The 64,520-nt window shown below is 40.1% G+C and overlaps 3 protein-coding genes and 2 long non-coding RNA genes across 6 annotated transcripts in view; all 5 read left to right on the top strand.

The window, feature by feature from the left end:
- The first annotated feature begins 3,915 nt into the window (after positions 1-3,915).
- Positions 3,916-5,262, top strand: LOC120296171 (MDIS1-interacting receptor like kinase 1-like). The gene has a single exon (XM_039317850.1). It carries the CDS (start codon positions 3,916-3,918, stop codon positions 5,260-5,262), a length of 1,347 nt encoding a protein of 448 aa, XP_039173784.1.
- Positions 5,263-14,889: 9,627 nt separating this feature from the next.
- On the top strand, positions 14,890-16,476 carry LOC104455637. The gene is made up of 2 exons (XR_005553232.1): positions 14,890-15,217; positions 15,511-16,476. It is a non-coding gene; the product is annotated as an uncharacterized LOC104455637 (long non-coding RNA).
- A 13,823-nt stretch (positions 16,477-30,299) lies between these two features.
- LOC120296170 (receptor-like protein 15) lies at positions 30,300-33,172 on the top strand. The gene is made up of 2 exons (XM_039317849.1): positions 30,300-30,618; positions 32,172-33,172. Exons 1-2 carry the CDS (start codon positions 30,300-30,302, stop codon positions 33,170-33,172), a joined length of 1,320 nt encoding a protein of 439 aa, XP_039173783.1.
- A 15,577-nt stretch (positions 33,173-48,749) lies between these two features.
- The window catches only part of LOC104453674 (protein PLANT CADMIUM RESISTANCE 2), a 76,992-nt gene continuing 61,221 nt past the window's right edge, over positions 48,750-64,520 (top strand). The window contains exons 1-2 of one of the 2 annotated variants that reach the window (XR_005553229.1): positions 48,750-49,164; positions 53,834-53,905. Coding sequence is in view for 1 of the 2 variants with exons in the window: in XM_018877519.2 (XP_018733064.2) it covers positions 49,239-49,368 (130 nt within the window). In the remaining variant the exon portion in view is untranslated. The other variant, XM_018877519.2, reaches the window with a different exon arrangement.
- LOC120296311 lies at positions 54,038-54,715 on the top strand. Its single transcript, XR_005553234.1, has 2 exons — positions 54,038-54,165; positions 54,403-54,715. It is a non-coding gene; the product is annotated as an uncharacterized LOC120296311 (long non-coding RNA).

The following is a 64,520-nucleotide window of genomic DNA, read 5'->3' as shown; positions in this document are numbered from 1 at the left end:
AAACTACCAAATGGTCATAACAAGAAAGAGGGGTCATAAAGCATCTGTAGACTCTTCAAATGGTTGCTACACTAAGGATGAAAACATGTCAATAGGTTCTCATCAAAATGAAACTTTAAAGGCTCCACATTGACTACAACAGCTTTCAGCCAAAGTTTTCCAATGTTTACTTTATCTCTCTAATCGTTCTGCTATTTTCTTTTTCACAACGTTTCTTGTTTGCTTCTGAAAGATTTTTGTGAGACCTTACGCCAATTATTTAAAAGTTTAAGTCATTAGATGAAAATATAATTTAATATAAAAATATTATAACACTTCTCCTCACGATAAGTCTAATCATTTTTGCTAATACTAAGCGTGAACATATTTGATTGGGGAGGCAAATGGGGTTTGATAAAATTTGAATTCAAGACCTCTAACTTTGGATCCCTACTGGTGTGCGAAAGCATGCGGAGCAATAGCGCGAGGGTCCTCTTGCTGTCTTATCAATCAAAGCTTTTGATTTCCAACTTGTAAGTCCTCTGAATTTTCCTCGCAATCCATTTGGTTTAGAGGTGGATTAACACTTGATAGAATAGTTATGCCCATGTACACGTCTACTGGATGACATCGATGGGGAAAAGTCGAACAGTTAAAAAGACTCAAGACTCCAATTGCAATTGCCTAGTGTCGCGGGGTTATAAGAATTTAGTGATCGAATTATCTTACACCACTTTGGTAATATGTCGAGTTTATGGATCCAGAAATGAAAAAGGTGTTATCTATGGCTCTGTAGGTTGATATCCTGTCAATCTCACTGGTTGCTTGTCATTTTGGGGCCCTTAATCACATTTGGGCGAATTGCGGAGATTGCTGATCAGAGATCGGTTTGCAAGTAGAATCAATCGCGTTCGCATAAATTGAAGAAGGATCGACATAATTAGACTTGCTTACTCGGGTCGGTTTTTGTTGCGGCATGCCCTGCGCACGGATCTATTTACACGGTGATCGCCTTGTTGACCGGGGGCGCCTGCTGCTACTCCTACTTCTACCTCACCAAGATAAGATAGCAATACCAGCTGCAAGAGGATCCTCGCGCTAATTGCTTAGTCCATTTCTGCAGCGCATGTGCTTTAACCCAGGAGTACGCGAGCTTGAAACGCGTGGATTCGACATGTCCATTGACACGTCATTATCAATCAAAGCTTTTGACCATTGACTCTAATACTCCTAGGCCCCTGTCAATTCCTTTGAGTCTCGGTCTTGTGACCGTACTCATCAGACGGAGTGTTTCATGCGTTAGTTGGGCCCCTAATCCGTGTAGACCAAGGATGAACACTCATCGTTTACGGCATGGACTATCAGGGTATCTAATTCCGTTCGCTCCCCATGCTTTCACACACCAATGTCGGTAGGGACCTAGAGAGCTGTCTTCGCTTTTGGCCTTTCTTCGTAGATCTCTGGATTTCACCCCTACACATGAATTCCACTCTCCTCTTTCTCACTCAAGTGAATTGGTTTCGAGAGCATTCCAGCATTGTTTGACAACTTTCACTTTCAACCCGATCCGATACCCTAGAGAAGATTGCACTTAGGCAACGTTATGCTTTTGGCTGCACTCTGGTGATTAGTTGGTCCTGGCTCGGAAGGCATCTCCGGAACATGGCGGTCTTTCATCGCATTTGTAAATATGGACTTTGTAAATATGGACTTTGACTCGATCAAAGGAAAAAAAAAAGAGGAAGTTGACTGAGTCAACGAAAACAAGGAATAGTGGACACCTTCAGCTTTTAAAGACGGGCCGACACTCACACGAACGGAAATAAAAGGACAGGGGAAAAGGGAAAGAAGAAGAAAAGAAAGAAAGAGAGAGGGTTTTGTGCGTTGATGCCACATACCCTTAGCCAAGCTGATTCGACTTCATATGTAAGTGCCTACGCCATTCGTTTGTCTAATCTAGTAGTTTTTAGAATTATGGCTCAAAGTTAAAGTTTAGTGAAAATTGAGCTGCAAAGTTCGATTCTTGAGTTGTGGTGCTATCAATTCTATCTATGAATTTGTAAACTCACATCTTAAAAGCAATGAAGATTTGATATATTTTGAATTATTAATAAATATGTTTGTTGCATAAAATTCGAATGACAGCCGTGTCATTCCCTTTTTCTATTAGGATTCAGGGTATGATAGCATTGATCGACAGTGATGGCCAAATCAAATAAGTAGGAAATGAGTAATGTCCTGTTCTTGATGAAATTCAATCAAGACCTTCCCAACAACCATGTCACCATAAAACGGGAGGAAGTACACTGCATTTCCTACTCCCATATTATCGAAAGCAATGGCATCAGCCCCTGCCTTTGCACCCCTCATATTGTGGACTCTTATCGTGTTTCAATCATTTGAGTTTGGCCATTCCGAAGTTTTCACCAATGTGAGCTGCTTTGGTACAGAGAGAGAAGCTCTCTTGAAATTCAAGCAAGGTCTCATCGACCATTCTAAATGCTTGTCATCGTGGACTAGCAAGAATTGTTGTGAGTGGAAAGGAGTCGAATGCAGCGAAAAAACTGGTCATGTTTTCAAACTCGACCTTCGTAATCCATGCTTTGAGATCTCCCCCGACGGATATATCTCATGTCTAGATAAGAGCAGCTTGGCAGGTAAAATCCATGCATCTTTGGCTGAAGTGAAGGATTTGAAGTATCTAGACCTCAGCCTCAACAAATTTTCCAAGCAAAAAATCCCCCAATTCTTTGGTACTCTCCAGAGACTAGAGTATCTTAATCTATCATCCGCAGGTTTTGACGGAAACATACCTCATCACCTCGGTAACCTGTCCAACTTGCAATATCTAGATCTTGCTAGTACTTTTGGCGAGGGTTATTTAACAAGTGATAACCTCCAATGGGTGTCGAAATTATCTTCCTTGAAATACTTTCACCTCTCTAGCATTGACCTTGGGAATGCCACAAATTGGTTGAGTTCCATTAATATGCTTTCTTCACTGCAATCTTTGCAGTTGAAATATTGTTCTCTCAAAAAACTTCCTCACTCTCTAACCGTCAACTTCACTTCCTTAAGATTCCTGGATCTATCAGGCAATTCCATAAATTCTACTATGCCTCCCTGGTTCTACAACTTTAGCAAGCTCGAGCATGTCGATTTGCAAGAAAATCATTTGAAAGGCACATTTCCCAGGACACTCTTTGATAATAATCAACAACTTTCCTTTCTTGATGTGTCTCGTAATTTGCTAGGCGGTCAAATTCTGAAAAACTTCAGCAGTCTCTACAAGTTGCGTGTATTAAGGTTGGCCTATAATAACTTTGATGGAGATGTTGGGAGCATCATCCATGGTCCTTTGAGTCGGCAAAGTGACTTGAGGATTTGTGATTTCAGTGGCAATAATTTCAGTGGCCATATACCAAACCAATTTGGGAGTTTCAGGGATCTCGAGTACCTAAGTCTGTCACAAAACTCGATTTGGGGACCTATTCCAGTAACTCTAGGGGAGCTATCATCTCTAAGAGAGTTGGATCTCAGCCACAACAAATTGAGTGGAAACATCCCGGAAAGTATTGGACGACTATCTAGACTAGAGAGTTTTTCCGTATCAAATAATTCATTGGACGGAGTTGTTGGTGAATTGCACTTTGCAAATCTCACGAGCCTGACTGCTTTGGGCATTTCGTCTAATGAACTTGTTTTAAGTTTTGATCCCGCCTGGGTTCCTCCATTCCAACTTCAGGATATTGACATGTCAGATTTGATGTGGGACCGAAATTTCCATTGTGGCTTCGAACACAGAGGAATATTTCAGAATTGTTCATGTTCAATGCAAGCATCTCAGATGAAGTTCCCAATTGGCTTTCCGACATTTTACTTAACGTTGTATGGCTTGATCTCCATAACAATAAGCTCAAAGGCCCCATTTCCAGAATGGACTTCAACAAGATGCCACTGTTAAAAGTGCTTGGTCTTGCTGGTAACAATCTCAGCGGCAGCATACCGAATTCTCTATGGGCTTTGGAGAACCTATATTCCCTTGATCTGGCAAGGAACCAACTATCCGGGACACTACCCTCTCTAAGCCCCACTTCCAGAATGGACGGAAACAAGATGCCACCGTTAATACGTCTTTATCTTTGGGGTAACAATCTCAGCGGCAGCATACCAAATTCACTATGTGCGATGGAGAACCTCACTCATCTTGATCTGTCAAAGAACCAACTATCCGGGAGACTACCCTCATGTCTGAAAAAGTTGAAAGCATTGGAAATGATTTTGCTGGGTGACAACAGGTTAAGAGGTCAGATTACGAACTCTTTCTGCCATTTTAAGCAATTAGCAGTTCTGAACCTGCATAAAAATGGCTTCGACAAAGTGCTTCCCCAGTGTTTGTCAAACCTAACTGAACTTGTGTTGCTTGATCTAAGTGACAATGACTTCATTGGTGGAATTCCTCCATTTGGACGACGTTTTCATTCATTAGCCATCATCGATCTTGAGAACAATTGTCTCACCGGAGGCATTCCCACGCAACTCTGCCAACTTGATTCTCTTCGGTTTTTAAGCCTAGCACGGAACAATATTTCCGGAAGCATTCCGCTGTGTTTCAATGGATTGTTATCTATGGTTGAAAACAGAGTTCCGACAGACTCCCTTTGGTCATATCCGACAATCATTTACGTCATGGTTCATGCAAAGAGAACTACCCGACTATACGACAAGACACTCCATTTCTTCCATTCCATTGACTTATCTGCAAACAATTTAAATGGTGAAATACCAAACGAATTGACTAGGCTCGTCCAACTTCAGAATTTGAACCTCTCTCAAAACAATTTGAGTGGGGAAATCCCTACAAACATTGGCAACCTCAAAAAGTTAGAATCCCTTGACCTATCCAACAACAAGATTTCGGGCAAAATCCCCCCTAGCATATCCAGCGTGGATTCTCTGAGTTGTCTCAATCTCTCATTCAATAATTTATCAGGCCTTATTCCTTTAAGCAGTCATCTGCGTACCGTGGATGATGAATCTGTGTATCGTGGTAATGACGGACTTTGTGGAGCTCCTCTTTCAAAAGTTTGCCGTGGAGATGAGCAACATCCTAATATTGATGGACAAGATGGTGATTTTCAAAACAGAGGTGAACCCAATGAAGGCAATCTGGACATCCTATGCGGGCCTGGGACGGGGATTCGCAATTGGATTCTTGGGATTTTGTGGTGCATTGCATTTCAAGCAGACTTGGAGGATATCTTACTTTCAAGCAATAGATAGGATCATTGAAAAGCTGATGATATTAGGGATGATTACCACACTTTGGTTTAAAAGAGCTTTTCAGGTATTTTCTTACGAGACCTACTTAGGAATCTCCCTCCCTCCCCCTCTCTCTCTTTCTCTACTTAGTAAGCACACTAACACATGCTCACAGTTATTCAATACATGATATTATGCCAACCTTTGTGTGAAATCTAAGCAGCTTCTTTGATCTTCTCGTCGTTGACAGGTAAAAATATGATTATATGACATGTTGTAGGAAAGGTGATTACCAAATATGGGCCTCAAGCACGACCCCAAGCATTAAACAGTGTTTGTGAGAGTTGAAGAAACTTATCAAGTTTGATAGACAGGCGTACATCTATTTCATAAACTAAGAAGTTCTTCTCTTCGTGATCAGAAACATTGTATCAGTAGCGTATGTACGTGATGAGCTCTTTGTATTACATAAAAGCCAGCAAAATCCTCAAACGTGAAAACAAAGCCATTTGCTAAACCCTTCTGCAGTGCTACAACTATTATAGATATGATGTTCGAATTCTAAGGCTATCAGCTCCTTGTCAAAAAGTTCTCGCAATATGATCCTAATCGTATAACATGAAAACATGGCATCTCTCTTAGGTGCATGGTCCAAAGTCAACACCAACAGTTTGAAAAAACTCCATCAATAAAGATCTGATGCATAACGAAGACCCGTTGCCAATTCACGCATCAGCTGGTGCTAATTCAAGTGGGCAAAAAAGATTGCTGAAAACCGGACAATATAATGCAATGTGATGCTTCCCTCGCTTCCCCGCCTTTGCATCAATCTCATCCCTAGTTGACTTGGTCGAATTCTAGCCTTTGACTAACATACGAGCTTTTTGCTAAACAGGGTATAACGATAATGAATCCGGTCAAAATGCATACTCCAATGATAAAATTTAACAGTAATGTGAACTCTCTCTTTTGGCCATGCTTTAAATGGGAACTAAGATAACCTAAGTTCTGGGTGGCTGGTCAAGGATGCCTACCAAGCTGATTGAGTTATCATTAGATTGATTTTTTTTATTGTTGCTGTTGTTGTTTGCGGGGAAATAACACCAATGATTTATGAACATTGGTCCAATATGCAATATGGTCCATAAACTTTAGCCCAATGTGCAATGCAGTTCCTAAACTTTTTTATATGTGTTCAATGTTGTCACTGATTTTAAATTAATGGAAGGACAATATTGAATATTTAGACTCTAATGCACATGTAGTAAAAGTTCAGGAATAACATTAGAAATTGGCTTAAAGTTCGGGACTACAATGAACAAATTAAAAATTCAAGAGATTAAACTGCACATTGAGTCAAAGTTCAATGACCATTTGTATCATTATTCTTTGTTTACATGTGAATAGGAAATAAAACCAATGTCCATTTTCCTTGAGTTGACCATTTCCATCGTTGGCATCGAATATATTCTTTAACTCCATACACGAACTCCCACTTTTAGTTGGTTGAATAATATAGATATAGCATGGCATGAATTAATTATAAGCTTGGTTTCGGCAATCCATACCAGATTTGTGCACATTGCTTTCATCATCTTATCACCCTTCACATGGGAGAAGCCGGCTACCATATCGAAAAGATATTATATGGATCATACTCCATCGGCTTTCACTTTTAAAGTAAATGGTAACGTGCTCGATCTATCAGCATAAGTTTTGTTGTTTGCCCTTCTCGAAGAAGGAAATGGTGTACATTTTAGGAAATCACGTACATGAATTACGACACCAAGCTATAGATTGATGTTGATGTTGCGATCGGAACAATTTGGCGTCGCTTCCTCGATCAGATGCTCGATGAAGAGAAAGGAGGAGAACATATTAGGACGTGACCAGGGTCAGAAGCAAGAGGGCATTTACCCTGTATAAGCTATCTCAATTCTCCTCATGAACACCAGGCTATATGCAAGTTCTCTTTTCTTTTTCCTGTGAATAAAGCGGTTTTATAAAATTTCACTCAATCGCCTCATAATAAGTCAATGCGCAAAAGCTCATCCAACATGAGCGAAGAATCTAGTCAATATACGAAGGGATATCCACATTGAAAAAATAAAAATATGCCTATATGTTCTTCTATGAAATGGACATTTACCTAAGTAAGTAAAAACAATCCCACCTAATACCTCATTAATCTTATCAACAAGGTAAGTCGCGAGTCAGAACTCCATGGATAGCTCAACTTGACAATATTTGCACTTGCCGATGTGATGAAAATGGGGAAAAAATTACAAACTTATTGTACTTATGCCAATTCAATCTTAAACATTTTAGTTTTGACCCGTTGAATTTTGAATCTTTTGATAATTTGCCAATGAAGTCTATATAACTACCTTGCCAAAAATTGTTAACGTAAACGTTTGAGCTCCTATATGATACCATCAGCACAAACGTGGATAATTTTGTAATTTTTAATTTATTTTAAATGAGACTGGCCAAGGGTCATTGGCCACTAGGCGAGAGCCGTGACGCCCTCGCTAGGATCAAGCATCTTCAACAATCCCAACCCATTCTCACACAGACTAAAAGACAACCCCATACCTCTCTTAAAAAAAAAAAAAAAAGACAACCCCATACAATCTATGGCCGTCCACACTATCCAACAAATCCAATCTAGGCCGGTCAGAAAAATTAATCAGTTATCCCTTCACCTAGGGCCGAGATCTCTAACCCATCTCTTCCATGGAGTTCTCCCTACATTCACCTCGGAATCCCAAAAGGAACGTAACAAAAGCTGCTGAGCCCTGTGCTGTCTTGATAACAACATTGCACCTAATTATAGGTGACAAACCCCTTTCGAAACTACGTTTGGTGTTCTAGAAACAAACGAGGTCGCGATCCATGTGAAAGTGACAGTCGTACCACGAGAGCTAAGTCGGGTCCAACTCTAGAACCCACCTTCTGTCCAAAAAATCACGATAGAAAAAATGAAACTACATTCGAAACTGCCTGACTTGGTCTCAATTTACTAATGGGAGAATGGTAATAATTCGAACAATATCGAATCAACGCAGCAGAATAAAATAATCTCCCCTCTTGTGTAAACCTAATAGGAATCGATATAATAGAGTAAAATAAATACCAAACATGCGAACACAAGATGATTTTTTTACGTGAAAAACCTCCTCGATGTGAGAAGATAAAAAACCACGGGACCGGAGTCTACCTGAAAATCTTCACTATCAATAAAATTGTTTTTCTCTAGCAAATACTAGAGGTACATAGCAGCAAACACTCAAGAACATAATTCATGGCAATACACATGAACTTCACAAGATCAAGGATAAATGGGCCAAAACGTAGGTTTTGATCAATCCACGAAAACCAGATGTATGGAGCTTCAAACGAAAATCAAACCGTTCAGATTCCGATTAAATTGCGCCATGAACATGCTGACAAAATTTCAGCTCAATCGAACCACAAATCAACCTCCGACGCCAGCTTGATGTAAATCAGATATTGTCCCAAACCCCAAATTTTCTACTTTCTCTTTTTCTCTTGTTACTATTTCCTTTTCCGCTGCTACCTCTTTATATAGATAGTGATAAACCATATTTCCTTATATAACTTATTATATGGGCTCAAGCCCTTTTTGGGCTTGTAACTCATTGGGCTTCCTCCACATGGGAGTGAACCTGCCTAACAAATCTCCCACTCACGATAATGTAGAGGATTCACCATCCACAAGTATCAAACGGCAATGTTCAAGTTTCTCTGGTAGAGTCTTCAGTCATCATATCGGAGCCATTATGATCCATATAAAAATTTCTCAAGTTCCAACAACTTTTCATCTAGAACATCCCTTATCCAATGATATCTAACATCAATATTTTTCGATCTAGAATGAAAAGATGAATTCTTACCAAGATGAATTGCGTTTTGATTATCACAAAATAGCACATACCTCTTTTGCTTGAACCCAAGTTCTTCTAAGAACTTATTCATCCATAGCATCTCTTTACTAGCTTCAGTCGCTACAATAAATTTAGCTTCGGTTGTAGAAAATGCAACACACTTATGCAATCTTGACTTTCATGACACAGCTCCACCCGCAAAAGAAATCAAATAACCAGAAGTAGATTTACAAGTATCAATATCTCCTGCTAAGTTGGAATCTGTGTATCCAACTAACTCAAGTTTCCCGGTCCCGAAATTGAGTTTCAAAATTTGAAGTTCCCCGAAGATACCTCATAATCCACTTCATTGCATTCCAATGCTCTCTACCTGGATTTGACAAATAGCGACTAACAACGCCAACTGCGTGTGCCAAGTTTGGGCATGTACATACCATCGCATACATTAAGCTTCTTACAGCTGAAGCATATGGAATACTTTCCATATCTTTCTTCTCTTTATCGATCGTAGGACTTGCATCATATTTTAACTTAAAGTGGGCAGGAAGAGGAGTACTAACCACTTTAGCCTTGTCCATGTAAAATTTCTGAAGGATCTTCTCGATATATTTTCTCTTTTGCGACAAAAATAACTTCTTAGCATCTCTCGTCTCGGGTAATTCTAATGCCAAGAATCTGCTTTGCCGAGCCCAAGTCTATCATGGCAAAGACTTGCTCAATGTTTATTCAATAACTCAATTCTTGAAGCATTCACTCACAACAATCGCATATCATTAACATAAAGCAAGAGAATAATAAAGTCATCATCAGAAAATTTTTGGACAAACACATGTTTATCCGAGGAAGTCTTCTTATAGCCCTGTTCTGTCATAACTAACGCAAATTTTTTATACCACTGTCTCGGTGCTTGTTTTAGGCCATAGAGACTTTTCTTTAATTTGCACATATGATCATCTTTCCCTTTCACTTTGAAACCCTCAGGTTATTCCATGTATATCTCTTCCTCCAAGTCACCATGTAGGAAGGCTGTTTTAACATCCATTTGCTCAATTTCCAAATCTAGGCTAGCTGCCAAGCCTAGTACCACACGGATAGAAGACATTTTCACTACCTGAGAAATATATCATCAAAATCACCCTTTCTGACCGAATCCCTTAACAACCAATCTAGCTTTTGAACCGTGGGTTGTAAAGTATGTTCATCTTGCTTCAACCTATATACCCACTTGTTCTTCAAAACTCTTTTACCTTTTAGGTAACTTCACCAATTCAAAGTATGATTATCATAAAGTGATTGCATCTCATCTTGCATAGCATCGAACCAATTGCTTTTGTACTCATCTTCTATTCCTTCGCATAACACTCTAGTTCACCTGCACTCGGCCAATAATACATACTCATCTTCAGAATACTGTACAAGGTCGTCGGTCTCTAACGGATTCTGGACTGGAACATCCAAAGGGAACATCTAATTGAGCCTTTGGTTCAGGAATAGTATTATCTATTTCAACATGTTCAGGAACATGTGCGTTATTTGGAACATTGACTTCCCGTCGTTCTTCATCAACCCGTGTAGGAATATTTGTAAGAGGAACTGGATCTAAATCAATCAGATTATCACTAACCTATGGTGCTGAAATCATCTTTGATTTCTCAATATCTTCTATTGTTTGATCTTCCATAAACAAAACGTCCCTGCTTCTTACAAATTCCCTTTCAAGTGGATCATAAAATTTGTAGCCAAGCATATCCCCGTCCATAACCACAAATATGCACTTTCGTGTTTTCACATCAAGTTTAGACCTCTCATCTTTGGGAACATGAACAAATGCTTTGCACCCAAATACACGCAAATAATCATAAGAAACTTCTTTTGCCTGTCCAAACTCTATTAGAACATCAAACTCTAAAGGAACGCATGGAGTAAGATTTAATACATGCATAACTCGTAAAGCCTCACCCCAAAAGGATCCATGTAGCTTTGATTGTGAAAGTAAGCATCTTACCATTTCAACTAGTGTTCTGTTCATTCTCTCGCCTAAGCCATTTAACTGAGGTTCGGGAGGTGTCTTTTTGGATGTCGAATACCTTGTTGTCTGCAGTATTCATCAAAAGGTCCAATATACTCTTCCCCGTTATCGCCTTATGCATTTAATTTTCTTTCCGTCTGTCTCTCAACCGAAGCTTGAAATTGCTTAAAAGCATCTAACACTTGATTTTTAGTTTTCAAGGTATAAATCCAAATTTTCCTTGAAAAAACATCTATAAAAGTAACAAAATAAAGAGTGCCACCAAGTGATTTTTTTTTCATAGGACCACAAACATCAGAATGCACTAAATCCAGTATACCTGACTTTTTTGAAGGAGGGGAGCTTTTAAATGCAACTCTGTTATGCTTTCCTGCTAAACAATAAGCACACTTCTTTAGCGTTGAACTTTTTAATCCTGAAAGGAGCTTCTTCTTGGCCAATATTGACAAACCCTTCTCACTGATATGACTGAACCTCTTATGCCATAACTCAGCCGCATCTTCGCTATCTACTCGCATTAATTTTGTCTCGTAGACAACTTTGCCCGCATAATGTATAACGAAGAATATTTTTCACCTCTAGCCACAACAAGAGAACCTTTGGTAAGTTTCCATTGACCATTACAAGGTGCTGCAATACCCTCATCATCCAACTTGCCCGTAAAATCAAATTCAGCGGATATCGTGTATATGTTTAACATTATTCAATACTAACCTTGTGCCATTGCTGGTTTCTAGGCACACATCATCGATGCCTACAGCTTGAGCTAGTCCATTGTTTCCCATCTTCACAGATCCGAAGTCACCTGACCTGTATGATGTAAAGAAATCCCTAAGAGATGTAGCATGAATGGATGCACCACTATCAATTACTCAACTGGTCTCATGAGAAACAAAATTCACCACATCACCATCAAAAATAGTGAGAAAGTCTTCTTTAAGTGCAGCGACACAATTGTCATCACTGTCATCATCACTTTTCTTCTCTTTACCTTTCTCCTTTTGTTTCTCCCTTTTTAACTGGCGACAAAACCTCTGAATATGTCCCTTCTGATGACAATAATGACACTCAACATTAGCAAATTTATTATACTTACCTCTGCTTTTGTCTCGACTTTTATCTCTATTTCTCGGACCTCAAGACTCACTTCTCCCCCTTTTTTCAACAACCAAGGCATCATAATGTGAAGAGGACGATCCATGTGTCTTCCTTCTCATCTCTTCATTCAAAATATTACTCTTGGCTAAATCCATGGTAATTTTACCATCCTAGGAGGCGAATTAGACAAAGATGTTACGGAACGTCTCCATGAGTCCGACAAAGTACCAAGCAACCATAGTGCTTGTATCTCATCATCAAACTTGATTCTATCGCAGCCAACTGATTTATAATTCCTTTGAAAAGAATTTAAATGATCAGTCAAATGCGTACCATCATGATTGATAATGCTAGTACAAGTACCTAGAGGGGGGAGAATAGGTTTATAAAAATTTTCTTGAAGATTGCACAATACTTAGACAGATGAAGGATTAAAAAATCAATCGTAAGACTGAGTAAAGGAAAGAGAGAATTAAACACGAGGTTTATAGTGGTTCGACTTGATTCAAGCCTATTCACTCTTCGCACCGACAGCGATTGGCTGATTCCACTATGAACAAAGAGATGTTACAGTGTTGATCTTCCTTGATTTCTCGATGTAGATGATCTACTACACTCGCTCAAGGTATCACCAAGTATAAACACTCTCTGTGTGTACAATTTCGCTCGAACTGTATCGACTAACAATCAAGGTTCTTCGGACTGAATTTTTCATCGATCACTCACTAAAAACAACTAGAACGTCTTCCTTTTATACTCCTTTATGCCATCATAGCTTGGCACTTACCAAAGGAATTCCTCCAATCTACCCGTTGAATGGAATCAATTAAGAAGATCATCCGAGCTATTTAAGGAATACGATGATAGCCCATCAATCTCGTTCGCCCATACAATCAAGATTTTGGTTTCCAAGAATAGAACATTCCAAGAATGTTTCGTCGACCATCGATCTTCTATTGTTCTTAGATAAGAATCAAAATATCCGAGTGATTATCCAACCAAGGGATCTTTTCCGTGAGGATTGATGAATCCCAACCATATACTTCGCCCGGATATCCTTTTGCCACCGGATTAGAAAGACTGTCGGTGAGAATAATCTTGAGTCTTGAGTCTTGAGTCTTGAGAGTCTTGAGTCTTGAGATTACAAAGTCTTGAGACTACAAAGTCTTGAGACTTTAACTATCGATATCCGTACTAGACCGATAGAAATGTTTTGTCAGGCTTCAAAATATTCCTAAAGTTTCTCCAACAATGATATCTCGTAACCATTATCTGTTTTATAAAAATAACTTATTATTCCTAGTCTTTCGAGCATATAACTGTTCGAACTTATCCCATAAACTGCGTGCATATGTTTCCTCAATAATATGGTTTAAAACATTATCATCTACCCACCGATATAACCACACACTTGACGATGAAATATAGACCATTCGTCAAATTTTATTATCCGGTTTCTCCTCGACAAAATACAAAGTAAATAAAAGTTTTCACATATAAAAGATCTTCTATCTTCCATTTTTAGATATGATAATTCGAACCATTCAGTCAGAACAATTCTACTCGTATTCGTTTCCATTGTTTAACACAAGGCAGAAAAATCAAGCAATAACCTGTTGCTCTGATACCACTCTGATGGGAGAACGGTAATAATTCGAACAATATCAAATCAACGCAGCGGAATAAAATAATCTCTAATCTTGTGTAAACCTAATAGGAATCGATATAATAGAGTAAAATAAATACCAAGCACACGAACACAAGACGCATTTTTTTTACGTGGAAAACCTCATCGATGTGAGGAGATAAAAAACCACGGGACCGAGTCCACCTGAAATCTTCACTATTAATAAAATTGTTCTTCTCTAGCAAATACTAGAGGTACATAGCAGCAAACACCTCAAGAACATAATTCTTGGCAATACACATGAATTTCACAAGAGATCAAGGATAAATCTAACCAAAAACGCAGGTTTTGATCAATCCACGAAAAACTTGATGTATTGAGCTTCAAACGAAAATCAAACCGTTCAGATTCGATTAAATTGCGCCACGAACATGCTGACAAAATTTCAGCTCAATCGGACCACAAATCGACCTCCGATGCCGGCTTGATGTAATCAGATATTGTCTCAAATCCCGCATTTTCTGCTTTCTTTTTCTCTTTATACTATTTCTTTTTGTCGCTACCTTTTATATGATAATGGTAAACTCTATTTCCTCATATAACTTATTATATGCTCCCTTTTTTGGCCAGAATTATCGGGCTTTCTTCACATGTGATTGAACCCAGCTAACATTTACACCATTGTCAACGTTTCCCACCGCACTAAACTATAAGTCTATACGTAGCTTAATCGCACGACGATGGCTTAGAGCCTAAACAAGGCATTTACTTTTCAACTAACCAACTGTCAAAGTTGGCACTTCGTCATTGCCGCGGCTAGCAAACAGATTCGAACGCGGATCGACGACTTCCTTGGTCACGGCCGCTTCTGGTGAAAGCATTCACTGACGAAACCCCTCTTTTACGCAAATATATGAGTGTTAGATGCATAGAAATAGGACGTATACGTCATGCGCAGTTCACCTAACATCTCATCTTTCAACCCTTTCTAGCCCTTGCCCGATTCACTTCCTCGTTCGATCTTTCGCTGTGTCGTGTCGTCCTTCTTTGATCATTGGAGCCAGTATCTGTAGTTGCGGATTGAAGCTATGTACTCCTCGAACGCATCTGATGGCTACCCACAGAAGCCCAGCGCCTCCGCTCCGCCACCGCCGCCGCCCGTGGATGGCATTCCGGTGCAACCCATGATCCAAAGTTATGTGAATTTTGGGGCCCCGAACAATCCTCTGCCCACTGCGGGTCTTCAAGCTCGACCCATTAACAGCATGCCTTGGTCCTCCGGGCTTTTCAGTTGCTTCGACGACGTTCCAACTTGTAAGTCCTCTGGAATTTTCCTCGCAATCCATTTGGTTTAGAGGTGGATTAACACTTGATGGAATAGTTATGCCCATGTATACATCCACTAGGCAACATTGATGGGGAAAAGTCAAAACAGTTAAAGAGACTCGAGAATCCAATTGCAATTGCCTAATGTCGCGGGGTTATAAGAATTTAGCGATCGAATTATCTTACACCACTTTGGTAATATGTCTGAGTTTGAAGTGGATCCAGAGATGGAAAGGTGTTATCTATGGCTCATGTAGGTTGATATCTTGTTAATCTCAAAGGTTGCTTGTCATTTTGGTGCCCTTGAATCACATTTGGGTGAATCGCGGAGATTGCTGATCACAGATCGGTTTGCAAGTAGAATCAATTGCGTTCGCACAAATTGAAGAAGGATCGACATAAGTAGACTTGCTTACTCAGGTCGGTTTTTGTTGCAGCATAACCTGTTCACGGAGCTATTTACACGGTGATCGCCTTGTTGACCGGGTGCGCCTGCTGCTACTCCTGCTTCTACCGCACCAAGACGAGACAGCAATACCAGTTGCAAGAGGATCCTTGCGCTGATTGCTTAGTCCATTTTTGCTGCGAATCCTGCGCTTTAACCCAGGAGTACACGAGGTAAGAGAATTATATTATTGGTAGATGTTGCCCTTAATCAGCGACAGGACTCTAGCGCCTCATGCTGCTTTCCACCTTTGGAGCCATTGCCACTTCTCTATGTTGGCTGGCATTTCCTTCCCATCCTACACACCAATCCAACCATTTTAAGTCAGTACTTAATCGACACTTAGAAGACTAGTATGTACACTACTTTGAAAGCTAGCCGACACAAAGATATTGGAGAGGAATTGGTGTTTACCCTTCTCCATGTTGAGTCCGCGGCTCTTGAGCTCTCAGTACCCTTGACAAAGTGCGCAGTGCATGCGGCAGCAGTGGACTAAGCAGTCATCCCACGGATCTTCCTTAACCCGAATTCTCATCTCAGTTTGGTTCGGTAGGTGAATGCCCAGAGGCATGCGCACAGAGTCAGACAGTAGATCAGCATGAAGATTGCACAGTTAGCGCAGCAAGCTGCAATCCAAGCTTGGATAAGTAAGTGAGAAATTTATAATTAGCCTTTGTCTGGTCTTTGGTAATCAATTAGCCTTTCTCACGGGGAAAATCAATCTCCTATAATTTCTGAATAAGTTGTCAAATCGGGATAAGTTCATAAAAGTTGACATCACATGTCCAATGTTCAACTCTAACTCTCTGCGTGCTTTGTGAATGCGCAGGCTTGATTTGTGACCCAATATTATCAAAGCTCGCCCCGAACGTCCACTACTAAACAAAACTCGGCCTATATCAGGGATTTATTAGAAAAATAACCATGTACTTAAAGCATAATTTGAGTGCAAAATGACAATAATATGGAGCGATCCTCAGACATATTTGCGGACACGTATACAGAAATTATGTACTCACATGTCGCCCCTTTGTCCATGATCTCTGATATCCGTCGAAAGGTGATGCATGGGCACCAATAGGTGATGCAGCCTGCAGGCAACACGGAATTGGAGTTGCATTCTTCTATTACTCGATACGCGGAAGAGAAAAGCAGAGGAAGAAAGCTGGGAATATAGACAAATTTCTGTTATAGATTTTGATGTCGTCGAGGCAGCCGCAGAGGCCAGTGCTCCAAGGCTGTTCTTGTCCATCGTGGGGTCTGGTTGAGCTCATGCTGGTGGGCTGCGGGTGGTGAAAAGATAAGGCAGAGTTTCTATTATTGCTGATATATTCAACTAATACTCACAAACTTCTAGTTACACTGAGAGAGAAGGAATAAAACAGAACATTGAACTTCATTCATACTAAAAAAAACTGTCAAGTACAAGCCAAAAAGAACATCTTTTGGAACCGCACACAAACGTGCAAAACAAAACTTGTTCCACTTCCTAGAAAATAGCTAACAAACTAACCACCTAACAAATAAACTTGACTAAGTAAAAAAAAAAAAAAACGACAGAACATTAGCAGCAGCACTGAGACACAACTCCAACAAACCTCCTTGGATCAGTTGTTGCTGCAAACTCCTATTTTCTCTCTTAACAGCTCAAATCTTCTAGCCTAAAGTGGCTTTATGAACATATCTGCAAGCTAATATTCAGATCTGCAATAGACCAACTTAACTTCACCACTTTGTTGCACTTCACGCAGAAAGAAGAATTTGACTTTAAAATGATTGGTTTTGCCATGGAAAACTGGATTATGTGATATTGCTTATGCAGCTTGATTGTCCACATTAACTTCAATGCAATCACCAGAATTCAACCACGGATCCTTCATTATCTTCTCCAACCACAAAGCTTGATTTGCAGTTGCAGTAGTTGCTATAAACTCAGTTTGCAATGGATTGAGCTACAATCTCCTGCTTTTTGGAACACTAGGAGAAACAAGCAGAATCAAGAGTGAAGCAGTGCCCAGATGTACTTTTCATGTCATCCACTGAGCTAGCCCAGTCACTATAAAAAAGCCCTACAACTTAAACTTTTGACATTTCCTAAACTTCACACCAAGGAACAATGTTCCTTTGAGGTATCTCGAGACCTTTTTTGCAACAACCAAATGTAACTAACTAGGACTACTCATGAACTTGGATAGAACACTCATTGAAAATAGAATATCTGGTCTAGTTGTTGTAAGATACATGAGACATCCAATCAAGCTTCAATACATAGAAATATCTACTGCATCTGTTCCATCATTCTTTTGCAGCTTCTCCTTAGCGGCCATAGGAGTGCTTACACTTATACAATCTTCCATCTGAAACTTCTTCATAATTTTCTTCATGTATTTATTATTATTATTATTTTGCAGATGAAAATCTCATGTGAAGCTTGTTTGACTTCCAAACCCAGGGGGTGAATTTGAGGTGCTTCACAAACACTCATTCCCTTGATATTGCGAATGAGTACCTAGAGGGGGGTGAATAGGTGCCTAAACACTTTATCGATACCAAACTCCTAACATATGATGGAAGGTAAATCTCTTTAATTAACTTAAAATGAAATACGATTGAGGTAGAGAGAGTAAGGAAGAGAAAATTGAACACAGATTTATAGTGGTTCTGGCTTATTCCTGCCTACGTCCACTTTCCGCACCGACAGCCCACCGCTGGATTTCACTATGATCAAAAAGAGAAGTTACAAGCACAGCTTGCCTTGATTCCACAAAGGTAGATGTTTTACCACACCTCCTCAAGGTCTCTCACAAATATAGACTCATCTTTGTATACAAGTATTCGCTCAAAGGATTTGTCTAAACAATTTGGAGCTTCGTTTTGGAATTCTTCTATCGCGCACACCTCGAACAGCTAAGAACGTCTTTCCTTATATACTCCTTTATGCCATCATACCCGTTGGCACTTACTAAAGGAATTCCTCCACCTACCTGACGGAATCATCTAGGAAGATTGTTCGAGCTATTAAAGGAACGTGTTGATAGCCCATCAATCCCTTCGCCCATACAACAATCAGGATCTTGGTTTCCATAAGTAGAACTTCCAATAATAGGACAATCATCAATCTTCGCCATTGAATCAATCTTGATCAATCAAAGGATTCCGACAGTCTTCTCCAGCCACGAGATCTTCTCCGTGATGATAAGGATAACCCCAACAAAACATCCAAGCCTGATAACCTTTTCTTCAACGGATTAGAGATCACAACGGCGATAGACTTTGAGTCTTGAGTCTCGGGCCGGTCCGGAAGTCTTCGTACTTTAACTAACAGAGCCCGTCGACCTTCGACTAGACCGATGGAAACGTTTTTTGTCAACTTCAAAACACTTCACGAGGATTTCCAACATCCCCGTCACCAATAAATCATCTACATAGAGTGAAAAAATTACAACACTACGATTCACCCTCTTGACATAAAGAGTGAACTCACTCAAGCTTCTTACAAAGCCAAAATCCTGCAAATATCGGTCTATTTTCCCATACCAAGCTCTTGGAGCCTGCTTTAGTCCATATAGAGCTTTCCTTAATATGTATACCTTCTCTTCTTGCCCTTTGATACTGAGGCCTTCAGGTTGTTCAACAAAAATCTCCTCCTCGAGCTCTCCATTGAGAAATGCAATCTATTCTACACAAATAAGATGAAGAGGTGATCATGCCGGTGCCTTGTTTCCTTGTTGCCATCCTAAAAATCTTAGTTACTAATGAAAGTGATTAACCCCACTCTTGAAAATCTGGGTTGTGGTGGTGATCACACGCCGGTTCCATCGACTCACTTAGGAATTACAGTGGATCAGCGATTTCGGTTCCTAGGTGGGTCTAGGAACTAGTGGGTGGCTCCTGATTCTCAATTTGTGGAACTGACCCTTTGTGGGCGGTTCTCTATTCTAGAGTGGAAATGGACTCACTTCGAATTGATCTCCCCTACTTTGTCCGTACAATGGCAAATCGAGAATTTGAGGTAAGAGACAAAATTTTCATTTAAATAACATATATAGAAAATATTTCGTCCTAGGAGGAGTAGGCGGAGGCTACCATGAGCCTCCTTGGTCCGTCAATATGCGCATATCTAAATTCGAAAATATTACCTCCGAGTTCCATAAGGAGTGAGAAAATCTTATGACCGTAAAAGTCGACGTCCATTCGCCTTTAGCTCCCAAATGTCTCGATTGATAATTTTTTTAAAGACTTGACCCATTTACACTCGATCCAATCGATGGATGAGAGCAAGGAGTCATTTGCGGGCATAGAAGTTGCGATAAATAAATAGAGAAATCAATCCTAAATGTTATGTAGTTTTGGTACGATTTATGTTTCGTGTAAAGAGCAACGGCAACAATTCCATTAAAATTCCCTTGACACAGAGACCGAACGAATGGGAAGAATCACACATTGGACACTGCCATCAAAAGATTCAGAAGTTGACAACTCAATACTCACCCAAAGGTCTTATAGTATAAACTTAATCAAAACTCTTAGCACAGACTGCACCAACCAAATGAAACCGATAATACCATGACACGTTATTCCAAGAAAAAAGAAGTTGCCCGCAATCAGCACTGGACACTACCGCCTCATAGCGCCTTGCACCGCTGGAGCCATTGCCACTTCGCTATGTTGCCTGGCTTTTCCTTCCCATCCTACACACCAATCCGACCATTTTAAGTCAGTACTTGTTCAACACTTGAAAAGACCAGTAGACACACAATTAGGAAGCTATCCAGCAGGAAGATGTTTGAAAGGGATGGGCTTTTACCCTTTGCCACATTGAATCCGCGGCTCTTGAGCTCTCGGGACTCTTGACAAGGCGCGCAGTACATGCAGCAGCAGTGGACTGAGCAGTCCTTGCACGGATCTTCCTTCAACCGGAACCCTCGTCTCAGTCTGGTTCGGTAGGTGCATGAATAGAGGCATGTACACAAAGTCAGCAAGGAGATGAGCGTGAAGATTGCACAATTCATAAGGCAAGCCGCAATCCAAGCTCGGATAAGTAAGTGAGAAATATATAATTAGCCTTTGTCTGTTCTTTGGTAATCAATTAGCCTTTCTTACAGGGAAAATTAATCTCCTATATTTTCTGAATAAGTTGTCAAATCGGGATAAGTTCTTAAAATTTGACATTGCATGTCCAATGTTGAACTCTAACCAACCCGCTCCACTTGCTTGACTACAGTTCTTCATGCGCAGGCTTGATTTGTGACCCAATATTATTACAGTTCCTCCCAAACGATCACCATTAGACGAAACTCGACCTGTATCAGGGACTTATTTGAAAAATAACCATGTACCTGACATATTTGCGGACACCGATACAAAAATTATGTACTCATATGTTGCCCCTCTGTCTGCGATCTCTGATATCTGTCCGAAGGTGATGCAGCCTGCAAGCAACACGGAATTGCATGGATTTATTCCTTGATACGTAAAAGCGAAAAGGAGAAGAAGAAGCTGAGGATATAGACAGATTTCTGTTACAGCTATTGATGTCATCGAAACAGCCGCAGAAGCCAGTGCTGCAAGGGTGTTCTCCCACATAAGTGGGGTCTGGTTGAGCTCACGCCGGTGGGCTGCGGTGGCGAAGAGATAATGCAGAGATTGAGAGATCCGCTTCGCTTTGGGGATTGATGCGCAGGCGTCCATTGAAACACAAAGGGCGAAGAAGGACGAAAAAACAAAAGCTGGTTGCACTCTTGATGAAGCGGGAATGACGAGCGGAAGGACGTGATTTTACAGACCGTTGCGGGCGTGGTGCCTTTGCCAAAATTTTATCTGTGATTATTTTGAGTGAGTTCTTTAAGTTTATGAGATATTGCAATTCTGTTATTTTCTAATCAATCAATAGATTATTTGTTACTGGCTCTCACTATGAAGTAAGTACTAATATTTGGACTGAACCACGTAATTTCAAATAATGTTAATTGTTTGTTATTTATTTTTCCGATTATTTCACATTGACTAAATTGTAAGATCCTATTACCTTCCACATTATTTTGCAACATTTTTAATCACAAAAGCAAATTTACTTGAATTCTTCTTGTGCGAGAGTCAAATCACCAAAGGTCTTTGAACTCTTTCGGTTTATGCGATTACATCCCTTAACCGTTTTGTAATTACGCCCTTGAACTGAACATGTTAAAATAAGTTGTAGACCCATTTCTTAACCTATATTTGATCGGTTGAGTCATTACATGGGTCAATTATATTCAAATAATGAGTTATAAATGAGTTTAAAATGACAAAAATAAATTAATATGAATGTTAAATGTGTTTTACTCAAATCAAACCTATCTTTATAACTATCTCTTCATTCTCTATGAGAAAATAACGAACCCCTCATATTGTTTCAAGTTCAGTAAAGTCTTGATCGCAAGGACCCGACTTCAACCTTATTAAATATTAAAACGGCTTCTTTTTTCCCCCCATTTTTATTTTTATTTTTAGTAATCTTTTAAGTTTCAAAAGTAAGCTGTTGGAGCATATCTTTCTTTGGTCCCATTTGGCTTTGGTATTTTTACATATTATTCTAATGTTAGTTCTTGTCATTGCAAACATGGTCCGTATAAATCATTTTATCCAATATCTTACATTCCATTTAATTAAAATTTCAATTCCTTCAAGTTATTTGTTGTTGTAATTTTATAAATTCACTACCAAGTACTAAGATTCTCTAAATCTTCACTATAAATCAACATAAGTATTGACAGTTCTATGGAATGTTGAAAACCGATTCTTTAACATCTTATAGTTGAAATAACGATTTTATCCATATAACATATATATGTAAAAAGCTTAAAGTGAATTAACTAGTTGAGTTCGGTTTTTCATAAGTTTGATTAAATATGGATTTGTATTAGTATTACGGGACAATACATGTATTTATCGCTAAATTTGTTAATCAATTTGGGTCGAACAATTTTTTAACCGATTCAATCCGCTCATTGATCGCACTACCATGAACTACGTTTTTATTTGTTCAACTGCATCTTTCTGTCAAGCTGATGGAGGGAAGTTACTGACGTGAACTGGATAAATTTGTTGACCTAGGCTGCTGGGACGAGCCTTGCGATGTAGAAATTGGAGCTCCAAAAATCAATGTTCAATGCTAAAATTTTTAGCTCGAATTAAAACCTAAAGAATTGACTGAAAGGAGAAAGAATCGATCATCTAGATGAGCATTCGCTCATCATCTGCACGCCTTCGATCACGAAAATCATGGAACGAGAGTTTAACCACCGGAGTTGTCGCTGTGGACTCCCGGTGAAGTTTCCGACAGCTTCGAGCGGAACCGATTGTGGGAGGAGATGTTAGGGCTGGCCAAACTATATATGGTCTAACTCTACATTCTCTTCTTTAAAACCACGTTCGTTACATCTTTATATGTAGCTTTGGTCATGGGTCATGGGATGATTCTGTAACATATGGGCTCTTTAATAAAATAAAAGGAAAAGAAAGAGTTTGAAAAGTCAAAAAAGGGAGGCTGAAGGAAAGTGGAAGAAGCTTCGGCTGGGCTTTAAAAAGAGAGAAAGAGGGAGAGAAAGAGGAGCAGCGAGCATAAACAGAAACAGGGAAGACGCGAAACAGGGGAGAAGAGAGAAAGAAGAGAAAGGAAAAAGGGAAAAAGGGAAAAATTTGGCGTGCTCGTGACCCGGATGCCTCATCAAGCCAACTCAACTGTGTTTTGCAAGGCCGGTAAGAAATTGAAGCCTTTAATCACTTGCTTGAAGCGATTGCCGCAATTAGGGCTCGAAATTCGGAATTCTTGGGAATTTGTGTGGCGAAGCCCAATTTTTGAGTCGTTAGCTGTAAACCTTTTTAGAAATGGTACTTTGGGATGTTGTGAAGCTATAGCATCTTTCGGATCGTGATTTGAGCTTGTGGTTTGTTCAGAACGGAATTTTGAAGTTGGAGGCGCAATCTGTCACTGTAGCGAACAGTGGCTTCGAGTCTCTTTTTTTGTTATTTCCAGTACTGTTTTGGGGCGGCTGAGTTGGGGTTGTTGTTGTACGTTAAGAGAGCTTTCTAAAGACTATAAGACGGCTTGAAACGGAATTTTGTGGAGGAAGTTATGGCGTGACGAAGTTGGCGCATGGGCCGTGCCTAGCTGAAAATGATGGGTTTATGCTAAATTGTGAACTTTTGGGGCGCGTAGGTGTCGTTTATCGACTAATAGGCCTAGTATAGACGAGTCGTTATAAGAATATCATTTTTTACTCGGCTTTTGATATTTTCCGTTAATTGTTAGGAATCCGATGCGTTGGTTCGTGTGACGTCATAGTTGATTTTTGGCTTTTCCCAAAGAGTGACACTATTTCTTCTTTGTATTTTAAACTCATGTTTTGAGAAACGTGATGGATTATATATTCCATGAGTTGATAAAAAGCATATTTTGTTGCATTAAACAGGATCGAGCTATTACTAACATTTTTGTTATTCGAAGGGAGTTATATTCCGACTTCGATTTGAATAGTTGTTTGAAAAAGGATTTGTGAAATTCTTTGTGAAAGAATCTCGAAATGTTTTGGAGAATGCTTTGATATTTATATATCAAATTTTGAGTTGTGATATGACTTCCTTCTCGACGTTGGATTACCGGATATCATGATTGGTGGTTGGTGCTCACGTCTCTGTGGACCCCGAGGGTGTGGGTATGCGCATACTATTCTGGATATCCTTGTGGGGAGCCACCGGCTAATAATATGTGGAGACTGCCAAGGGGGAATCTTGTCGTCTTGTCACGGGCGTTACGCGTGACCATGGCTAGACATTTGAGCATGAATTGATCAATGGAGTAGACCATTGACGTGTGATTTGAGTTTAATCGATGGAATGGACAATCGATGTAATTTGATGAGATTAATCAATGGAATTGACCATTGATGCATGTTTTATGAGATTAACTAATGGACTGGACCATTGGTATTTTGGTATTTGAGTTATGTTTTAAATGTGCATAGTGATTTCTCGATCCGCTTAGAAGAAATGTGTTACTCACTGAGCCGTGGTAGCTCACTCCTCTCATCTACTTGTTTTTCAGGTTTTTCAGCGAGTCGCGAGTAGGCGTGAGCGTTCGCTCGGGGAGGACTTTTGTTGTGAAACTTTTTGGTATGACTTGTGAATAGTTAATGGGTTTATAAGTTAGTCCTTGTAGAAGGTTTGTATTTTGATGTTTGTGATTATAGATATACTCTGATATAGATATTGTAACCAAGTGCCCCTTTTTGTCAAATATATATATGTGGATGTATATATGTTGATATCGGGTTGAAATTTTGGTTACGTTGATGCTGCGTCCTTTGGAAAAAGGACGGCCGTGTCATGCCCTTCTTCTTGAGAATCGGGGTGTGACAAATTCGCAGCGAGGCGGGCGTCGGGTTTTGCATATGGAACGACCCGGAGCTCGGCAAAAGAGCAATTGAATGTAGATGTCTCAGCGTCGAGAACAAAGATCTAATGCAGCAGAAGTGAAGTCTTGAAGATACTGAAGCCTTGATATGCGTACAGACTTATACCCCACACCGAAGAGCAAAAAGCAAGACGAGTTTCGTCAGCAAAAGAGAAACTGAGAAAGCTTTGCGAAACGGCGTGAATTATTTGCCCTCGAACTCCCTTCGGGCATCAGGGTAACCATCGGGAAAGGTCCACCGTCGCCGTGTTTGGCGAGCGAAGGGGACAGCTGGCGCTGGCCTTCGGGGACTCCGCAGTCAACCGCAAGACTGTTGACCCGGCGAGAGGAACGGGTCGAAGAAGTTTTCGTCCTTTCTTCCAAGCTTTGTCCTCCACGTGTCGTCTGTGGGCGTGACACCAGTGAACGTGGACCGTTCCCCGCCGAGCACGCATCATAGGGAAAGCGATGCGAAACCTCGTCGTGCTTGTATATAATCCCGAAAAATGACATTATTCAATTTTAATATAGTCTATAAACTTTTGATTCGTTCAAGATTATATCTAAGTTATAGCTCAATGTACAATGGCATCCCTAAATTTTTAAATTGTTTTACATTTTTCATTTAGTTAATAAATTATATAAAAATATTCAATATTGTTGTCGCCAATATTGGAGTAGGAATCCTTCTATTTTAGATCAAAAGGTTAACTTTTGGGTTAATATTATGAAAGATTTCAAAATTGGTAATCCTATGACAAATTTATCATAAATTATTTTTTTACTACAAAAAGTTACAAACATGTATATTTATAACAAATTTATTCTCAGTTAGTTGCCGTTAAATTTGACATTCAAATTGCTGAGTTTAATAACATGTGGTAATTGACAGATATACAAGTTTAATATACCAGTTTGAGATTTTACCCCATTGTTTCTTACATATATATTAGTTTGTGATTTTTGTGGTATTAATCAAATTTAATGGAAATCGATGAAGGGCAAATTTGTAACAAATATATCGGATTGAGGTTTTTAAGGTAAAAAAATTAATCTTGGATAAATTTATCAAGAGTATACCAATTTGGTATATTTTGTGATGAAAATTAGTTTGACGTAAATTTATTATAAATATACTAATATGATGCTTTTTTGTGATATTAACTCGTAACTTTTTGTGGAGGTTAATGTCGTCTTCTCAAGGTCCGCTCACTTTTGTAATTCTTTTTCAATGCAATGCACATGGTCTTTTTGTTTCCTAATGAATTTCGGTAGCATGATGTTAATTTAAAATCAAATCCTGGAGAGAAGTTGAAACTTCCCATTATTAGGGCACGATTTTTTTTTTCTTTTTCTTTTTTTCTAATAAGTAAAAGGCTGGGGATGGCCGGCCAACTCTAGCGGCTCTCTTGCGTTACCACAGTCGCCCATAATCCCCTACGGTTGCGAATTGAGGCAAGGTACATCTGCTTCATATATCCAGGACTCGGAAGGCCCGAGTTTTAGAGAGCACGTCACTTCTCCCTTACCGAAATGCTAGCCAATCAGGAAGTCATAAATCAACCCCCTCGATTATTGCTATTTATACGCCTCGTACAGTTTTCCATGTTGGCTTTTTCACTAATTTTTGGCATATGGTGTGAATTATTTTGGTTTTCTTCCGTCAAATTTTGTCCGATGCACAATACACATGTCGCTTTTGTATTGGTGATACATCACGCAGTCGCACGTTGCATAAGTCACCAGGTAGGCAAAAGTCATCTACAGGACTTCCAAACGTAGAAACTCTACCCTGTTTCAATCAAACGTTGTTCCTGTTTTGTATTTTCCGGAAAAAAATTATCCAAAAAACTAATTTAATTATAAACCTTTCAATTTTACCAATTCAGTCATAAATCTTTTCACTTCTGACTAGTTGAGAACATCCGGCCAACTTTGATTTTTTACTTTTTAGCTTTTTTTTTTCGAGGTGGGGTGGATCTAGGGCTGGGCCAAGGATTGCCGACCAACCCTCACCGATCGACTAAAAAAAAAAATTCAATAAATTACTTTAAAAATGTCACGTCGCCAAAAACTGCTTCACGCGTAATTTCTGGCCAAAATTGGCCTGATGGACTCAATTTGTAAGAAATTAAAATATTTAAGACTTAATTGGCATGAAGTGAAAATATTTAGGATCTAATTGGCAAAATTGAAAGGTTTAGAACTAAATTGACAAAAGTGCAATAGATTTATGACTTGTTGGATAATTTTCTCTATATTTTTCTTGACTTTTGACTCTTCTTTTGATTTTTCAGAGCAGAATGGAAATCTTGGTTTATTCCGCCAATCTTGCCTGATGCGCACGATATGTTTTGTCGCTCATTCTATTGGCCCGACACATACAAAATATCTAAATGAGCTGCCAAACAGGCCAAGAAACCATGCTAAAATGTCTCAAAACTTCGTACTCAAGCCATGGAGGAAAGTTCCAATGCATTGAGGTAGTGAATCGGAATGTGAGCATGACCGACAACGATGGATCGGGGGAGTGATCTTGTGGTGGCCGTCGACTAACTTATCCTTTCATGCATTATCCTTTTTGTGCGAGCATGCATAAAAAGACAAGTTGGGCACAAGACACAGAGTGCAATCACAGAATCATATAAACCCATGTTGCAAAAGTGTAGTTTACCTAACTTTTAGTGCTAGGGTTATGCAAAAGAACCGAATCAAGATCTACAATAAATTGGGACTTGTAAATATTGATCCAATTTTCAATTCCAGGTATTAACCCACTCATCTGGACTTTTATATATATAATGCAAGTTCCTTTAGCCTCTCATAGCTCGTAGCTCCCTCCCTCCCTCCCTCCCTCCCTTCCTCCCCCTCCCTCCCTCGGGCTCGCAGTCTTGGTCACCGCTCATGACACGAATCAGTGGGATGAGCAATCTATTCTACACGAATTAGATGAAGAGGTGGCTTGTCTCTCATAGTCTTGTAGCTCTCTCTCTCTCTCTCCCTCCCTCCCTTGCTGCCTTGGGCTCGCAGCCTTGGTCACCGCTCATGACACGAATCGGTGGGATGAGCTATCTATTCTACACGAATTAGATGAAGAGGTGGCTTGTCTCTCATAGCCTTGTAGTGCTCTCTCTCTCTCTCTCTGTGTGGCTTGCTGCCTTGCTCGCCACTCACAACGCAAATCGATGATGAGCAATCTATTCTACACGAATCGGATGAAGAGCTGATGATATTGCTCGTGTGCCTTGTTTCCTTGTTGCTGTCTTGAAAATCTTAGTAATTAAGATTCTTGAAAGTTATTAGCCAGGTTCTTGAAAATCTAGGTTGTGGTGGTGATCACAAAGCCGATTTGATGGACTCACTCGGAATTTGAATCAAATTAGTAGTCCGGTTCCCAGGTGGGTTCAAGAACTAGTGTATTGTTCCGGATTCCTAGTTTGTGGAACTAGTTTTTCGTGGGCGATTTTTTATTCTATGATGAGAATTTGCTCACTCGAAACCGATCACCCCTACTTTGTGCGTGCAATGGTGAATTGAGAATTTAAGAGAAGGAGGCAACATGCAATTTTTTCATTTAAATAACATATATAGAAAATATTTCGTCCTATGAGGGGTGGAGGCTGCCATGAGCCTCCTAGGTTCGCCAAAGTGTGCATAGCCTATATGCATCTAAAGTCAACATCCATTCGCCTTTAACTCCCCGATGTCTCGATTGATAATTCTTTTGAAGACTTGACTCATATGCACTCTATCAAATCGACAGATGGGAGTAAGGATTCATTTGTGGTTGTGGAAGGTTTGAGGCTGGGTAAGAAGTTGCGATAAATAAGCAGAGAAATCTATCCTAAATGTTACTTAGGTTTGGTACAATTTATGTCTTGCGGAGAAAGCGGTGATGGCAAGTCCACTAAAATTCCCTTGACTAAATACTGAACGAACGGAAAGAATCACACATCGAACAATGCTATGAAAAGATTTATAAGTTGACAACTCAATACTTGCCCAAAAGATCTTATACTTAATCGACCTCTAAGCACAGACTGCGCCTACCAGATGAAATCGATAATACAATTAGGAGCTCGAAAGGAGTGGATTCGACATGTCCATTGACACGTTTTTATCAATCAAAATTTTGACCATTGACTCTAATACTCCTGTCCAATACCCTGCAGAAGATGGCATTTTTGGCTGCACTCTGGTGATTGGTTGGTCCTGGCTCGGAAGGCATCTCCAGAACATGGCGGTCTTTCATCGCATTTGTAAATATGGACTTTGACTCGATCAAAGTAAAAAAAAGACGAAGTTGACTGAGTCAACAAAAACAAGGAATAGTGGACACCTTCAGCTTTTAAAGACGGGCCGACGGCCGAGACCACACAAACGGAAAGAAAAGGATAGAGAAAAAGGGAAAGAAGAAGAAAAGGAAAAGAGAGGGGGTTTTGCGCATTCACGCCATAGACGCTTCGCCAAGCTGATTCGACTTCATATCGCAACGTCCAGTAAGTGCTTGTGCCCTTCGTTTATCTAATCAGAGTATTTTTCAGAATTATGGCTCAAAGTTAAAATTTAGTGAAAATTGAGCTGCAAAGTTTGATTCTTGAGCTATAGAGCTCCGGGATTTCATGGAAAATATAAATTATGTCATTGTAGAACCGTGAGATTTTGTGAAAGTTGATTGGAATTAACGGTTTAGTTAGAGCAAAATTTTAGGATTTTGCGTTCAAGTTTCGCATTGCGAATGGCTTGAATAATCGTTTTGGATATGTGATTTGTTAGTACGTATAAGTTGTTTTGTTAGCATTTAGGCATAGTTTAACCATTTTGTAGTTGAGGTAGCAATTTACTTCATTTTAACGTTGTTTCTCGATTATTTGATAGAATCGTGAATTTGACAATTCGAATAACGTTTGTTGTTTGGTCGTAGGCATTTTGAGATAAGTTGTGCTATCTATTCTATGAATTTGTAAACTCACATCTTAAAGTGATGAAAATTTGATATATTTTGAGTTATTATTTGATAGGATTCGGGATGTGACAACGTTGATCGAGAGAGAGTGATGGCCAAATCAAATAAGTAGGAAACGAGTAATGTCCTTTTCTTGATGAAGTTCAATTAAGACCTTCCCAAGACCCATGTCACCATAAAACGGAGGAAGTACACCGCATTTCCTAATCCCATATTATCGAAAGCAATGGCATCAGCCCCTGCCTTTGCACCCCTCATATTGTGGACTCTTCTCGTGTTTCAATCATTTGAGTTTGGCCATTCTGAAGCTTTCGCCAATGTGAGCTGCTTTGGTACAGAGAGAGAAGCTCTCTTGAAATTCAGGCAAGGTCTCATCGACCATTCTAAACGCTTGTTATCATGGACTAACAAGGACTGTTGTGAGTGGAAAGGAGTCGAATGCAACGAAAAGAGTGGCCATGTTTTCAAACTCGATCTTTGTAATCCATTCTGTGAGACCCTCCCCAACGGATATGTCTCATGTTCAGATAAGAGCAGCTTGGCAGGTAAAATCCATGCATCTTTGGCTGAACTGAAGCATTTCAAATATCTAGACCTCAGCCTCAACAAATTTTCCAAGCAAAAAATCCCCCAATTCTTTGGTACTCTCCAGAGACTAGAGTATCTTAATCTATCATCCGCAGGTTTTGACAGAAACATACCTCATCACCTCGGTAACCTGTCCAACTTGCAATATCTAGATCTTGCTAGTAGGTTTGGCAAGGGTTCTTTAACAACTGATAACCTTCAATGGGTGTCGAAATTATCTTCCTTGAAATACTTTCACCTCTCTAGCATTTATCTTGGGAAAGCCAAAGATTGGTTTAGTTCCATTAATATGCTTTCTTCACTGCAATCTTTGCAATTGAAGGATTGTTCTCTCGAAAAACTTCCTCACTCTCTATCCGTCAACTTCACTTCTTTAAGATTCCTGGATCGATCAGGCAATTCCATAAATTCTACTATTCCTCCCTGGTTCTACAACTTTAGCAAGCTCGAGCATATCGATTTGAGCCATAATTTATTAAAAGGTGAAATAGCTAGTACGAGTACCTAGAGGGGGGTGAATAGGTATACTAAAATTTCTCGAAGATTGCACGATATCAATTAGAGTATTTGCAACAGTTAAAAATTCAATCGCAAGACTAAGTAAGGGAAAGAGAGAATTAAACACTCGGATTATAGTGGTTCGGCTTGATTCAAGCCTACGTCCACTCTTCTCCACTGACAGCCGATTGGCTGGATTCCACTATGATCAAAGAGTTGTTACAAGTGTTGATCTTCCTTGATTTCTAGGTGTAGATGATCTACCACACTCACTCAAGGCGTCACCAAGTATAAACACTCTCTCGTATACAATTTCGCTCGCCTCAACTAACAATCAAGGATCTTCGGTACTGGAATTTTTCTATCGATCACACACTTAAAACAACTAGAACGTCTTCCTTTATACTCCTTCATGCCATCATAGCCGTTGGCACTTACCAAAGGAATTCCTCCAATCTACCCGTTGGACGGAATCAATCAAGAAGATCATCCGAGCTATTTAAGGAATCGATGATAGCCCATCAATCTGTTCGCCCATACAATCAGGATCTCGGTTTCCAAGAATAGAATAATCCAAAATTATTTCGTTGACCATCGGATCTTCAATCGACCTTAGATAAGAATTAAAGAATCCGAAATGATTATCCAACCAAAGAATCTATTCCAGAGGATAGGATCGAATCCTCAACCATAAACCTTGGCTTTGGATTTCCTTCAACACTGGATTAGAAAGACTGTCGGTGAGAATAAAGTCTTGAGTCTTGAGACTTAAGTCTTGAGTCTTGAGTCTTGAGACTTAAGTCTTGAGTCTTGAGTCTTGAGTCTCGAGAGAACAAAGTCTTCAGACTTTAAACTGACGGTCTCCGAACATGCAGACTTTAGACTGAAAGAAACGTTTTGTCAGCTTCAAAATATTCTGGAAAGATTTCTCCAACAAAAGGCACATTTCCCAGGACACTCTTTGATAATAATCAACAACTTTCCTTTCTTGATGTGTCTGATAATTTGCTAGATGGTCAAATTCTGAAAAACTTCAGCAGTCTCTACAAGTTGCGTGTATTAGGGTTGGCGTATAATAGCTTTGATGGAGACGTTGGGAGCATCATCCATGGTCCTTTGGAGTCGGCACAAAGTGACTTGAGAATTTGTGATTTCAGTGCCAATAATTTCAGTGGCCATATACCAAACCAATTTGGGAGTTTCAGGGATCTCGAGTACCTAAGTCTATCAGAAAACTCAATGTCGGGACCTATTCCGGTAACTTTGGGGGAGCTATCATCTCTAAGAGAGTTGGATCTCAGCTACAACAAATTGAGTGGAAACATCCCGGAAAGTATTGGACGACTATCTAGACTAGAGAGTTTTTACATATTAAATAATTCATTGGACGGAGTTGTTGGTGAATTGCACTTTGCAAATCTCACGAGCCTGACCTATTTGTTCATTTCGGCTAATGAACTTGTTTTAAGTTTTGATCCCGCCTGGGTTCCTCCATTCCAACTTCAAATGATTGGCATGTCAGATGTTGGTGTGGGACCGAAATTTCCATTGTGGCTTCGAACACAAAGGAATATTTCAGTTTTGTTCATGGCCAATGCAAACATCTCAGATGAAGTTCCTAATTGGCTTTCCGACATTTTACTTAACGTTGAATGGCTTGATCTCAGTAATAATATGCTCAAAGGCCCCATTTCCAGAATGGACGGAAACAAGATGCCACTGTTAAGATATCTTTTTCTTTCTGGTAACAATCTCAGTGGCAGCATACCGAATTCTCTATGGGCAATGGAGAACCTATATTATCTTAATCTGTCAAAGAACCAACTATCCGGGACACTACCCTCTCTAAGCCCCATTTCCAGAATGGACGGAAACAAGATGCCACCGTTAAAATATCTTTATCTTGCTGGTAACAATCTCAGCGGCAGCATCCCAAATTCACTATGTGCGATGGAGAACCTATTTTATCTTGATCTGTCAAAGAACCATCTGGGAGACTACCCTTATGTCTGAAAAAGTTGACAGCATTGGAAGTGATTTCACTGAGTGACAACAGGTTAAGAGGTCAGATTACTAAGTCTTTCTGCGATTTTAAGCAATTGGTAGTTCTGAACCTGCATAAAAATTGCTTCGACAAAGTGCTTCCCCAATGCTTGTCAAACCTAGCTAAACTTCTGTTCCTCGATCTAAGTGATAATGACTTCACTGGTGAAATTCCTCCATTTGGACGACATTTTCAAACATTAGCCATCATCGATTTTGAGAAGAATAGTTTCACCGGAGGCATTCCCACGCAACTCTGCCAACTTCATCATCTCCAGTTTTTAAGCCTAGCACGGAACAACATTTCCGGAAGCATTCCGCTATGTTTTAATCGATTGTTGTCTATGGTTGAAGTTCGGCCCCCTTGGATCCTTTTGTCATATCCGGCATTTATTTACGTCATGGTTCATGCAAAGGGAACTAGCCGAATATATGACAAGACACTCAAATTCTTCCATTCCATTGACTTATCTGCAAACAATTTAAATGGCGAAATACCAAAAAAGTTGACTAGGCTTGTCCAACTTCAGAATTTGAACCTCTCGCAAAACAATTTGAGTGGGAAAATCCCTACAAACATTGGCGACCTCAAAAAATTAGAATCCCTTGACCTATCCAACAACAAGATTTCGGGTAGAATCCCTCCTAGCATATCCAGCATGGACTTTCTGGGTCATCTCAATCTCTCATTCAATATATTATCAGGCCCTATCCCTTCAAGCATTCATTTGCATACCATGGATGATGAATCTGTGTATCACGGTAACGATGGACTTTGTGGAGCTCGTCTTTTGAAAGTTTGCCCTAGAGATGAGCAACATCCTGATATCGATAGACAAGATGGTGGTTCTCGAAATGGAGGTGAACCTAATGAAGGCAATATGGACGCCCATAATTGGTTCTATGTGGGCCTGGGACTGGGATTCACAATTGGATTCTTGGGATTTTGTAGTGCATTGCATTTCAAGCAATCTTGGAGAATATCTTACATTCAAGCAATAGATAAGATCATTGAAAAGCTGATGATATCAGGGATAATTACCACGCTTCGGTTCAAAAGAGCTTTTCAGGTACTTACTTGTAGGACCTACGTAGGAATCTCTCTCTCTCTCTCTCTCTCTCTCTCTCTACTTAGTAAGCACACTAACACATGCTCTCAATTATTCAATACATAATTCTTTGCTAACCCTTAGTATGAAATCTAAGTAGCTTCTTTGATCTTCTTGTAGCCCATAGGTAAAGTCCTGATCATTTATATGACATGTTGTAGGAGAGGTAATTATCAAATATGGGCCTCAAGGACAACCCCTAACATGAAGCAGCATTCGTGAGAGTTAAAGAAACTTGTCAGATTAAGAAGATGTACATCTATGTCATAAATTTAGAAGTTCCTCTCTTTGTGATCATATACATAAGATACATTGTACCGGTAACTTATGTATATAATGAACTCTTTGTATTATATAAAAGCTAGCAAAAGCCTCAAACATGATGACAAAGCCATTTGCTAAACCCTTCTGCAATGCTGCAACTACTACAGATATGATGTCCCAATTCTAAGGCTATCGTCTCTTTATCAAAAAGTTTCTGTCATATGATCCCAATCATGTAAAATGAAAACATAACATTTCTCTCTTCGGGGCATGGTGCAAATTTTCAACACCAACAGTTTGAAAAAAATTCATCAAAGATGTGATACATAATGAAGTCTTTTTGCCGATTCACGCGTCAACTACTGGTAATTCAAGTGAGAAAAAAGATTGTGGAAAACTGGCTGATATAATGCAATGTGATGCTTCCCTCACTTCCCGGAGCACCGCATCAGTCTCATCCCTAGCTGACTCGATAAAATTCTAGCCTTTTGCAATGGCTGTTCTCTTCTACATGAGAGCCGGTTCCTCATCGAATATTGCCCCTAGTCGTTCCCTCTGCATACTTGCCAAATCAGTTCTAATGGAGTAAATTTGAACAAATACAACATCATCTGAATTCGTAGATAGCATGGCAAGAATGACTACGGCAACTTTTTACCAAGTTTATACTGTCACCTTTTTTTTTTAATCATCCGAATTGGTAGAAAGCATAACAGGAATGATTATAGCAACCTCATCCTTGTATCGTCTTTTGTGTAGCTTCATTTCCTTGTAATTTATTTTCTATAAAAATTATTTTTAGGCATATCAATTCCTTGTCATTTACATTTTCCTGCAGCTAGATTCATGTAGTTTCATTACCAATGTATGAGCTTTTTGCTAATATGGTATAACATTAATTGAAGTCGGTCAAAATGTATACTCCAATCATGAAATTCTATAGTAATATGAACGCTCTCTTTTGGCCACGATGTAAATGGAAACTAAGATAACCTAAGTTCGGGGAGGACAATTAAGCAAAATTCAATAAAAACCTTATACTCCAATGATATCGACGCTAGTAACGTCAACTCTCTCTTTTTTTGTTTTAAAAAAGAAAAAGAAAAAAGAAAACGTTGGCCTTGGGGGCTGGGCCTGACCCCAGTCCTTTATCTCGTTCCCGCTCCGGCCCAGGGCCCATCTCACCCCCGGCTCGCTGTCTTCGCGGCCCGGCCCTCTCGTTCTTCTTCCTCCCTCCTTCCTCGCGCTGCACCCAACGCGTGCAGGACGACCTCCGGCTGAGAGAAGAGGGTAGACCAGCGACGGAGGGGACGTCTCGCGGGCCCCATCAATGCCGCCGAACGGAGCAGCGCGAGATCCGGCGAGAAACCCCGACGGAAGGGGACGTCTTGGCGGACGCCTTCAATGCCGAGCAGGCGTCCGCGGAGGATGGGACGCCGGCTCGGCCACACCAGGGCCGCTAGGCGTTGCCAGGACCGGCAGCCGAAACCCCCGTCGATCGGGCCCTCTTCCGGAGCTCGATGAAGGGGGGCGAAAGGGAGGGATTCGAGAGGCAGCTTTGGAGAGAGAGAGAGAGAGCACCGAGAGAGAAAGAGTTGGGGTTTGGGTGAGATCGAGAGGCCGAGAGAGACGGAGATCGCAGCGAGATGGCTTCGGCCAACCTCGGCCGCGCACGAGCTCCGCCCGACAACCGCGCTCAGCCGACGCCCTCGATTCAAGCCGGCAAGAGCCCGACCCTATTTTGCCCTCCTTTCGGGCACGTTGGGCCGGAGCTCGCGGCCGTCCTGCTCGCGCTAACTCCGGCCCCGACCGTCGTTGCTTCGGCTGCTGTGTGTTCGTCGCTTCTTTGCTGAGGGTCCCGACGCAGATTCCGGTCCCGTTCGAGCCAAGACCCCTCGTTCCAGTGCGCGCTCCACTTGTTCGACGAAATGGCCCAACGAGAGCTGGTTTTAGTTTCGTCGTTTCAGCCCGGTATCGAGCCGCCCGGGCATCATCCTGTCGAGTCGAATTCCTCACGAGATGGCTGGTGTCCAGAGTGTTGGCCGTTCGGTCGTTTCGAGCTTGTTCGCCGACGTCGCCTTTTTCGGTTTGTGTTCAGCCGAGGATGCCAGCGGTGTTCATGTCGGCCGAGGGACGGCGGCCCCAGGCGGAGGTCAGACCCTCGACCTGGGCCGGCCGAGGCGGCACCAGAGAGGACGTGTGGGTCGGCCGAGGCGAGCGGCGCCGTTCGTCTCGACCATCCGTCGACGCCGCAAGGAGCTGGGCGACAGGCGCGAGTCGGGTCGACCGGTTTGGTTCGCGGGTTTGACCGACCCGATTCTTTTTGGTTTTCGGGCTAAGGTTTTTCTTTGATGGGCCGGTTTTGGTTTAGTTTAAATTGTGGGCTGGGCGTTTCTTTCAATTGAAAGTGGGCTTTGGATAGGAGATAAAACTGGGCTGGCTTAATCTAGGGTTAGCTTCTCTTCGGGCCGGGCCCCTTTTTCATTTCGCGAGGGGGCTAGTGGTTGGGGGACCGGACTGGGCTCGCGTATCACACCCAGTCCGGCCGCGGGATTGGCGACCTGGGTCGGTTCCAACCCTTTTTGATAATATATATATCATTATTTAATATTGTTTTTTATAAAAATAGAAAATCCCAAAAAAATTATTTCCAAAAAATCGGAAAAACCTATAAAATAGCCTTTGAGTGTTTTTTTCCTTAAAATATGTGAAAATCCTTAAAAGAAAACAAAAAGAAATTGTACTTAAATCCTTGATAGTAAACGTCGTATTGCCGTTTGCACATTTACTTTTCTCCAATTGTGCAGCGATGATGCATGGATTGCTATTTCCTTAATATGGTTAGGAATTGAATCCTAAAACTCATGATTGGTATAAAATGCTACACAAATGCTTTACTTGATTTTTTAGGTATTGAAAGAGTATTAGTTGATTAACTAGTGTAATCAAGTTCCCGAATCTAATTTCTCTGGTTACGCATGAATAATTTTTTTAAATATATTACTTGGGTTTCTAATCGATCCACTACAAATCAATTAATGACGATTTCTAAACAAAAATGTTGCAAATTAAATACTCGGACCATAAGTCGCGAATTGTGAACTTGGGAAAGCCTGAGCTAAGCCTAGAGTTAACGCTAGCCATTAACCTCCGCTCTGGCGGGAGGGCTTTGAAGAGGTTGTAACATTGACCATGGTCAAAAGTAAGAGGGCATTTACCCCAATGACAAACGTATAAAAGAGTCCGCAATAAACTTTCTCAATTCTTCTCATGAGACATCAGGCTTTATACAAGTTCTCTTTTCTTTTCTTTAGTTTTCTATGAATAAAGTGGTTTTATAAAAATTCACTCAATTACATCATAATAATTCAATACGCAAAAGCTCATCTGACGTGAGCAAGAATCTAGTCATTTACAAAGGGATATCCACATTGGAAAAAAAAGATAAGCCTATATGTTCTTCTATGAAATGGACATTTTGCCTGAGTAGAACAATCCCATCTAGTACCTCTGATTAATCTTATCAACAAGGCAAGTCACAAGTCAATGAATAGCCCAACTTGACATTATTTGCACTCACCGTTGTGATGAAAATCAGGATAATTACCAAAAAAAAAAAAGTCTTGAACTTATTATATTTGTACTAATTTAATCTTAAACTTTTCAATCTAACTAATTCAATTTTAAATCTTTTAACAATTTGTCGATAAAGTCTATCAAGCTAATTTTTGTTAAAAATCACTGACATGAACGCTAAACATTCTACGTGTCACCATCAGCACTAGGTAAGGTTCGTGAGTCCCTCGCCATATTGAGCAACTTCTCTAACAATCCCAACCGTTTATCACATAATAAAACACAACCCCATACAATCAGTGGCCATCTACACCATCTAACAAATCTAATTTATGCCGGTTGGAAAAATTAATCAATTAATCTTTCCCCCAAGACTGAGTCCTTTTTTCGAACAAGAAAAAAGGACCGAGTTCTCTAGCTCATCTCTTCCATGGAGTTCTTCCTAGACTCACCCGCAATCCCAAAAGGAACCTAAACAAGCTGCTGAGCCTTGTGCTGTCTTGATAATGACATCGCACATAATTATAGGAAATAAATTCTTTTCGAAACTACGTTTGGAATTCTAGAAAACAAGGTTGCGATCCACGTAAAAGTGCGATAGTCAAGTCACGGGGCCAAGTCGTGTCCAACTCTAAAATATGATCTTGGTCTAAAAAATCACGATAGAAAAATGAAATTACATAGGAAACTACCTGAACTAGATTGAGGTGCATATATGATTGAGTGTTACCGTGCATCTCTTTCTAATTAACCTGGGGTGCGTGTATTGTACCTTACAAATGCATATTGAGAAATTGATGTAGATTTAAGGGTTTAGCTTTGACCGTCGCAACTAGAATCAATACTTGAAGTCAAAGATATGATTTCAATTAGCATATATTTCGTGTGTGTCCACTTTGACCATGTCTTGGTTCATTTAATTAAGCTCGAGAAAAATGATTTCGACCTAAGATTAACATGGTGCAATTGATGTTCAATGTCGTAACATGGTGCAATTGATGTTCAATGTCGATGCCGAATTTTTTACCATGCACCATTCTAAGAGGAAATTTACCCGTGAGAAGAGGGTTCCGATACAAGAGGATACAATTTTTGGACAATGCGCGTGTATATCGGTTTGGTCATGTACTCTTTGTCAAGATGTGGATGATCATCTCTGTCTGAATGCGGCAATAGTTGAAAAAGTTACACTTGGATGAGCAAAGGAGGCTGGTTCGCCATGTAAAAAAGTATTGGCGATTGATATGTGTCAACATATGATGTGTTGAAGAAAGAATACATGTCAAAAGACAAGCGGATGATCAATTTTGCAAAACACGTTATGCATCATCTTGGGGAGAATAGAACAAGCTAAAAAGAAGGTGGAGCACTTAGAGGACCAATAGTCAAGACCATATAATAAAAGAAAGTGGAACACCGGCACAAAACTATTAATCCACACATTCAATCGCAGCCTAAATCGAAACCAAATCAAGAAGCTTTTGGTGACATTTGTGTGTCACGAATTTGATGTCGAGAATGCCGAGTTGCTTTTATTTTGATTTGATTTTATGATATGAGTGATCTGAGTCATTTCTAGATTTTTGTTTGTTAAAAGATCTATAAAAAAAGGAAAGTACCAAATGGTCATAACAAGAAAGAGGTCATAAAGCATTTGTAGACTTGTCTCAAATGGTTGGTACATGAAGGTAGAAACACGTTGGTAGGTTCTAGTCAAAATGAAACCTTTGAAGGTTTCACATTGACTACAACAGCTTTCGGCCAAAGTTTTCCAATGTTTACTTTATCTCTCTACCGTTCTTGCTATTTTCTTTTCACAGCATTTCTTTCTTTGTTTATGAAAATTTTTGTTAGACATCTGCCAACTGTTTTAAAAGTTCAAACTGTTAGATGAAAATGTAATTTATTATATAAATATTATAACACTCCTCCTCACAGTTAATCTGATCCTTTTGCTTAATACTAAGTATGGACATATTTGATTAGGGAGGTAGATGGGGTTTGATAAGATTTGAACTCAGGACCTTCAACTCTAATATAATGTAAGTTTTTGTGAGATAACGACTAACTAATATAAAAATTTAAGCTGTTAGTTGAATGCATGATTTATAATTTAAATATTCTACCGGCTTCCACACTTGATTATCAATCAAAGCTTTTGATCTCCAAGTTGTAAGTCCTCAGAAATTTCCTCACATTCCATTTGGTTTAGAGGTGGATTAACACTTGATAGAATAGTTATGCCCATGTATACATCTACTAGGTGACATCGATGGGGAAAGGTCAAACAGTTAAGAGATTCAAGAATCCAATTGCAATTGCCTAATGTCGCGGGGTTATAAGAATTTAGCAATTGAATTATCTTACACCACTTTGGTAATATGTCGAGTTTTAAGTGGATCCAGAGATGGAAATGTGTTATTGATGACTCATGTAGGTTGATATCTTGTTAATCTCACAAGTTGCTTGTCATTTTGGTGCCCTTGAATCACATTTGGCAAATCACGGAAATTGCTGATCACGGATCAGTTTGCAAGTAGAATCAATCACATTCGCACAAATTGAAGAAGGATCGACATAAGTAGACTTGCTTACTCAGGTTGGTTTTTGTTGCCGCCTAAGTAGCACCAACACTGACACGTGACACGACACAACATTCCGATATGTTGTTTCTCAAAAAAATAGAGAATTCCGACACGTTGGGACACGTTATATATTAATTATATATTTTTATATATACATAATAAATTATCATTTTATGATTATTTGAATCAAATTTATAATTAATTAATTAATTAATTAAAAAGCCTAGAATGAATTCACACTAAAAACATTAATCCGCCATTTATTAATATCATTTATTATTTCAATTTGACAAATTCAACTCTATTTCAATAATTTATAAAATTTGGAGAAAAACAAGTGATCCATATTCTGGACTTGTGTGTTAGATATGTTGAAAGAGAAGAAAGAAAACTGAAAGGGAGAATTGTGTATCACACAGGAAGTGAGAATTAAAAGAGAAGAGAATATTAAGTTTTTCTTCTTTCTCAATTTATTATTTTTATTATTATGTTTTATTTTTTTCATACACACACGTGTTATATATATAGACCTCGATATCGAAATCACGTGTCGAAAACTCGCATGCCGAATTTTTCACTGACGAAGGGCAATGCCCTGTTCACGGAGCTATTTCCACGGTGATCACGAAAATTCCAACGCTTCATAAGTTGACCCTGGGTGCGCCAGCTGCTACTCCTGCTTCTACCGCACCAAGATAAGACAGCAATACCCAGCTGCAAGAGGATCCTTGCGCTGATTGATGAGATGGCTTAGTCCATTACTGCTGCGAATACTGTGCTTTAACCCAGGAGTACGGCGAGCTCGAAAGGCGGGATTCGACATGTCCATTGACACGTTATTATCAATCAAACTTTTGACCATTGACTCTAATACTCCTGTCCAATACCCTGCAGAAGAAGGCACTTAGGCTTTTGGCTGCACTCTGGTGATTGGTTGGTCCTGGCTCGATCATCGCGGTCTTTCATCGCATTTGTAAATATGGACTTTAACTCGATCAAAGCAAAAAAAAAAAAAAAAGAGATGAAGTTGACTAAGTCAACAAAAACAAGACACCTTCAGCTTTTAAAGACGGGCTGACGGGCCGAGATTCACACAAACGGAAAGAAAAGGATAGAGAAAAAGGGAAAGAAGAAATAAAAGGAAAAGAGAGAGAGAGAGGGTTTTATGCATTCACTCCATAGACGCTTCACCAAGCTGATTCGACTTCATATCGCGACGTTCGTAAGTGCTTGTGCCCTTCATTTGTTTAATTAGAGTAGTTTTCAAAATTATGGCTCAAAGTTAAAATTTAGTGAAAATTGAGCTGCAAAGTTTGATTCTTGAGCTATGGAGCTCCAAGCAAAAAAAATCATTTTGTAGAACTGTGATATGTTTGATTTGTTAGTACATATAAGTTGTTTTGTTAGCATTTAGCATTTAAGCATAGTTTAATCATTTTGTAGTTGAGATAGTGTTTTACTTGATTTTAATGTTGTTTCTCGAATATTTGATAGAATCGCGAATTTGACAATTTGAATAACATTTGTTGTTTGGTTGTAGGCATTTTGAGATAAGTTGTGCTATCTATTCTATGAATTTGTAAACTCACATCTTAAAGTGATGAAGATTTGATATATTTTGAGTTATTATTTGATAGGATTCGGGGTGTGACAATGTTGATTGAGAGTGATGGCCAAATCAAATAAGTAGGAAACGAGTAATGTCCTCTTGATGAAGTTCAATCAAGACCTTCCCAAGACCCATGTCACCATAAAACGGAGGAAGTACACTGCATTTCCTAATCCCATATTATCGAAAGCAATGGCATCAGCCCCTGCCTTTGCACCCCTCATATTGTGGACTCTTCTCCTGTTTCAATCATTTGAGTTTGGCCATTCCGAAGCTTTCGCCAATGTGAGCTGCTTTGGTACAGAGAGAGAAGCTCTCTTGAAATTCAGGCAAGGTCTCATCGACCATTCTAAACGCTTGTCATCGTGGACTAGCAAGGACTGTTGTGAGTGGAAAGGAGTCGAATGCAGCAAAAAGACTGGCCATGTTTTCAAACTCGATCTTCGTAATCCATGCTTTGAGACCGACCCCGACGGATATTGTCTAAATAAGAGCAGCTTGGCAGGTCAAATCCATGCATCTTTGGCTGAACTGAAGCATTTGAAGTATCTAGACCTTAGCCTCAACAATTTTTCCAAGCAAAAAATCCCCCAATTCTTTGGTACTCTCCAGAGACTAGAGTATCTTAATCTATCATCCGCAGGTTTTGACGGAAACATACCTCATCACCTCGGTAACCTGTCCAACTTGCAGTACTTGGATCTTGCTAATTGGCTTGGGTTTGGGTTTGGGTTTGGGTTTGGGTTTGGCGGGGGTTATTTAACAACCGATAACCTTCAATGGGTGTCGAAATTATCTTCCTTGAAATACCTTCGCCTCTCTTTCATTGACCTTGGGAATGCCATAGAGTTGTGTTCCATTAATATGCTTTCTTCACTGCAATCTTTGCAGTTGAAGGAATGTTCTCTCAAAAATCTTCCTTACTCTCTATCCGTCAACTTCACTTCTTTAAGATTTTTGGATCTATCAGGCAATTTCATAAATTCTACTATTCCTCCCTGGTTCTACAACTTTAGCAAGCTCGAGCATATCGATTTGAGAGAAAATCATTTGAAAGGCACATTTCCCAGGACACTCTTTGATAATAATCAACAACTTTCCTTTCTTGATGTGTCTAATAATTTGCTAGAAGGTCAAATTCTGAAAAAATTTCAGCAGTCTCTACAAGTTGCATGTATTAAATTTGGCGTATAATAACTTCGATGGAGATCTTGGGAGCATCGTCCATGGTCCTTTGGAGTCGGCACAAAGTGACTTGAGGATTTGTGATTTCAGTCGCAATAATTTCAGTGGCCAAATACCAGACCAATTTGGGAGTTTCAGGGATCTCGAGTACCTAAGTCTGTCAGGAAACTCAATGTCGGGACCTATTCCAGTAACTTTGGGGGAGCTATCATCTCTAAGAGAGTTACAACTCAGCGGCAACAAATTGAGTGGAAACATCCCGAAAAGTATTGGGCGACTATCTAGACTAGAGAGGTTTTACATATCAAATAATTTATTGGACGGAGTTGTTGGTGAATTGCACTTTGCTAATCTCACGAGCCTGACCGATTTGTCCATTTCGTCTAATGAACTTGTTTTAAGTTTTGATCCCGCCTGGGTTCCTCCGTTCCAACTTCAGTATATTGGCATGTCAGATTTCATGCGGGACCGAAATTTCCATTGTGGCTTCGAACACAGAGGAATATTTCAGTCTTGTCAATGTTCAATGCAAGCATCTCAGATGAAGTTCCCAATTGGCTTTCCGACATTTTACTTCACGTTACAGAGCTTGATCTCAGTAACAATATGCTCAGAGGCCCCATTTCCAGAATGGACGGAAACAAGATGCCACTGTTACAATTTCTTTATCTTTCTGGTAACAATCTCAGCGGCAGCATACCGAATTGGGCGATGGAGAGCCTATATGTTCTTGATCTGTCAAAGAACCAACTATCTATGTGCGATGGAGAACCTTTTCCATCATGGAGAACTATCATCTTGATCTGTCAAAGAACCAACTAGAATGGACCGATGCCACAGTTCAGACTACCCAGCGGCAGCATTTCATGTCTGGAAAAAATTATCTTGATTGAAAGAACAGCATTGGAAGCTATTTCATTGCAAGTGAATTCTGAGTGACAACAGGTTAAGAGGTCAGATTACTGAGCCTTTCTGCCAGTTTAAGCAATTACAAGTTCTGAACTTGCATAAAAATGGCTTCGACAAAGTGCTTCCCCAATGTTTGTCAAACCTATTTGAACTTATGTTCCTTGATCTAAGTGATAATGACTTCACTGGTGAAATTCCTCCATTTGGACTACCTTGTCCATCATTAGCCATCATCGATCTTGAGAAGAATAGTCTCACTGGAGGCATTCCCTCACAACTCTGCCAACTTCCTAATCTCCGGTTTTTAAGCCTAGCACGGAACAACATTTCCGGAAGCATTCCGCTGTGTTTTAATGGATTGTTATCTATGGTTGAAGACATCAGTTATGAAACCCTTTTGACCCTTTGGATGAATCCGGCAATTTTCACTGGGTCAAAGGCACTCATTCACGTCATGGTTGATACAAAGGGAACTAGCCGACTATATGACAAGACACTCCAATTCTATCATTCCATTGACTTATCTGCAAACATTTTGAATGGCAAAATACCAAAAGAGTTGACTAGGCTTGTCAAACTTCAGAGTTTGAACCTCTCTCAAAACAATTTGAGTGGGAAAATCCCTACAAACATTGGCAACCTCAAAAAATTAGAATCCCTTGACCTATCCAACAACAAGATTTCGGGTAGAATCCCTCCTAGCATATCCAGCATGGACTTTTTGAGTTTTCTCAATCTCTCATTCAATAATTTATCAGGCCCTATTCCTTCAAGCATTCATTTGCGTACTGTGGATGATGAATCTGTGTATCACGGTAACAACGGACTTTGTGGAGCTCCTCTTTTGAAGGTTTGCCCTAGAGATGAGCAACATCCTGGTATCGATGGACAAGATGGTGATTCTCGGAACAGAGGTGAACCTAACGAAGGCAATCTAGACACCCATAATTGGTTCTATGCAGGCTTGGGACCGGGATTCGCAATGGGATTCTTGGGATTTTGTAGTGCATTGCATTTCAAGCAGTCTTGGAGGATACCTTACTTTCAAGCAATAGATAAGATCATCGAAAAGCCAATGATATCAAGGATGATTACCACGCTTTAGTTCAAAAGAGCTTTTCAGGTACTTTCTTGTAGGACCTAGCGTATTAGAATCTCTCTCTCTCTCTCTCTCTCTCTCTCTACTTAGTAAGCACACTAACACCTGCTCACAATTGTCCAATACAAGATTCCATGCTAACGTTGGTATGAAATCTAAGCAGCTTCTTTGGTCTTCCTGTAGTTGGCAGGTAAAGTTTTGATTATGTATATGACATGTTGTAGGAGAGGTGATTACCAAATATGGGCCTCAAGCGCGACCCCAAGCATTAAGCAACGTTCGTGAGAGTTGAAGAAACTTATCAGATTCGGTAGACAAATGGACCTCTGTGTCATAAATTTAGAAGTTCCTCTCTTCATGATAAGAAACATTGTATCAGTAGCTTATGTATGTAATGAACTCTTTGTATTACATAAAAGCTAGCAAATTCCTCAAACGCGAAAACAAAGCCATTTGCTAAACCCTTTTGTAGTGCTACAACTATTACAGATATGATGTCCCAATTATAAGGCTATCAGCTCCTCGTCAGAAAGTTCCTGCAGTATGATCCCAATCATATAACATGAAAACATAACATTTCTCTCTTAGGTGCATGGTCCAAATTCAACACCAACAGTTCAAAAAAACACAGTCAATAAAGATCTGATGCATAAGAAGACTCATTGCCGATTCATGCGTCAACTGCTGCTAATTCAAGTGGGAAAAAAAGATTGCCGAAAACTGGACAATATAATGCAATGTGATGCTTCCCTCGCTTCCCCACTACTGCATCAATCTCATCCCTAGCTGACTTGGTCGAATTCAAGCCTTTTACTAATATACGAGCTTTTTGCTAAAGAGGGTATAACGAATGAATTCGGTCAAAATACATACTCCAATGATAAAATTCTATAGTAATGTGAACTCTCTCTTTTGGCCATGATTTAAATGGGAACTAAGATAACCTAAGTTCTGGGTGGCCGATCAAGGATGCCGGCCATGACAATACCAAGGTGATTGAGTTATCGTTAGATTGATTTTTTTATTCTTGTTGTTGTTGTCTATGGGGAAAATAATACAAATGATTTCTAAACATTGGTCCAATATGCAATATGGTCCCCAAATTTTAGCTCTATGTGCAATGCGATCGCTAAACTTTTTATATATATTCAATGTTGTCACTGATCTTGAATTAATGTAAGGACAACATTGAATATCTAAACATGTAGTAAAAGTTCAGGAACAACATAACAAATTGGCCCAAAGTTAGAGACTACATTAAGCAAATTAAAAGTTCAGGGGATTAAATTGCATATTGGATCAAAGTTCAATAACCATTTGTATCATTATTCTTTTGTTTACATGTGAATAGGAAATAAAAATAGCTTGGATCCAATGTCCATTTTCCTTGAGTTGACCATATCCGTCGTTGGCATGTAATGTATTCTTTAACTCCATACACAAACTCCCACTTTTAGTTGGTTGAATCATATAGATATAGCATGACATGAATTAATTATAAGCTTGGTTTCGGCAATCCATACCAGATTTGTGCACATTGCTTTCATCATCTTATCGCCCTTCTCTTGGGAGAAGCCGGTTACCATATCGAAAAGATATTATATGCATCATACTCCATCGGCTTTCACTTTTAAAGCAAATGGTAACATGCACGATCTATCAGCATAAGTTTTGTTGTTTGTCCTTCTCGAAGAAGGAAATGGTATACATTTTATGAAATCACGTACATGAATTACGACACCAAGCTATAGATGGTCTAGATACATAGTTGGATTGATGTTGCGATCGGAACAATTTGGCGTCGTGTTCCTCGATCAGATGCTCGATGAAGAGAAAGGAGGAGAACATATTAGGACGTGACCAGGGTCAGAGGCAAGAGGGCATTTACCCTGTATAAGCTATCTCAATTTTCCTCATGACACATCAGGCTTGATACAAGTTCTCTTTTCTTTTTTTTTTTTTCCTGTGAATAAAGTGGCTTCATAAAATTTCACTCAATCGCATCATAATAAGTCAATGCGCAAAAGCTCATCCAACATGAGCGAAGAATCTAGTCAATATACGAAAGGATATCCACATTGAAAAAATAAAAATAAGCCTATATGTTCTTCTATGAAATGGACACTTGCCTAAGTAAGTAAAACAATCCCACCTAATACCTCATTAATCTTATCAGCAAGGTAAGTCGCGAGTCAAAACTCGATGGATATCCCAACTTGACAATATTTGCACTTGCTGATGTGATGAAAATAGGAAAAAAAATCATAAACTTATTATACATATACCAATTCAATCTTAAATCTTTCAGTTTTGATCCATTGAGATCTGAATATTTTGATAATTTACCAGTGAAGTCTATATAACTGATTTTTGCCAAAATCACTAATGTGAATGTTGAGCATCCTACATGATATCACTAGCACAAACGTGAACAATTTTGTAATTTTTAAATATTTTTTTCTTATTTAAAAAAAAATGAGACCGGGCAAGGGTCAATGGCCACTGGGCAAGAGCCACGACGCCCTTGCCAGATCGAGCATCTTCTCAACAATCCCGACCCGTTTCTCACGGACTAAAACACAACCCCATAGAATCAATGGCCATCCACACTATCCAACAAATCTAATCTAGGCCAGTTGGAAAAATTAATCAGTTATCCCTTCGCCTAAGGCCGAGTTCTCTAACCGTTCTCTTCCATGGAGTTCTCCCTACATTCACCTCGGAATCCCAAAAGGAACGTAACAAAAGCTGCTGAGCCCTGTGCTATCTTGATAACAACATTGCACCTAATTATAGGTGACAAACCCCTTTCGAAACTACGTTCGGTGTTCTAGAAACAAACGAGGTCGCGATCCCTGTGAAAGTGTGACAGTCGCGTCACGAGAGCGAAGTCGCGTCCAACTTTAGAACCTGAACTTGGTCCAAAAAAATCACGATAGGAAAAACGAAATTACATACGAAACTGCCTGACCTGGTCTCAATTTACACCATTGTCAACGTTTCCCACAGCACTAAACTATAAGTCTATACGTAGCTTAATCGCACGACTATGGCTTAGAGCTTAAACAAGGCATTTACTTTTCAACTAACCATCAACCGTCAAAGTTGGCGCATCGTCATTGCCGCGACCAGCAAAAAGATTCGAACGCGGATCAACGACTTGCTTGGTCACGGCCGCTTCTGGTGAAAGCATTCGCTGACGAAACCCCTCTTTTACGCAAATATATGAGTGTTAGATGCATAGAAATAGGACGTATACATCATGTGCAGTTCACCTAACATCTCATCTTTCAACCCTCTCTAGCCCTTGCCCGATTCACTTCCTGGTTCGATCTTTCGCTGTGTCGTGTCGTCCTTCTTTGATCGGTGGAGCCGGTATCTGTAGTTGCGGATTGAAGCTATGTACTCCTCGAACGCATCTGATGGCTAGCCACAGAAGCCCGGTGCCTCCGCTCCGCCACCGCCACCACCCGTGGATGGCATTCCGGTGCAATCCATGAACCAAAGTTATGCGAATTTCGGGGCCCCGAACAATCCTCTGCCCCCTGCGGGTCTTCAAGCTCGACCCATTAACAACATGCCTTGGTCCTCCGGGCTTTTCAGTTGCTTCGACGACGTTCCAACTTGTAAGTCCTCTCGAATTTTCCTCGCAACCCATTTGGTTTAGAGGTGGATTAACATTTGATAGAACAGTTATGCCATGTATACAACTACTGGGCGACATCTACGAGGAAAAGTCGGACAGTTTATAGACTGGAGAATCCAATTGCAATTGCCTAGTGTCGCGGGGTTATCAGAATTTAGCAATCGAATGATCTTATACCACTTTGGTTGTTGAAAATATGTCTCGATTTGAGCCCGTTGAACGAGAATAAGTGAACTCGACCACGTGCGAGTCGGCAGAAAATGTGAATTGGCCGAAATTGTCAGAAGATCGCATGCGGATCTATGAGCCGCAAGCGTGAAGAATGAAGAGAGCGTGCAGCCGCGAGAGGAGAAGACCATTATTTTATTCTACCTCTTTAATTGCATGCACATGGACGTGCATGCATGGCAAGAAGTGGACGTTGAAGACCAAGACAAAAGTAAAAGTTTGTAGGCTTGTTTTGTCTTCTTTCTCCTTGTTTCTTTCCTTTGCCATTTGTTTATTCAGCTAACACCAATAGAAGGAAAGAAAGGATAAAATATTACCTGAAGGAGTTCAACGTCGTGGAGATGGTCTTGGAAGACGGCGGCCATCCTTCTTTCGCGCTTGAATTATGGGCGCAAGTTTTTTGCCTTATTAAATGCGTCCCATGCATGCATGCGTTCTCGTAAATTTTGGTGGGCGTCAGTGGTGATTGCAAGCGCCAAATGAGTTTCACATTTTCTGTCTCACTTTGTCCTTAAAAGGCAGAGGAGCGAAGGAGAAGATGGCGCCGAGCTGAGTTATTTTCGGTGGCCGAGAGAGAGAGCTGAAGAGAGAAGTCGTGAGGCTTCAAAAGCTCTCGGCGAGAGAAATTTTCTCGTTGAAATTACATCCAGTGTTTTAGTCAGTTAAATTCTTGTGAGTAGAATTTGTTTAATTCCTTGAGTGAGATTTCACTAGAAATTGTGAGGGGCTAAACACTGTGTGAATTATTTGGGTGTAATTTGGGGCTAGGAAACACTGAGTGTGTTTGAGTACTCAAGTGATTGTAATATCCGGTGTATTGCTTGTTTCTATAGTGGAATTTCGTACTGCTCTCCCCGTGGACGTAGGTTCCGATATTCGGACCGAACCACGTAAATCCGGTGTCTGATTTCCTTTCCTTCATTCCGACCATTTTATCCGATTTGCTTGGTCCGTCTATATTCTGCACGCGCGCAACAACAAGTGGTATCAGAGCCTGGTTTGGCTAACGTGAAGCGAATCGGTGACTATGGAAGAAGGAAAGGTGAGAATCGACCGATTTGATGGGAAGGATTTTGCTTTCTAGAAGATGTAGATTGAAGATTGTCTGTACCAAAAAAATTTGCACTTACCCTTATATGGGGAGAAACCAGACTCGATGAAGGATGCCGAGTGGGAATTGCTGGATAGACAAGCGATGGGTGTTATTCGGCTGACGTTGTCTCGTAACGTTGCATTTAACATCGTGAAGGAGAAAACCACTGCGGGACTGATGAAAGCCCTGTCGAATATGTACGAGAAACCCTCTGCAATTAACAAGGTCTATTTGATGCGACGTCTGTTTCACTTAAAGATGGGCAAAGGTACGTCAGTAGCTGAACATATCAAGGAATTCAATGAGGTCGTTAACCTATTGAGTTCGGTTGAGATTAACTTTGAAGATGAGGTACGTGCATTGATTTTATTATCCTCATTGCCTGATAGTTGGAATACTACTGTTACTGCTGTTAGTAATTCCTCTGGGTCAAGAAGTTTGATGTTTGATGAGGTTCGTGATTTGATTATGAGTGAAGACATTCGTAGGAAAGAATCTTGTGAACCTGTGTCTACTGCTTTAGTAGGTGAAAGTAGAGGAAGAACTAGCACACGTGTTAGCAAGAATATGAACAGACGAAGTCAGTCTAGAACTGGTAGGATTGTCTGTTGGAATTGTGGCAATAGTAGGCATCGTAGAAGAGACTGTTTTAAGCTGAAAAATGAAAAAGGGTAAAGGAATTAGAGTTGAGTCTACAGAAAATGTTGCAGCTGTAGCTGAGAATGATTCTGATGGTGTCGATTGTGTCTTGTCTGTCACTGAGGACTCGTTATTTGACTGATGGATAATGGATTCTGGTTGTTCATTTCACGTTACACCAAATAGGAACTTGTTTATCACTTATCAGTGCACGGGTAGTGGTAAAGTTTAGTTAGGGAACAACGTTGAGTGCGATGTTGTGGGTGTTGGTGATATTAAAATCAGAATGCATGATGGTATTGTGAGGACATTGACTGGAGTAAGACATGTTCCAGAATTGAAAAAGAACTTAATTTCCTTGGGTGCCCTAGATTCAGCTGGTTGCAGGTATTCTTCAGAAGGTGGAGTTCTGAAGATTGTTCGAGGTGCCCTGGCGATAATGAAAGGAATCAAGCACGGAGGCCTGTATAAACTTCAAGGTGAGACAGTGACAGGTTTTGCCCCGGAGACGTTAGATGCATCTGTTCGAGAGTCTTTTGACTGCTCGAGGAAGACCTGGGTGTTTGTGCCGATGCACAAGTTTGATGCTGGTGTCAGGATCACGCAGTCGAGAGCTTTGATCGAGACGGAGACTGGTAAGTCGATCAAGCATGTGCGGACTGACAATAGCATGGAGTTCTGCTCGGAGCTGGTAAATAAATTCTGCATGGAAGAGGGCATAGTGAAACATCGCACTAGTGCCAATAAATCACAACAATTTGCAGAATTGATAAGCAGAACATTACTAGAGACGGCTCGAAAAATGATCTCTAGTGCTGCTGTTGCTAGGAGAATCCTAGCTGATGTGCTTAGTACGGTAAGCTGCCTGGTGAATAGATCCCCATCAACTGCTATTGAATGGCGGACTCCTGAAGAAGTGTGGTCAGGTAACGTTGCTGGTTATTCTATTTTTAGAATGTTTGGTTGCCCATGTTATTTTTGAGTGAGTGATGGTAAGCTCGATGGGAGGGCAAGGTGCATATTCCATGGCTATGCACAAGGTGAGTGGGGCGATTAGTTGTGGTGCCCGGATATAAATTCACCTGTTGACAGTAGAGAAGTTACCTTTGACAAGTCTCCAGTACTTCTGGATAGGAGTGTTTTTGGCAGTGTTAATACGGATCTGGACGATGTTCAGCTCAAGGTGGAGTTGCAACCAGAAACTCCTGAGGTAGCGAGTACTAGCGTAATAATCAACACGGATGATGCTTGTAGTGAGGTGGAGCCAATAGAGCCAATAGTTGCTGTAGCTGCTGAATTTGACAAGGTGCGTGTTCGACCTTCTGTCAGATATGGAAGCAATGATGGTTTTGCTTTATCTGTGATATAGGAGGTTATGTCAGAAAATCCTTGTGGAGTAGCTAATTATGTAGGTGGAGTTGGTGTCTTGATGAGGTCCACGATTATGGGAAAGTTCAAGCGCGGCTTGAACTTGGAAGCACTCTGTGGCGGTTGAGCCCGTTGGGGCTGTAGGAGAGTAGTAGCGAGGTGTCCACTAACCGATTATGATTTGGCTCAAACGTTGAGCCAAGGTGGAGATTGTTGAAAATATGTCTCGATTTGAGCCCGTTGAACGAGAATAAGTGAACTCGACCACGTGCGAGTCGGCAGAAAATGTGAATTGGCCGAAATTGTCAGAAGATCGCATGCGGATCTATGAGCCGCAAGCGTGAAGAATGAAGAGAGCATGCAGCCGCGAGAGGGGAAGACCATTATTTTATTCTACCTCTTTAATTGCATGCACATGGACGTGCATGCATGGCAAGAAGTGGACGTTGAAGACCAAGACAAAAGTAAAAGTTTGTAGGCTTGTTTTGTCTTCTTTCTCCTTGTTTCTTTCCTTTGCCATTTGTTTATTCAGCCAACACCAACAGAAGGAAAGAAAGGATAAAATATTACTTGAAGGAGTTCAATGTCGTGGAGATGGTCTTGGAAGACGGCGGCCATCCTTCTTTCGCGCTTGAATTATGGGCGCAAGTTTTCTGCCTTATTAAATGCGTCCCATGCATGCATGCGTGCCCGTAAATTTTGGTGGGCGTCAGTGGTGATTGCAAGCACCGAATGAGTTTCACATTTTCTGTCTCACTTCGTCCTTAAAAGGTAGAGGAGGGAAGGAGAAGATGGCGCCGAGCTGAGTTATTTTCGGTGGCCGAGAGAGAGAGCTGAAGAGAGAAGTTGTGAGGCTTCAAAAGCTCTCGGCAGAGAGAAATTTTCTCGTTGAAATTACATCCGAGTGTTTTAGTCAGTTAAATTCTTGTGAGTAGAATTTGTTTAATTCCTTGAGTGAGATTTCACTAGGAATTGTGAGGGGCTAAACACTGTGTGAATTATTTGGGTGTAATTTGGGGCTGGGAAACACTGAGTGTATTTGAGTACTCGAGTGATTGTAATCTCCGGTGTATCGCTTGTTTCTATAGTAGAATTCCGTACTGCTCTCCCCGTGGACGTAGGTTCCGATATTCGGATCGAACCACGTAAATCCGGTGTCTGATTTCCTTTCCTTCATTCCGACCATTTTATCCGATTTGCTTGGTCCGTCTATATTCCGCACGCGCGCAACAACATTGGTATTAGTTGAGTTTAAGTGGATCTAGAGATAAATTGGTGTTATCTATGGCTCATGACGGTTGATAACTTGTTAATCTCATAGGTTGCTTGTCATTTTGGTGCCCCTGCATCACATTCGGGTGAATCGCAGAGATTGCTGATCAGGGATCGGTTTGTAAGTAGAATCAATCGCATTTGCACAAATTGAAGAAGGATCGACATTATTAGACTTGCTCACTCGGAACAGTTTTTGTTGCAGCATGCCCTGTCCACGGAGCTACTGCTACTCCTGCTTCTACCACACCAAGATGAGACAGCAATACCAACTGCAAGAGGATCCTTGCGCCGATTGCTTAGTCCATTTCTGCTGCGAATCCTGTGCTTTAACCTTGGAGTACCGTGAGCTCAAAAAGCGCGGATTCGACATGTCCATTGGTAGGCATAAATCTCATCCTTTTAATCAACCTGCACGAAATGATGTTCCCCCGGAAATGCGGATTTCTAGAACAATTTGAGACAATCAATTATCATACAGTAAATAGTCCTAAATTACAAGCATTGTATCATACTATGCCGTAAACTAAATAGGGTTCTTCCGATGACGGAGATTATTAGAAAAAAAATGGATTGATGATTTCATTCCTAAACTTCATTTTTCATGATCATGTTTAGGATGGCATATGAACATGGAAAGGCAGAACAGAGGAATCCCAATGACTCCATTCCCTCCTGGGGGCATGATGAGGTAAAGATTCAAGATCACCTCAACTTGGATTGGATGCTCCAGAAATTTGAACCCTATGTTGGAGAGTCTACACTAGTAAAAACCCTCGAGGGATCACTGCCCTCTGTCCTGAGGGCCTCTTTTCTTTTTTTCCCTTCGATTTTATCTTTCATTTGACAGTATAATCAAACATGGAGCATCCATCGCTTTGGTACCATGCATATTACTAGTACATCAATATACTAAAAGCTTGCTTGACAACATGACTTATTGTGACATCCTAAAATTTGAGCCCTCTGAAGGACAAGTGAAGGTAAATTTCGTCAATACATTATTGGTTGATTTCACTCGAAATTGATCACTCCTGAGATACTGACCTTGAGGGGAAAAGCTAATGAGGACAGAACTCGTACGACTAAAGGACTCGACTTGGAAAAACGACTTGACCATGAGATTTGCGTGAGGATGATCCTATAGATAGGCATGCTGATTCTAAGGACGACTAGAAGTTGATTTGCGAACAGAGAATAATGGAACGATGGGTGATTCCATTTACCATTATCAAACCTGTGAACGACCCTATATCTATCCTTATTGATCGTGTACTTTCAAATAAGAATCTGTTCTCCGTAATTTCATGCAGTCAATGATGTCCATGCGTCGGGATGTCTTGAACGTGGTTTGGCACAAGTTAGTTATGCGTGAACCCTTGGAGCCGCCCGTCAGTCTGAGTTGAAACTAAAATGACATTTGGCGAAATTGACATAGCAAGAGAACTTAGGATTGGACTTTGGATTATCGGAAATGTCCGGGACAGACTTTTGATGAAGCCACATCAAACAGTCGATAGAGCTAGTTAAGCCGAGCAATTGGAAAAGAGATTTTCGGACCAAGGAAGCGAGCTCGTGAGGACGTAAGCCGGGCCAAGCCAATGTGGGCCTTAGGCCCAAGTTGGGACAACCACCAAATGGGCCTAAGTCAAGCAAATGAGCCAATTGGGCCAAACCAACTATTCATCTTCTAAGCCCATGGGCCAATTCTTGACCATTTCAAGCCCAACCAATTCCCAAGCCCATTCCTATTCATTTCCAAGACCATTTCTTAGGCCCATACATCAATTTCAGCCCAAGGTCAGATTGGTAATTTGTGCAATGTGAAAATTACCATTTTGCCCCTAAAAGCATTTGGATAAGGGCAAGGAAAAGAGAGAAGATGAGGGGAAACTTGCATGGGAAGTTGGGTAAGCATTGAAGAGGCTTGTTGAGGAAGACAACCAGCCCTCACATCTCTCTCTCTCTCTCCCCCATTCGACCTCCCAACTGTCGCAGCTTCTCTCTCCTCCATTTTCTTCTTCTCCAATTTCTGCTCCAGCTTACCCTTCGGTGAAGAATCGAGTAAAAAGTGGTCTTCCTAGATGAATCAGCCAACGAGCCACCCATCACCGTGACCGGGAGATACAGACAGTTCCAACGAGCCTAATTTCGTCTCGAACGGAGTCGAAGACCGTCATGTACGGCCATCGCAAGCCGCCGGTCGCCGGTCCGTCAGTCCACCTGCAGCTTGTATTGTTTCACGTTTTCGGCCATTTTTCTCCCATTCCGGTCCTTCCTCCACCCATCCCAACCTCCTACAAGACTCCCAAGACCCCCGGGTGCTGCCAATTGCTAGTCACCCCCTTCATCGGAGCTCTGGCCAAGCCGTTCAACTTGTTTTATTCTTCAGCAGTGCTGTTTTTCCAGAGCTTCAGAGGGAGGCAGAGGCTATGGTTGCTGTTTTGAGCTTGGGACCACCTTGGATCGTCGTGATAGAGGTCCCGGTGCGTAGCCACCGTCATTGCCGCTGCGTCGATGCCTCCGATCCACTTAACGAGTGAGTTTTGCTCCTAATCCTTCTATTAGTGCCTAAACTTGCTTAGGGTTGATTTAGTTAGATTTAATTCTAGTTTAGGTGATTTAATTAAGTTGTATTAGCCCTAAGATAGGTGGTTAGATGGATGGATTAGATTAGTCTAGCTTAATCTTGTTTATTTGCTTAATGTGGTTTATGTGGGTATTAAGTATGTTTAGCTTTAATCAATTGATGGTTGCTTTAATTAATGTTTTTAATGATTTATGAAGTTAATTGATTGTTTATTAAATTCTGGAAATTCACTGTTCACGCGATACTATTTCACAAATTACTGTTCATTGAGTACTATTCACGTGCACTATTCATCCAGAATGCAAAAAGTGTCTAAAATTCATGTGTGTTGATTTTATGAAGTAAATGGATGTGAAAATGCATGGCATCCGCATGAATTGAGTAATGATTGTGCAATTGTGTGGTAATTGGAAATTTTGGTATTTATTCATAAAACTCCGAGTGTTGGGTTTTAACATCGAAAGTGGTTTTAATGACTATATCTAACCGTGGGATTTCAAAAAAAAGAAGAGTATTGCTTTTCAAAGTTCGAATTGACTGTACTCACACACGCCTATTTTCTCAGATGTTTTTAATACAAAGAAAATAAGCCAAGATCACCATTTTAATGGAGACATTGAGTGCGATTCACGGTGTCCTAGGCCGAGATTGATTGGTTGTATGTTGGTTAAAGAGAAACCGTCTCAAGCTTTTAAGCCGGATGTTACTAAATCCCACTTTTGGGTTACCCATGCATTAGGGTAACGGGTTGCAGTAGATTTTGGACCTACGCCCTTTCGGGGAAGCCGTCTATTAAGATATGGACGTCACTGTGCTTAATGGTGGTGAGACGACGCCTGGCTATGCCAGAAGGACACCAAACTAAAGAGTAGGTGACTCAGGTCACAATAGATTCTGAACCTATGCCCCTTTAGGGAAGCCGTCTTTGTGACGTAGTTGTGCTCAATGGGGAAGAGACGATGTCTGGCTATGCCAGTAGACTGTTGAACATGGATTTGGCAGTGCCTTGAGTGGCTTAATTAACAAGTGGAACGCATGATTGTTTGAGTTGATTAGGTTGAGACCCTTGTGATTAATTGAGTGGATAAGGCGTTTCGATTATTGTATGCATTGAGTATATGCATTGTGTTTCTGAACTATGATGATGTGCAAGAATGCATGAGAATCATAGCATTTGTGATTTCAGTCATACACGAGTTAAGCACATTGTTTATGGCACGCACACATGAATCGATAACATACAGGGTATGGCAATGGTCAGGTGAGATCGATTGTGATGCGACTCGTATGTAATTGATGAAATGTATCATCTAATGGCCATGTGCATTGCGTTTATCGTGCTGAAATATAACGTGCAGGATATGGCATACCAGATAAGGTTGTATGCGAATCGACTGTTGGTTGTTGCTTGTGATGGGGTAGTTCTAGATAGATACCTTGAGTTGAGTTGATGTACTAACTGGGGCTTAGGGGTGGAACTCGCTGAGATTTATATCTCACTAGTTATTGAATAACCATTTTCAAGTCCCTAGTGTGAAGAGCCAGGAGCTTGAAGCGAAAGAGTTAGGAGCATAGGTGGCTCAGTAGTTCTTTATGACATAGACCTTATGTATAAGCTTGAAGTGTTTATAAAAGTATATTTGATTTGAAATTGGTTGTCCTGTTTTTCTATCTCATGTATGTCATTGTCAGGGGATTAGTTAATTCTCTTCCACATGTGCAATAAAATAAAAAGGGTTGGCGACAAGTCCTAGTAACATTGCGAAATTCTATTGACCACCAAGGCTTGTGCGCGCGCTCGAGGTTGTTGGAGAAATCTTTCCAGAATATTTTGAAGCTGACAAAACATTTCTTTCAGTCTAGTCTGGATATCGACAGATTAAAGTCTCAAGACTTTGTAATCTCAAGACTTAAGACTCAAGACTCAAGACTTAAGACTATTCTCACTGACAGTCTTTCTAATCTAGTGGCGAAGGATATCCGAAGCCGAAGTATATGGTTGGGGATTCGATCAAATCCTCTGGAAAAGATCCCTTGGTTGGATAATCATTTCGGATTCTTTGATTCTTATCTAAGAACAATTGAAGATCTGATGGTCGACAAAACATTCTTGGAATGTTCTATTCTTGGAAACCAAAATCCTGATTGTATGGGCGAACAGGATTGATGGGCTATCATCAGATTCCTTAAATAGCTCGAATGATCTTCTTAATTGATTCCGTCCAACGGGTAGGTTGGAGGAATTCCTTTTGTAAGTGCCAACGGCTATGATGGCATAAAGGAGTATAAAGGAAAGACGTTCTAGTTGTTTTATGAGTGTGATTGATAGAAAAATTCCAGAGTCTGAAGAACCTTGATTGTTAGTCGATACAGTTTGAGCGAAATTGTATTCACAGAGAGTGTTCATACTTGGTGATACCTTGAGCGAGTGTAGTAGATCATCTACACCTAGAAATCAAGGAAGATCAACACTGTAACATCTCTTTGTTCATAGTGGAATCCAGCCAATCGGCTGTTAGTGCAGAAGAGTGGACGTAGGCTTGTATCAAGCCGAACCACTATAAACCGCGTGTTTAATTCTCTCTTTCCTTTACTCAGTCTTACGATTGATTTTTTATTCCTTTATATGTCTAAGTATTGTGCAATCTTCAAGAAAATTTTTATAAACCTATTCACCTCCCTCTAGGTACTCGTACTAGCATTATCAATTGGTATCAGAGCTTGTGTTCTCACTTTATTTGAAGTGTTTTACTTCAGAGTAAAAGATCCATGGCTAGTATGCTAGCACCAGGGCTGGTGGAAGGGCAAAGCAATACCAGACCACCCTACTTTGATGGAAAAGATTACAACATCTGGAAAAACAAGATGAAAGCTTTTCTACGGTCAAAGATCCTCGGAATGGGATGTGGTGGAAAGAGGAATTACTCCTCTTTGTGCATCGACATCCGAAAGAGGGAAAGAAACTGTTGATACCAGCGGAATGTCTCAAGAAGAGATAAACAAAGAGACAAGCACTAGATGCAAAAGCAATTTACTCTTTATATTGTGCTTTATCACCAACTGAATATAACAGAATATCTTCTTGTGATACAGCAAAAGAAGTGCAGGGACATATTACATATCACTTATGAAGGGACGGACAGTGAAGGAGACCAGAATTAACATTCTCCTTGGTCAATATGAATCCTTCAAAATGAAACTAGGAGAATCTATAACGATATGTTTAACCGTTTCAGATATTGTCAATGGCCTTGAGAATCAAGGACAGAAAATTTCTGATCCTATGAAGGTGAACAAGCTACTGCGTGGACTCTCAAGGATTGGAATCATATAAAGACTTCAATAAGAGAGACGCAAAGAATTATGCCATTATCGTAGACGAGGCGATGGAACTCTTCGAGTCTTACGAAGTGGAACGGATTAATGAAGACGAAGATCCAAGAGGTAAGAAATCCATTGCATTAAAATCTAACGATGATTCGATGATACTGAGACTACGAAGAAGATGCGGACGATGAGGAGCTTGCTCTAATGATTAGAAAGTTCAGATTGCTGAATAGAAGAGGAAGAAGGTTCAACTCAAGGAAACAAAGTCTTCGAAACAGCAAACCAAGTTTGTTGATAATGAGGAACCAAACAAAGATGTAGTTTGCTTCGAATGTAAGAAAAAGGGACACATCGGACCAAATTGTCCTCTCTGAAGAATAAGAGAGGAAAAGCTGAAAAGTCTCGAAAAAGCTCTCAAAGCCGAAACTTGGAGCGATACGAGATGTGAAGAATGTGATGAGGAATATGCCAACACAGTGTGTCGATGGCACAATCGGACTCGGTTCTGGATCGACTCGAGACAGTGAATTTGAGGTAAGTGATTATAAAATCCTGTCAAAGTCTCTAAATACATTGATGAACTATGTTTTAGTCTTAAGACTTCTCTAAAAGGATTTCCGAACTTAAAAAGGAAAACTCAGTTTTAAAACAAAAGGAAAACATTTTAGAAGAAAAAGTGAAAAGTTTAGACTTGAATGTTTCTACTCTTAAGGAGAATGAAGATAAACTTTCAAAAGAAAATGCTTTCTTAAAAACTGACTTATCAAATATTTCAAAGAAATTTTCAATAGGGTCTGAAAAACTTGAAAAAGTTCTTTCAGTCCAAAGACCTTATTTTAACAAGTCTGGTTTAGGTATGACAGCGAAACAATTCCTTTGATTGATTTTCCAAAAGTAAAAGAAAGAATTAAAAAAGACCGTCAAAAGAGGCTTACAAAAATCATTTCAAGAAAGTCTTTGTAAAGTCTGTAGGTTGAAGTGCTCTAAGGTGTTCAAAGTGTAACAGTCGGGATCATTTTGAAAAAGAGTGTCCTATGGTTTGGAAGCTTTGTTAAGAAAGTATGGCCTAGTAATGCTTATTCTACTAACGACAAAGGACCCAAGAAAATTTGGGTACCAAAGAAAGCTTGAGACTCTCTTTTGAATGCAGGTCCTGTCAAAAGAAAGTTAAGTGGTATCTTGACAGCGGATGTTCAAGACACATGACAGGAGACTCAAATTGCTTCATAAAGCTTGTTCAAGTGAATGGTGGAAAAGTCTCATTTGGAGGAAACAGTAAAGGAAGCATTGTGGGATTTGGAACTGTGAAAATTGGAAATCTCACAATAAGCAATGTCTCTATAGTGGAAGGACTTAACTACAATCTTCTAAGCATTAGCCAATTGTGTGATACTTGGTTTCAAGATCTCCTTTCAAGAAGGCATATGTTACGGAATTAGCAAAGACTCAACTCAGTCTTTCATGGGTCGAAGGCATGGAAATATCTACCTTCTCAATGTAAAACCAAATGAAGCATAATGCCTAATCTCAATTCAAGATGAAGCAGTCTTATGGCACATAAAGCTTGGCCATGTCAACATGAAGCAATTAGCCAAAATCTCATCAAAGAAGCTTGTTCGAGGTCTACCTAAATTGCCATACCAAAAGTCGATTCATGCACTCCATGCATTAAGGGAAAGCGGTAAGAAATTCATTTAAGCAAATAAATCATGTCTCTACTAATCATGTACTACGGTTGCTTCATATGGATCTCTTCGGACCAACCGGAACCCGAGCATTGGAGGTAAGAAATATTGCCTAGTAATTGTGGATGATTACTCCCGCTTTACTTGGGTATATTTCCTTGCAAGTAAGTCAGAAACCTTTTCGTATTTTGAAAAATTGGCCAAAAAGTTTCAAAATGAAAAAGGATGTGCAATATCAAGCATAAGAACAGATCATGGAAGTGAATTTGAAAATCAAGATTTTACGAAATTTTGTGATAAATCTGGTTTTAATCATATGTTTTCCTCTCCATATACTCGAGCAAAATGGAGTTGTGGAAAGAAAGAATAGATCTCTTCAAGAAGTGGCTAGAACACTTTTAATTGAAAGTAAAATCTCTTCACGATTTTGGGCTGAAGCTGTTTCAACGGATGCTATATTATAAATAGAGTCTTTTTAAGACCTATTTTAGAGAAAACCCCCTATGAATTGTTCAAAGGTAAAAAGCCTATTGTTTCATACTTTCATGTGTTTGGTTGCAAATGCTTTATTTTGAAAAATGCAAATGATCGAGTTGGTAAGTTTGAAGAAAGATCGGATGAAGGCATCTTCCTTGGATATTCTACATCAAGCAAAGCCTACGAGTCTATAACAAGAAAAGCCGGTCGGTGGAGGAATCAACGAATGTTAAATTCCAAGACTCAATGCAAGATGAATCCGGCCGGACTCGGTATGAAGAATGCGAACCTACTTCAGACCTTCCAACGCTTACAACTCAAGAAGCATCTCAGTCTCTGGAAGTTCAACATCAAGAAGCATATGAAGATTCAAACAAAGAAAGAGATCATCAACCGAGGCGGATCAACCAGATGCTTGGAAGCATAAATCCAGTCATCCCAAAGATCTCATTATTGGCGAAATCAATGAAGGAATCCGCACCAGATCAAAAAAGGCATGAAGAATCTAGTCTTTGTGGCTCTCATTTCTGAAATTGAACCAAAAAGCATAGAAGAAGCTTTATCGATGAAAGCTGGATCGAAGCTATGCAAGAAGAACTCGGACAATTCAACATCAATGATGTCCGGGAATTGACATCTAAACCAAAAGGTAAAAGCATTATTGGAACCAAATGGGTATTCGGGAACAAGATGAATGAAGAAGGAAAAGTCGTACGAAACAAAGCAAGACTCGTGGCCAAAGGATATACGCAAGAAGAAGGAATAGACTATGATGAGACTTACGCTCCAAAGAGCAAAGTTAGAAGCTATTCGTCTATTACTTGCGTTTGCTTGTTATAAAAATTTCAGGTTATTCCAAATGGACGTCAAAAGTGCATTCCTAAATGGATTCATTCATGAGGAAGTCTATGTGGAACAACCACACTGGTTTGAAGACCCAAAGCCGGACTCGGTCTTCGACTAAAAAGGCCTTGTATGGTTTAAAGCAAGCACCTCGAGCTTGGTATGACAGACTAAGTAAGTTCTTATTACATAATGGTTTTGTCAAAGGTAAAGTAGATACTACTTTGTTTATCAAAAAGGAATGCAAAAGCTTTTTAATTGTTCAAATATATGTGGACGATATTATTTTTGGATCACCTAATGAAAGTCTATGCAAGAAATTTTCTAAGTCTATGCAGGATTAGTTTGAAATGAGTATGATGGGAGAGTTAACATTCTTTCTTGGACTCCAAGTGAAACAAATGAAGGAAGGAACTTTTATTCATCAAGAAAAATATGCAAATGATCTTGTCAAAAGGTTTGGATTGGAAAAGTGCAAAAAGACCGACATACCAATGTCATGTTCTCAGAAGATAAACAAGGATGAAGAAGGGAAGAAAGTAGATCAAAAGTTGTATAGGAGCATGATCGGTTCACTTCTTTATCTTCTTTTACTTCTAGACCTGATATTTTGTTGAGTGTTTGCATTTGTGCTAGGTTTCAATCAGATCCTAGAGAATCCCATCTCGGTGCTGTAAACGTGTTATCAAATACGTTGCCTCATCTTCAAGCATCGGTCTCGGTATCCCAAGAAGGGAGACTTTAATCTTCTAGGATACTTAGATGTAGATCTGGCCGGTTGCAGAGTCGATAGAAAAAGCACCTCTGGAACTTGTCAACTACTTGGAAACAGGATGGTGTCTTGGTTTTCGAGGAAGCAAAGCACTGTAGCTCTCTCAACGACGAGCGAGTATGTAGCTCTTGGAAGCTGCTGTTCGCAAATTCTATGGATAAAACAACAGCTACAAGACTTTGGGATTGAAGACTCATGCACGAAATCGGATGTGACAACACCGGTGCGATCAATCTCACCAAAAATCCAATCCTTCATTCAAGAGCAAAGCATATTGAGATTCGACATCACTTCATTAGAGATCATATTCAAAATGGAGAAATCTCGATTCAATTTGTTGATTCAAAGAGTCAACTAGCGGATATATTCACAGAGCCTTTGGAGAAAAATCAATTCGACTTTATTTGTTCAAGACTCAACATTTTGAAGCTTGAAGAAGTTAAAGTCTAGAGACTCACCAACTCTAAGACTCTAATCTTTCAGACTTTAAATCCTCAGACTCAGACATTCGTGGCTATAGACCGTAAGTTGTATTTCATCTAAGAGGTACGAATTTTCATTTAGTTATTTTAACTCGAAAAAGGTACGATCTTTCGTTCAGTTATTCTATAATCCGCATGAAATTTGAAGACTTATTTTTTTAAAGGAATAATTTTGGTAGTTATTGATTTTGAAAAGAAGTGATCGTTCACTTTCCTTGCACCGATTGAACTTCCCTTTTCAAAACTGGGTTATATATATACAGTTTTTCTTTTCCCAATCTTCAAAACCCTAAAAGGCACTCTCCTCCCGATACTTTTTCTACTGCTTGTTCGTCGTCGAGAAAGTGGTCATTTTACTTGGGAAAGCAAGTGAAGGAATCTTCCAATCGACAAAGAAAGATGTCTTCTTCGAGGAAATCATCAAGAATCGCAAAGGGGGGACCACAAAGAATGGAGAAGGGACCGACTCACTTCGATCTCACTGAGGAAGAAGACTTAACAAGTCAGCGACAAAGTCCGATTCGCTCTCATCCACGTCATTCAACGCCTTCTGCCCCACA

This window comes from Eucalyptus grandis, chromosome 7, assembly GCF_016545825.1.
Source record: "Eucalyptus grandis isolate ANBG69807.140 chromosome 7, ASM1654582v1, whole genome shotgun sequence".
Taxonomy (NCBI): domain Eukaryota; kingdom Viridiplantae; phylum Streptophyta; class Magnoliopsida; order Myrtales; family Myrtaceae; genus Eucalyptus; species Eucalyptus grandis.
Note: the sequence above shows the minus strand (reverse complement) of the source record. Positions and strands in the feature narration are given on the sequence as shown.

What these genes read in the sequence shown, in the direction of transcription:
- LOC120296171 (XM_039317850.1), top strand. Translation starts at nt 3,916, where the DNA reads ATGGACTTCAACAAGATGCCACTGTTAAAAGTGCTTGGTCTTGCTGGT.
- LOC120296170 (XM_039317849.1), top strand. Translation starts at nt 30,300, where the DNA reads ATGGCATCAGCCCCTGCCTTTGCACCCCTCATATTGTGGACTCTTCTC. An exon ending in AGATAAGAGCAGCTTGGCAG is followed by an intron (nt 30,619 to 32,171) that starts GTAAAATCCATG and finishes ATAATTTGCTAG; the next exon opens with ATGGTCAAATTCTGAAAAAC.